The sequence below is a fragment of the Bos javanicus genome, chromosome 28, assembly GCF_032452875.1.
Source record: "Bos javanicus breed banteng chromosome 28, ARS-OSU_banteng_1.0, whole genome shotgun sequence".
In the NCBI taxonomy this organism is placed as follows: Eukaryota; Metazoa; Chordata; class Mammalia; order Artiodactyla; family Bovidae; genus Bos; species Bos javanicus.
The window spans coordinates 1,493,417-1,557,865 of NC_083895.1; the positions used below are offsets into that span (position 1 = coordinate 1,493,417).

Sequence of the window (64,449 nt, forward strand, 5' to 3'; positions counted from 1 at the left end):
TGGTCTTGATTCCTGTCTCCTGTAAAATGTCAAAACCTCTGTCCATTGTTCATCAGGCACTCTGTCTATCAGATCTAGGCCCTTAAATTTATATCACACTTCCACTGTATAATCGTAAGGGATTTGTTTAGGTCATACCTGAATGGTCTTTGTTTTCCCTAGTTTCTTCAATTTAAGTATGAATTTGACAATAAGGAGTTCACGTTCTGAGCTACACTCAGCTCCTGGTCTTATTTTTGCTGACTGTATAGAGCTTTTCCATAATTGGCTGCAAAGAATATAATCAATATGATTTTGGTGTTGACCATTTGGCGATGTTCATGTGTAGAGTCTTCTCTTGTTTTGTTGGAAGAGGGTGTTTCCTATGACCAGTGCATTCTGTTGGCAAAACTCTATGAGCCTTTTACCTACTTCATTCTGTACTCCAAGGCCAAATTTGCCTGTTACTCCAGGTGTTTCTTGACTTCCTAATTTTGCATTCCAGTCCCCTATAATGAAAAGGTCATATTTTGGGGGGTGTTTGTTAAAAAAAACAAAATGGGAAAGACTAGAGATCTCTTCAAGACAATTAGAGATACCAAAGGAAAATTTCAATCAAAGATGGGCTTGATAAAGGACAGAAATGGTATGGACCTAACAGAAGCAGAAGATATTAAGAAGAGGTGGCAAGAATATACAGAAGAACTGTACAAAAAAAGATCTTCATGACCCAGATATCACGATGGTGTAAACACTGACATAGAGCCAGACATCCTGGAATGTGAAGTCAAGTGGGTCTTAGAAAGCATCTGCACTGGGATGACCCAGAGGGATGGTATGGGGAGGGAGGAGGGAGGAGGGTTCAGGATGGGGAACACATGTATACCTGAGGCAGATTCATTTTGATATTTGGCAAAAATAATACAATTTTGTAAACTTTAAAAATAAAATAAAATTGTAGTTGGGGAGAAAAAAGAAAGAAAGAAAGCATCATTATGAGCAAAGCTAGTGGAGGTGATGGAATTCCAGTTGAGCTCTTTCAAATCCTGAAAGATGATGCTGTGAAAGTGCTGCACTCAATATGCCAGCAAATTTGGAAAACTCAGCAGTGGCCACAGGACTGGAAAAGGTCAGTTTTCATTTCAATCCCAAAGAAAGGCAATGCCAAAGAATGCTCAAACTACCACACAATTGTACTCATCTCACATGCTAGTAAAGTAATGCTCAAAATTCTCAAGCCAGGCTTAACCAATATGTGAACCGTGAACTTCCTGATGTTCAAGCTGGTTGTAGAAAAGGCAGAGGAACCAGAGCTCAAATTGCCAACATCTGCTGCATCATGGAAAAAGCAAGAGAGTTCCAGAAAAACATCTATTTCTGCTTTATTGACTCTGCCAAAGCCTTTGACTGTGTAAATCACAATAAACTGTGGAAAATTCTGAAAGAGATGGGAAAACCAGACTACCTGATCTGCCTTTTGAGAAATCTATATGCAGGTGAGGAAGCAACAGTTAGAACTGGACATGGAACAAAAGACTGGTTCCAAATTGGAAAAGGAGTATGTCAGGGCTGTATATTGTCACCTGCTTATTTAACTTCTATGCAGAGTACATCATGAGAAATGCTGGACTGGAAGAAACACAAGCTGGAATTAAGATTGCCGGGAGAAATATCAATAACCTCAGATATGCAGATGACACCACCCTTATGGCAGAAAGTGAAGAGGAACTCAAAAGCCTCTTGATGAAAGTGAAAGTGGAGAGTGAAAAAGTTGTCTTCAAGCTCAACATTCAGAAAACGAAGATCATGGCATCTGGTGCAATGACTTGATGGGAAATAGATGGGGAAACAGTGGAAACAGTGTCAGACTTTATTTTTGGGGGCTCCAAACTCACGGCAGATGGTGTCTGCAGCCATGAAATTAAAAGACACTTACTCCTTGGAAGGAAAGTTATGACCAACCTAGATAGCATATTCAAAAGCAGAGACATTACTTTGCCAACAAAGGTCCATCTAGTCAAGGCTATGATTTTTCCTGTGGTCATGTATGGATGTGAGAATTGGACTGTGAAAAAGGCTGAGCACTGAAGAATTGATGCTTTTAAACTGTGGTGTTGGAGAAGACTCTTTTTTTTTTTTTTAACTTTACATAATTGTATTAGTTTTGCCAAATATCAGAATGAATCTTGAGAGTCTCTTGGACTGCAAGGACATCCAACCAGTCCATTCTAAAGGAGATCAGCCCTGGATGTTCTTTGGAAGGAATGATGCTAAAGCCGAAACTCCAGTACTTTGGCTACCTCATGTGAAGAGTTGGCTCATTGGAAAACACTCTGATGCCAGGAGGGATTGGGGGCAGGAGGAGAAGGGAACAACGGAGGATGAGATGGCTTGATGGCATCACTGACTCGATGGACATGAGTCTGGGTGAACCCCGGGAGTTGGTGATGGACAGGGAGGCCTGATGTGCTGTGATTCATGGGGTCGCAAAAGTCGGACACGACTGAGTGACTGAACTGAACTGAAGTTCTAATAGGTCTTGTAGGTCTTCATAGAACCATTCAACTTCAGCTTCTTTAGCATTACTGGTAAGGACATAGACTTGGATGATGGGCTCAATAAAGGACAGAAATGGTAGGGTCCTAACAGAAGCAGAAAATATTAAGAAGATGTGGCAAGAATACACAGAAGAACTGTACAAAAAAGATCTTCATGACCCAGATAATCACAATGGTGTGATCACTCACCTAGAGCCAGACATCCTGGACTGTGAAGGCAAGAGGGCCTTAGGAATTATCATTCATCTCACATGCTAGTAAAGTAATACTTTAATTTTCCAAGCCAAGTTCCAGCAATATGTGAACCATGAAATTCCAGATGTTCAAGCTGGTTTTAGAAAAGGGAGAGGAATCAGAGATCAAATTGACAACCGCTGGATTATGGAAAAAGCAAGAGAGTTCAGAAAAACATCTATTTCTGCTTTATTGACTATACCAAAGCCTTTGACTGTGTGGACCACAATAAACTGTGGGAAATTCTGAAAGAGATGGGAATACCAGACCACCTGGCCTGCCTCTTGAGAAATCTGCATGCAGGTCAAGAAGCAACAGTTAGAACTGGACATGGACCAAAAGACTGGTTCAAATGGGAAAAGAAGTATGTCAAGGCTGTATATTGTCACCCTGCTTGTTTAACTTATATGCAGAGTACATCATGAAAAACACTGGGCTGGAAGAATCACAAGCTGGAATCAAGATTGCTGGGAGAAATATCAACAAACTCAGATGTGCAGATGACACCACCTCTATGGCAGAAAATGAAGAACTAAAGAGTGTCTTGAGTCTTTAAGGAGGCAATTAACTGAAAATGAGGCCTTTAGGGCAGATCTTAACTAATTGTTGACCATGTAAGAAGAGATTATGGAGAAGGGAATGGCAACCCAGTCCAGTACTCTTGCCTGAAGAATCCCATGGGCGAAGAGATTGTTGGGCTACAGTACATGTGTCACAAAGTATTGGACACAATTCATAGACTAAGCAAGCAAGAAGAGATTCAGTTCAGTTCAGTTCAGTTCAGTCACTCAGTCATGTCCAACTCTTTGCAACCCCATGAATTGCAGCACACATGGCCTCCCTGTCCATCACCATCTCCCGGAGTTCACTCAAACTCACATCTCTTAAGTCGGTGATGCCATCCAGCAATCTCATCCTCTGTCATCCCCTTTTCCTCCTGCCCCCAATCCCTCCCAGCATCAGAGTCTTTTCCAATGAGTCAACACTTCTCATGAGGTGGCCAAAGTACTGGAGTTTCAGCTTTAGCATCATTCCTTCCAAAGAATATCCAGGGCTGGTCTCCTTCAGAATGGACTGGTTGGATCTCCTTGCAGTCCAAGGGACTCTCAAGAGTCTTCTCCAACACCACAGTTCAAAACCATTAATTCTTTGGTACTCAGCTTTCTTCACAGTCCAACTCTTGCACCACTGGAAAAACCATAGCCTTTACTAGATGGACCTTTGTTGGCAAAGTAATGTCTCTGCTTTTCAATATCCTATCTAGGTTGGTCATAACTTTCCTTCCAAGGAGTAAGCGCCTTTTAATTTCATGGCTGCAGTCACCATCTGTAATGATTCTGGAGCCTAAAAAGGTAAAGTCTGACACTGTTTCCACTGTTCATCCATCTATTTCCATGAAGTGATGGGGCCAGATGCTAAGATCATCGTCTTCTGAATGTTGAGCTTTAAGCCAACTTTTCACTCTCCACTTTCACTTTCATCAAGAGGCTTTTCCATTCTTCTTCACTTTCTGGCATAAGGGTGGTGTCATTTGCATATTTGAGGTTATTGATATTTCTCACGGCAGTCTGATTCCAGCTTGTACTTCTTCCAGCCCAGCGTTTCTCATGATGTACTCTGCATATAAGTTAAATAAGCAGGGTGACTTTATACAAACTTGACTTACTCCTTTTCCTATTTGGAACCAGTCTTTTGTTCCATGTCCAGTTCTAACTGTTGCTTCCTGACTTGCCTATAGGTTTCTCAAGAAGCAGGTCAGGTGGTCTGGTATTCCCATCTCTTTCAGAATTTTCCACAGATTATTGTGATCCACACAGTCAAAGGCTTTGGCATAGTCATAAAAGCAGAAATAGATGTTTTTCAGGAGCTCTTTTGCTTTTTCCATGATCCCACAGATGTTGGCAACTTGATCTCTGGTTCCTCTGCCTTTTCTAAAACCAGCTTGAACATCTGGAAGTTGATGGTTCATGTATTGCTGAAGCCTGGCTTGGACAATTTTGAGCATTACTTTACTAGCGTGTTGCATGAGTGCAATTTTGTGGTAGTTTGAGCATTCTTTGGCATTGCCTTTCTTTGAGGTTGCAGTGAAAACTGACCTTTTCCAGTCCTGTGGCCACAGCTGAGTTTCCCAAATTTGCTGGCATATTGAGTGCAACACTTTAAGAGCATCATCTTTCAGGATTTGAAATAGCTCAACTGGAATTCCATCACTTCCACTAGCTTTGTTCATAGTGATGCTTTCTAACACCTGCTTGACTTCACATTCCAGCATGTCTGGCTCTAGCTGAGTCATCATACCATCGTGATTATCTTGATTGTGAAGATCTTTTTTGTACAGTTCTTCTGTGTATTCATGCCACTTCTTAATATCTTCTGCTTCTGTTAGAGCCATACCATTTCTGTCCCTTATTGAGCCCATCTTTGCATGAAATGCTCTCTTGGTATCTCTAATTTTCTTGAAGAGATCTCTAGTTTTCCCATTCTGTTGTTTTCCTCTATTTCTTTGCATTGATTGCTGTGGAAGGCTTTTTTATCTCTTCTTGCTGTTCTTTGGAACTCTGCATTCAGACGCTTATATCTTTCCTTTTCTCCTTTGCTTTTCACTTCTCTTCTTTTCAAAGCTATTTGTAAGGCCTCCTCACACAGCCATTTTGCTTTTTTGCATTTCTTTTCCATGGGGATGGTCTTGATCCCTGTCTCCTGTACAATGTCATGAACCTCAGTACATAGTTCATCAGGCATTCTATCTATCAGATCTAGTCCTTTAAATCTATTTTTCACTTCCACTATATAATCCTAGGGGATTTGATTTAGGCCATACCTGTAACGTCTAGTGGTTTTCCCTACTTTTTTCAATTTAAGTCCAAATTTGGCAATAAGGAATTAATAATCTTAGCCACAGTCAGCTCCCGCTCTTGTTTTTCCTGACTGTATAGAGCTTCTCCATTTCTGGCTGCAAATGATATAATCAATCTGATTTCAGTGTTGACCATCTGGTGATGTCCATGTGTAGAGTCTTCTCTTGTGTTGTTGGAAGAGGGTGTTTGCTATGACCAGTGCATTCTCTTGTCAAAACTCTATTAGCCTTTGCCCTGCCTCATTTCGTATTTCAAGGCCAAATTTGCCTGTTACTCCAGGTGTTTCTTGACTTCCTACTTTTGCAATCCCAAAGAAAGGCAATGCCAAAGAATGCTCAAACTACCACACAATTGCACCCATCTCACACGCTAGTAAAATAATGCTCAAAATTCTCCAAGCCAGGCTTCAGCAATATGTGAACCATGAATTCCTGATGTTCAAGCTGGTTTTAGAAAAGACAGAGGAACCAGAGATTAAATTGCCAACGTCCGTTGGATCATCGAAAAAGCAAAAGAGTTCCAGAAAAAACATCTATTTCTTTTTTCTTGACTATGCCAAAGCCTTTGACTGTGTGGATCACAATAAACTGTGGAAAATTCTGAAAGAGATGGGAATATTAGACCACCTTCCTGGCCTCTTGAGAAAGCTGTATGCAGTTCAGGAAGTGACAGTTAGAATTGGACATGGAACAACAGACTGGTTCCAAATAGGAAAAGGAGTAAGTCAAATCTGTATAAAGTCACCCTGCTTATTTAACTTATATGCAGAGTACATCATGAGAAACGCTAGGGTGGAAGAAGCACAAGCTGCAATCACGATTGCCATGAGAAATATCAATAACCTCAAATATGCAGATGACACCATCCTTATGGCAGAAATTGAAAAGGAACAGAAAAGCCTCTTGATGAAAGTGAAAGAGGAGAGTGAAAAAGTTAGCTTCAAGCTCAACATTCAGAAAACGAAGATCATGGCATCTGGTCCCATAACTTCATGGGAAGTAGATGGGGAAACAGTGGAAACAGTGTCAGGCTTTATTTTTTAGGGTTCCAAAATCACTGCATATGGTGATTGCAGCCATTAAATTAAAAGATGCTTACTCCTTGGAAGGAAAGTTATGCCAACCTAGATAGCATATTCAAAAGCAGAGACACTACTTTGCCAACAAAGGTCTGTCTAGTTAAGGCTGGTTTTTCCAGTGGTCATGTATGGATGTGAGAGTTGGACTGTGAAAAAAGTTGAGCACCGAAGAATTGATGCTTTTGAACTGTGGTGTTGGAGAAGACTCTTGAGAGTCCCTTGAACTGCAAGGAGATCCAACCAGTCCATTCTAAAGGAGATTGGTCCTGGTTGTTCTTTGGAAAGAATGATGCTAAAGCTGAAACTCTAGTACTTTGGTCACCTCATGTGAAGTATTGACTCTTTGGAAAAATTTCTGATGCTGGGAGGGATTGGGGGCAGGAGGATAAGGGCACAACAGAGGATGATTGTCTGGATGGCATCACCGACTCGATGGACGTGAATTTGAGTGCACTCTGGGTGTTGATTATGGACAGGGAGGTATGGCGTTTTGTAATTCATGGGGTCACAAAGAGTCACACACAACTGATTGACTGAATTGAACTGAACAGAATTATCACACATGTTCTTAATCATTTGAATTTTTCCAAGTAATGGAGACTTGAGTTCAAAAATAGCAATATTAGAGCATTAATATTTATTTCCCTTAATAATAAGCACTTAAACATTTACAAGAAAGAGGTATAGCACAGATAACTTAGTTATAGCACACAGAGTAGTTGTTTTTTCTAATTTACTCACTGTTTAGAATAACATGCAAAACTTTGTCTTACCATAAATCTTATTCATGGTATACGTTGATAAGTTAAGTGTCAAAATGCTGGACTTGTACAATTAGAAATTGTAATTTATTTAGCACTGAAGAATAAGAAATGTTGCTGATGGATGAGTGAAAGCAAATGCTAAACCTTCTATTTCTACAGAGAAAACACAAAAAAGAGAAGAGAACAAAAACAAATATACCAGAATAAAATCTAACTAAATTGAAATAATTTCTTCTCTTGTGCTTTGCTGACGTTTACCATCTCCAGCGGCTTCTATTTGGGTTGTTTTTAGTCAGGTATATAACTATTTTGATGGACAAAGGCACAGTGATTCTTTTTTTTTTTTTTCTTTTTTGATTTTTTTTTCTAATTTTATTTTATTTTTAAACTTTATATAATTGTATTAGTTTTGCCAAATATCAAAATGAATCCGCCACAGGTATATATGTGTTCCCCATTACGAACCCTCCTCCCTCCTCCCTCCCCATACCATCCCTCTGGGCCGTCCCAGTGCACCAGCCCCAAGCATCCAGCATCGTGCATCGAACCTGGACTGGCAACTCGTTTCATACATGACATTTTACATGTTTCATTGCCATTCTCCCAAATCTTCCCACCCTCTCCCTCTCCCACAGAGTCCATAAGACTGTTCTATACATCAGTGTCTCTTTTGCTGTCTTGTACACAAGTTCATTGTTACCATCTTTCTAAATTCCATATATATGCGTTAGTATACTGTATTTGTGTTTTTCCTTCTGGCTTACTTCACTCTGTAAAATAGGCTCCAGTTTCATCCACCTCATTAGAACTGATTCAAATGTATTCTTTTTAATGGCTGAGTAATACTCCATTTTGTATATGTACCACAGATTTCTTAGCCATTCATCTGCTGATGGACATCTAGGTTGCTTCCATGTCTTGGCTATTATAAACAGTGCTGCGATGAACATTGGGGCACACGTGTCTCTTTCCCTTCTGGTTTCCTCAGTGTGTATGCCCAGCAGTGGGGTTGCTGGATCATAAGGCAGTTCTATTTCCAGTTTTTTAAGGAATCTCCACACTGTTCTCCATAGTGGCTGTACTAGTTTGCATTCCCACCAACAGTGTAAGAGGGTTCCCTTCTCTCCACACCCTCTCCAGCATTTATTATTTGTAGACTTTTGGATCGCAGCCATTCTGACTGGTGTGAAATGGTACCTCATAGTGGTTTTGATTTGCATTTCTCTGATAATGAGTGATGTTGAGCATCTTTCCATGTGTTTGTTAGCCATCTGTATGTCTTCTTTGGAGAAATGTCTATTTAGTTCTTTGGCCCATTTTTTGATTGGGTCGTTTGTTTTTCTGGAGTTGAGCTGTAGGAGTTGCTTGTATATTTTTGAGATTAGTTGTTTGTCGGTTGCTTCATTTGCTATTATTTTCTCCCATTCTGAAGGTTGTCTTTTCACCTTGCTAATAGTTTCCTTTGATGTGCAGAAGCTTTTAAGGTTAATTAGGTCCCATTTGTTTATTTTTGCTTTTATTTCCAATATTCTGGGAGGTGGGTCATAGAGGATCCTGCTGTGATGTATGTCGGAGAGTGTTTTGCCTATGTTCTCCTCTAGGAGTTTTATAGTTTCTGGTCTTACATTTAGATCTTTAATCCATTTTGAGTTTATTTTTGTGTATGGTGTTAGAAAGTGGTCCAGTTTCATTCTTTCACAAGTGGTTGACCAGATTTCCCAGCACCACTTGTTAAAGAGATTGCAGAAAATTGCAGAGGAAGGTAAACTTCCAAACTCATTCTATGAGGCCACCATCACCCTAATACCAAAACCTGACAAAGATCCCACAAAAAAAGAAAACTACAGGCCAATATCACTGATGAACATAGATGCAAAAATCCTTAACAAAATTCTAGCAATCAGAATCCAACAACACATTAAAAAGATCATACACCATGATCAAGTGGGCTTTATCCCAGGGATGCAAGGATTCTTCAATATCCGCAAATCAATCAATGTAATACACCACATTAACAAATTGAAAAATAAAAACCATATGATTATCTCAATAGATGCAGAGAAAGCCTTTGACAAAATTCAACATCCATTTATGATAAAAACTCTCCAGAAAGCAGGAATAGAAGGAACATACCTCAACATAATAAAAGCTATATATGACAAACCCACTGCAAACATTATCCTCAATGGTGAAAAATTGAAAGCATTTCCTCTAAAGTCAGGAACAAGACAAGGGTGCCCACTTTCACCATTGCTATTCAACATAGTTTTGGAAGTTTTGGCCACAGCAATCAGAGCAGAAAAAGAAATAAAAGGAATCCAAATTGGAAAAGAAGAAGTAAAACTCTCACTATTTGCAGATGACATGATCCTCTACATAGAAAACCCTAAAGATTTCACCAGAAAATTACTAGAAATAATCAATGACTATAGCAAAGTTGCAGGATATAAAATCAACACACAGAAATCCCTTGCATTCCTATACACTAATAATGAGAAAACAGAAAGAGAAATTAAGGAAACAATTCCATTCACCATTGCAATGGAAAGAATAAAATACTTAGGAACATATCTACCTAAAGAAACTAAAGACCTATATATAGAAAACTATAAAACACTGGTGAAAGAAATCAAAGAGGACACTAATAGGTGGAGAAATATACCATGTTCATGGATTGGAAGAATCAATATAGTGAAAATGAGTATACTACCCAAAGCAATTTATAGATTCAACGCAATCCCTATCAAGCTACCAACAGTATTCTTCACAGAGCTAGAACAAATAATTTCACAATTTGTATGGAAATACAAAAAACCTCGAATAGCCAAAGCTATCTTGAGAAAGAAGAATGGAACTGGAGGAATCAACCTACCTGACTTCAGGCTCTACTACAAAGCCACAGTTATCAAGACAGTATGGTACTGGCACAAAGACAGAAATATTGATCAATGGAATAAAATAGAAAGCCCAGAGATAAATCCACGCACATATGGACACCTTATCTTTGACAAAGGAGGCAAGAATATACAATGGATTAAACACAGTGATTCTAATACCAAAGGGGGTCCTGACCCCTACATTCCCATGTATTCTTTCCCTGGCAATTCTTTCCTTTTGGAAATAGTTGTGGATCTGTTACCCTTTTCACAATGCTCATGAATCCTGAAAGTCAAAGAGAACATTTTTTTTTCTTTTTCTTAGTTTAATCATGTAAACCTTTGAGCCCTAGTTTCTTCATCTATAATATCAATGTAACATGACATTAACACAATTCAATAATATTCTATTGCCAGTAGTTTACTAACATAAGAGTAGCACAGTTAAAGTCATTTGTGTTTTCCAGTTTCCTACTTACTATTTAAAGCTACAGTTTACTAATCACCTTTCTTTTAAAACTCTTATGTTTTACAAGTATATCTAAATACAGGAGAACTTTGAGTCTGTATAGGTCTCACTAATTACTCACTAAACTATACTTGCTCACCTACCTACTAGCTAAAATATATATTCTCTGCTTTTGATATTTTTGACAACTGTGTATTAACCATAGTATAAATAATTTATAGTTTTCAGTTTTAATTTTCATGTGTTGCATCTTATATATATTATTAACATGATAATTTTTAAATGTAAGTGACCCCTGGCACATCATAAGAGATTTGCGAATAGATTTACTAGGCAGAGTTTCAGAAATCATATCATCAATGTAATTCCTTCAAGTTTGTCATTATTAATTAAATAACCAATAAGTCAAGAACATTGTTAAACATAAGCTGCATGCTTGCAAAGGATAAATAAAAGTTCCTTCTTTATAATTCCTGATGGTTATGTTGCTTATTTTAGTAGATAAAGGCAGCCAGAATGGTCTCAAATAAAGTGCACACACAAGTAGTAAGAACTATCATTGCAGAATATGGAAGGAAAGGCATGCTTTATTCTTGAGAAAGTTCCAATGGAAGAGTTGGGAAATTCATGATAAATGCATTACAGAATTTGATTGTGCCCTACCACTGAGAAAGTGGGATACAAATGTTTCTGCTTCAGAATTCTGTTTTTTAATATAAGAAGTAAAATGGATTGATTTTGCTCTGCACACAAACAGATTCAAAATGAAAGTGCATAATTCTAAAACATATCACTTTTATTTAAAGTTAAACCTTGAATTGCAACTTATGCTTTTATATTTAGAATTTAGCATAAATTTTCCATAAGACTTCAATTGTGTTGAGTCCAGGATACAAAATACTAGATATTAATACAGAATAGAATCTTATGTACTATTAATAATTCCCCTAAATCCCTTTAATTTATAAAATTACAAAACAAAAAAAGATAAATGCCTAATTGTACTATTTTCACAGAAAGTTAAAGTGACGTTGCTCAGTCGTGTCCGACTCTTTGCGACCCCATGAACTGTAACCTATCAGGCTTCTCCATCCCTGGGATTTTCCAGGCAAGAGTGCTGGGGTGGATTGCCATTTCCTTCTCCAGGGGATTTTCCCGACCCAGGAATCAAACCCAGGTCTCCTGCATTGCAGGCAGATGCTTTACCGTCTGAGCTATATCTAGTGAATGTGAATCTCACTTCAATGATTGAATTTGTTCTTTGGGGATTTTCTGACATTACCAATTTCCAAATGTTTCTTTTTGTGATGTTTCTATTTATCTATGTGATAACTCTGATGGGAAATGGCATCATTATTCTCATAAGAAGGACAGACCAGACTCTCCAGACTCCCATGAACATTTTCCTCAGTAATTTTTCCTTCTTGGAAATCTGTTATGTGTCTCCCACTCTTCCTAGAATGCTCATAAACCTTTGGACTCAAAAAAGACATATTTCTTTGCTTGTGCAACACAGATGAGTTTTGTCCTTATATTTGGAAACATAGAGTGCCTGCTTCTTACAGTGATGGCCTATGACCACTACATGGCCATTTGTAGCCCCCTGCACTATTCTCTGGTCATGAACCACATAGTCTGTGTCCAGCTGGTGGCTGCCTGCTGGGTCACTGGTGTTCCAATTGAGATAGGGCAAATAAGCCAGATTTTCTCTCTGTCCTTTTGTAGATCCAACCAAATCAATCACTATGTCTGTGACATCCCCCTAGTACTGAAGCTGGCCTGTGGGGACACGTTTCTGAATGAAATGCTGGTCTTCACAGTTGCTGTGCTATTTGTCATGGTCCCTTTTCTGCTGATACTTGGCTCCAACGGTAGAATGACCTCCACCATCCTGAAGTTGCCATCAGCAATGGAAAGAGCAAAGGGTTTCTCCACCTGTTGATTTCATGTCATGGTTGTGACTTTATTCTTTGGATCTGCAACCGTTACATATTTATGACCTAAATCTAGAAATTCTTCCAGAACAGACAAATTTCTCTCACTTTTCTATACCATTATCACCCCGAGGTTTAACCCCAATATATACTATGAGAAATAAGGATGTCTTGACAGCCTTAAGAAAATTGCTACCTTAATGTAAAGCATTAGCTGCTTGGTTTAAACTAATTTAGTTTCCTATTTAATTTTGCCATTGTATAATCAGAAATAGTTTGCTTTTTCCACATGATTAATAGGTTTATTATATTTATTCATTCATTACTGACCTTATTGTTTTATGCTGGATTTTCTAATATCAGGATCATATTATGGTGTCTTGCTGATAAGAAACTATGTATCGAGGCAGTCTTATATTCAGTTCACAATTTTACTGGTGATTTTCAATTTTATGAGAAAATATAGTATCATTTACCCACCTTTCCCCCTAAAGCCATTGATATTTTTGTACTTTCCTGTTCATATAACTATCATGCACTTTTTTTTTTCTTTTCATGATGTTTTTAGATAATATAGATGGCAAAAGTTTGGAGAAACGGTTGTTAAATATCTATGTGTTTTAAACTTTAGACATTTAATCTTTCAATGACTTCAGTTTGATCCTTCTGGAAAGATTAAAAATAAGACTCTGCATAATGACTCTTAAAATTTTGTAGTGTGGCAATAAATTTTTACCCTATGTTTCTCTCTGAATTCTTATTGTAGATACACTTTGTTTATGTAGTCAAAGAATGCTACTAGCATCTTGATAATTTGTTGCCTTAAGTTTTACTAATGCAAAAAATATGAATGCATCTTTGCTGTTCAGAGATACAAGGTGTACAGGATTCAATCATTTTGTGCCCATATAGTGTTATCCATTCTCTAAGATCTCTTTTTGTTGTTGTTTTGTTTTGTTTTAATTCTTTTGGTGAAGTAGATAATTGAAATTAAAATCAAAATACTTGGGATATTTAATACATTATTTTCCCAAGTTTTCCTGGTTGTAAAGGATGATACTTGATAAGAAAGTATCACTATATTAAACTAAAATAAATACTATTAAAAAGATATTGGATTTCTTCAGAAGGAAAGAGTTGAACTACAGACAGTACACTGGATCATTTTCAGTCAAACTGATTGGGAAATGATGCAATCTGAGGAAGGTTTTTTCTTTTATATATATATTTCCTTTTTAAATCTGTCTTTCTCTTATTATACTGTGTGTTTAAATAATTTATTTTTCATAAGACCATAATTCATCTATCAGCTAGTTCTTCTCTTTGAGTAGGTATCATGTCATCAAAAAAGACATCTAAGAAGCTCACAAAAAGTAAAGCAATCATTTCAGAGGAGATGATGTGCAGATGACAGCAACAGATGACAACTGTGGCTATTACATAGTCCCCATTGAGAGGACTAAAGGAAGTAAAATAGTTGGTTTTATAGCCATTTTAAAGTCCTCTGTTTCAAAGGACTATTGAAACAGAGGACTTTCAACTATTCTGTTGATGCACAACAAATTATATTCAAAATTTATGGTTTAGAAGAGTATTATTTGATTCTATCCTGTACATTGTCCAGTATTGAGGCAGGAATCAGCTTCATGGTCATTCTCTTCCATATAGCATTGACTGCCATCACTAAGGGGAATTCATATGGTGACTGATGTGGTTTTCAAATCTAAAAAAGCTTCACATAAGTATACTGTGTAGTTACAATGAAGTATTACAGAGAAGAAAAATCTAGTTTTCATGTAAATTTCATACTCTAGGAGAACAAACTGCTACTAGATAAATAATAAAGTAATTTAGCATAAAAGCATAAAATAAACCATACAGTAAAATTATCCACATTGAACTTACAATATTAAAATGGTGCTTAACTTAGTTTGGGACATAAGTTAAAGAATGCTTTCAGTAAAGGATGACACTTTTGTTTTTTTAAATCTCAACAATAGTGCTAATACACAAAGTTAAATTTAAAAATGTTGAAACATGTCTTTCTGTAATTTGAACCAGGGAAAGAGATTTTTCTCTCTTAGTTTCTATTCATTTTACTAGAGATACTAGCCTATACAGTGAGGGGGGTGGGGAGAGAGAGAGAGAGAATAAAATGTATATGTAAACATTGTAAAGTGTTAGTCACTCAGTCGTGTCTGACTCTTGCGATCCCATGGACTCTAACCCTCCAGGCACCTCTGTCCATGAAATTCTCCAGGCAAGAATACTGGAGAGGGTAGGCATTCCCTTCTTCAGGGGATCGTCCCAACCCAGGGATCAAGCCTGGTTCTCCCACATTATAGGCATATTCTTTACCATCTGAGGCACCAAGGTTGTATTAACCTAATTGTTGGAAGATGTTATATATGACTACGTGGAAAATATTTAATAATCTACAATTAAGTTATTAGACATAATGAATGAATTCAACATGTGCATTGGATACAGAGTCAACAAACACAAATCAATTTATTTCCATATCTGTGTACATGCTAAGTTGCTTCAGTCATATCCAACTGTCTGTGGCCCTATGGACTGTAGTCTGCCTGGCTCCTCTGTCCATGGAATTCTACAGGCAAGAATACTGGAGTGGGTTTCCATGCCCTTCTCCAGGGGATCCTCCTGATCTAGGGATCGAACCCTCATCTCTTATGTCTCCTGCATTGGCAGGCAGGTTCTTTACCACTAGCGCCACCTAGGAAGCCCTTATTTCCACACTGAAAAGCAAAAATAAGTAGACATTGAAAATACTATTTAAATAAGAAGAAAGATATGAACATTTTAAAAGTAATGGTAATGAAAATCCTCCAGGAAGTTTATTTAGTAAACTATAAAGAGAAATTTAAGATAAGGAACTAAATAGATTGCTATAATATTTTTATGTACTGGAAGACCCAATATTTCAAAGATGTCAACTTTCCCTGATATAATTCAAGTCAATGATACAGAAATTTCATAAAATAGAACAAAATCATTTGGTGTATGGGTGGGTGAGTTGGTGTACAGGGGCGTGTGTGTGTGACTTAGGCTGATTCTAAATGGTTGTGTATATAATGACAACCAATTATAACCAAGGCACTCCTGAAGAAAAATAAAGCAAGAGGATTTACTTTACTGGACAACATGACTTACTATGATAGTGCAGAATTCAGATAGTGATCGATAAAGACATCAGTGATATGTGATAGAGAGCCCAACAAATATCTTCTTCATGCATGCACACTTTAAAAAAAAAAAGTAAAACTAGAAGTAGCTGGGAGAAAACACATATCATAACAATGGGACAGCTTTGTTTGCTGCAGATTTCAATTTGGAAACTCTTTAGGACAGAAGAACAGATTACATCTTTAAAGAACTGGATAAAACAAGTGTCAAACTAGAATGATTTTTCTAATAAGATTATCCCACAAAACAGAAAGTGAACTTTAAAAATGAAAACATCGAATTACAAAAGGAAAAAAAAAATATCACAAGCATATTTGCATATGAGAATGTAAAAGGAAGTTCTTCAAATAAAAGAGAATAATACAGATTAAACTAATTTGGATCAATGCTAAGAATGAACAGATCACAAAATGGAAAACAAGATGACTAATATTAACATTTTTCATATTTTAAAATATCCATCAAATAGTAAATAGCAGTTGGAAAAAATATCATGGTGTTTATAAATTAAAGAATAAATGTGATATATACATATATATATATATATGAATAACACTGTCATAAAAAAGAAATAATGACATTTGCAGTAACATGGATGGACCTAGAGATTGTTAAACTGAGTGAAGTGACAGAGAAAGAAAAGTATCATATCATATCATTTACATATGGGATCTATAAAATTGGTACAGATAAATCTCATTACAAAATGGAAATAGACTTATGGATTGCAGCCATTCTGACTGGCATGAAATGGTACCTCATAGTGGTTTTGATTTGCATTTCTCTGATAATGAGTGATGTTGAGCATCTTTTCATGTGTTTGTTAGCCATCTGTATGTCTTCTTTGGAGAAATGTCTATTTAGTTCTTTGGCCCATTTTTTGATTGGGTCATTTATTTTTCTGGAGTTGAGCTGTAGGAGTTGCTTGTATATTTTTGAGATTAGTTGTTTGTCAGTTGCTTCATTTGCTATTATTTTCTCCCATTCCCATTCTGAAGGCTGCCTTTTCACCTTGCTAATAGTTTTCTTTGTTGTGCAGAAGCTTTTAAGTTTAATTAGGTCCCATTTGTTTATTTTTGCTTTTATTTCCAATATTCTGGGAGATGGGTCATAGAGGATCCTGCTGTGATGTATGTCGGAGAGTGTTTTGCCTATGTTCTCCTCTAGGAGTTTTATAGTTTCTGGTCTTACATTGAGCAATAAATGCTGGGAGGGTGTGGAGAGAAGGGAACTCTCTTGCACTGTTGGTGGGAATGCAAACTAGTACAGCCACTATGGAGAACAGTGTGGAGATTCCTTAAAAAACTGGAAATAGAACTGCCTTATGATCCAGAAATCCCACTGCTGGGCATACACACTGAGGAAACCAGAAGGGAAAGAGACACGTGTACCCCAATGTTCACCGCAGCACTGTTTATAATAGCCAGGACATGGAAGCAACCTAGATGCCCATCAGCAGATGAATGGATAAAGAAAGCTGTGGTACATATACACAATGGAGTATTACTCAGCCATTAAAAAGAATACATTTGAATCAGTTCTAATGAGATGGATGAAACTGGAACCTATTATACAGAGTGAAGTAAGCCAGAAAGAAAAACACCAATACAGTATACTAACACATATATATGGAATTTAGAAAGATGGAAACAATAACCCTGTGTACGAGACAGCAAAAGAGACACCGATGTATAGATCAGTCTTATGGACTCTGTGGGAGAGGGAGAGGGTGGGGAGATTTGGGAAAATAGCATTGAAACATGTATAATATCATGTATGAAACGAGTCGCCAGTCCAGGTTCGATGCACGGTACTGGATGCTTGGGGCTGGTGCACTGGGACGACCCAGAGGGAGGGGAGGGGAGGGAGGAGGGTGGAGGGTTCAGGATGGGGAACGTGGGTATACTTGTGGTGGATTCATTTTGATATTTGGCAAAACTAATACAATATTGTAAAGTTTAAAAATAAAATAAAAATTAAAAAATAAAAATAAAAAAAATGGAAATAGAATCGCACATGTTGAAAACGAGGTTACCAAGATCGAAAGGTGGAGGTGAAAGGGTAAACTAAGATATTGAGATTGAAATATACACACTAACCTGTATAAAATAGATAGCTAGCAAGAACCTACTGTATAGCACAGGAACTCTACTTAATAATCTATATAGGAATAAAATCTTAAAAAGAGTCAAAGTATGTATATGTAACACTGATTCACTTTGCCGTATGACGGTAGCTAGATAACATTGTAAATCAAATGCATTCCAATAAAAATTAATTTAAAAAGAGTAAGTGTAAGGCAATAATACAAAACCAAAGATAACATTGTACAAATAGGAGCATTTTCTTTTTGGGATCTTAACAATTTGCATATTAAAGTGTGTAAGTTTTTAATGATAGATTGTATTAGGCAGATATTTATTTTGCAAATTCTACAGTTATACCTAAAAACTAATAAGGAGCATTGGATAAAAATAATGGTTCAGTTCAGATCAGTTCAGTTGTTAAGTCATGTCCAACACTTTTCCACCCCATGGACTGTGGCATTCCAGGACTCTCTGTATGTCAACAACTCCCAGAGTTTACTCCAGCTCATGTCCACTGAGTAGGTGATGCCATCCAACCATCTCATCTCCTCCCACCTTCAATCTTTCCCAGCATCAGGATCTTTTCCAATGAGTCAACTCTTCACATTAGGTGGCCAAAAATTTGGAGTTTCAGCTTCAGCATCAGTCGTTCCAATGAATATTCAGGACTGATTTCCCTTAGGATGGACTGGTTGGATCTCCTTGCTTTCCAAGGGACTCTTAAGAGTCTTTTCCAACACCACAGTTCAAAGCATCAGTTCTTTGCTGCATCAATCACTTCAGTTCAGTTCAGTTGCTCAGTCGTGTCCGAGCAATTCTTTGCGACCCCATGAATCACAGCATGCCAGGCCTCCCTGTACATCACCAATACCCAGAGTTTACCCAAACCCATGTTCATTGAGGCGGTGATGCCATCTAGCCATCTCATCCTCTGTTGTCCCCTTCTCCTCCTGCCTGCAATCGTTCCTAGCATTAGGGTCTTTTCCAATGAGTCAACTCTTTGCATGAGGTGGTCAAAGTATTGGGGTTTCTGCTCCAACATCAGTCCTTCCAATGAACACCCAGGGCTGATCTCCTTTAGAATGGACTGGTTGGATCTCCATGCAGTCCAAGGGACTCTCAAGAGTCTTCTCCAGCACCGCAGTTCAAAAGCATCAATTCTTAGATGCTCAGCTTTCTTCACATTCCAACTCTCACATCCATACATGACCACTGGAAAAACCATAGCCTTGACTGGATGGACCTTTGTTGGGAAAGTAATGTCTCGGCTATCTAAGCTGGTCATAACTTTCACTCCAAAGAGTAAGCGTCTTTTAAGTTCATGGCTACAGTCACCATATGCATTGATTCGGGAGCCTCCAAAAATAAAGTCTGACACTGTTTCCACTGTTTCCCCATCTATTTGTCATGAAGTGATGGGACCGGATGCCATGATCTTTGTTTTCTGGATGTTGAGCTTTAAGCCAACTTTTCACTCTCCTCTATCACTTCCATCAAGAGGCTTTTTAGTTCCTCTTCACTTTCTGCCATAAGGGTGGTGTCATCTGCATATCTGAAGTTACTGATATTTCTCCCAGCAATCTTGATTCCAGCTTGTGCCTCTTCCAGCCCAGTGTTTCTCATGATGTACTCTGCATATAAGTTAAATAAGCAGGGTGACATTATATAGCCTTGATGTACTCCTTTTCCTATTTGGAACCAGTCTGTTGTTCCATGTCCAGTTCTAACTGTTGCTTCCTCACCTGCATACAGATTTTGCAAGAGGCAGGTCCTGTGGTCTGGTATTCCCATCTCTTTCAGAATTTTCCACAGATTATTGTGATCCACACAGTCAAAGGCTTTGGCATAGCCAATAAAGCAGAAATAGATGTTTTTCTGGAACTCTCTTGCTTTTTTCATGAGGCAGCAGCTGTTGGCAATTTGATCTCTGGTTCCTCTGCCTTTTCTAAAACCAGCTTGAACGTCTGGAAGTACACGGTACTTGTACTGCTGAAGCCTGGCTTGGAGAATTTTGAGCATTACTTTACTAGCATGTGAGATGTCCAGTAGGAAACTTCAAAGAAGTAGGAACAGTGGGACCCCTAGATGAAAACAACCAGGGTTTCTTCATCACTGACTGCAAACCTGTGCTATAATATGATAGTAAAATATTTCTTTATTTTGTTACGCTGATACATTTGAAGTATTTTCTCAGAGTGTAGATTTGTTTTCAGGTGATGATGATATTGAATTGAAGAGAGAAATATTCAATTCAATATCCTAAAGATAGAATTAGGGATTAGATCAGTTCACTCACATGGGTGATGGACATTCAATTTGTTTGATGTTGTAAGTAAAACTTAGTTGAAAGAAATAATGTGTGCAATTGTCATTTGTAAATAAACATGACACTAAATGACATGCATAGCACATCAATCCTAAAAATGATTACTGAGGTCCAATTTATGAGGAACATGGTATAATAAAGAGGAACAAATTTAACATACAGAAAAGAAACAATTTTAGAAACACTGAGAGTGTTTCAAATTGTCAAAGAATTTCTAAACAGAAAGAAAAAAAAAATGTGCTTATGAGCGGAAGTTGATATTGGCCTTGAAACCTCATTCTTGACATTTTTACCTACATACCTGCCTGGAAGTTTCTGAAATAGAAAAAGCATTTTGTAGGAGGTGTGGGGTTTTTTTCTGTCTTTAATAATTGGGTTTAAATTTTTAAATTATTAATGGGAAGATAATTGCTTTACAATGTTGTGTTGGTTCTGCCATTAAACAAATTAAATCAGTCATAGGTGTACATACATCTCCTCTGTCTTTAACCTCCCTCACACACCCCACCACATCACCCCCAGGTTGTCACAGAGCTTCAGGTTGAGCTCCTTGTTTTATATATTTAGAAACTTCCCACTAGCTATCTGCTTTACATGTGGTGGTGTATGTATCTCAATGTTAATCTTTCAACTCGTCCCACCCTCTCCTTCCTTCATAAGTCTGTTCTCTATGTCTGCATCTATATTCCTGCCTTGAAAATAGGTTTATCAGTATCATTTTTCTCAAGCACACACACACACACACACACACACACACACACACACACGTATGTGTTAATATAGGATATCTGTCTTTCTCTTTCTGACTTACTTCACTCTGCATAACAGGCTCTAGGCTATTTTTAGGGTGCCTTTCATTTTTAATCTGCTAGATACCTACACTGAAGACCAACTAGATATCCTAACATGAGTAAAACTACCCAGATTTTTGTTAGCATATACAACATACTTTAATTTCCACAAAAGTTAATCTAGGAAGAGTGTTCCACTTCTGAAAAGGGATCTAACCTTCCCTGCAATGGATTGGAAATAACAAACATACCACATTTGTGTATTAGTAAGTGACACATTTTTCTAAAGATGTGAAAGATGAGATCTGGATGAAATATGGGAATAAAATTAGTGAAGGCAAATTTACAGCAATTACTAATGTTCTGAAATGCAATAAATTGAAAGTTTTTTTTTTTTCCAGAAAGTATTACTGATACAAGAAAATTAAGTGTCATTTCTCTACTAAGTTTCTACCTCCAGAGAGGGGAACCTTTATGCCAAGAAGGAGCTCTTGAAGACAAGTCATCTACAGAAAAAGTAGTTTTAAAACATAAACCCAGATGATCAGCAAACAGAAGCAGTCTTCTAGAAATTAAACTGATACTCAAGAGAAAATGTCCCCCAGGGTGAGCATGACTACTTCGTATTTCAGAACAGCTGATCTGTGAAGAATCCTCCAAAATGACAGTGACTTCCTGACTCAAAAGAATTATAAAAGTTTACAGGGTCAAAACATCTATATTCTCATAAATAACTTCATATAAATCTATGAAGTTAAAATGTTAGATGGTTTTATTTAAAAATAGTTTTGAATTTGGGGATTAAGAAGCAAAGGATAATATATAAAAATATGAAATTCTGAGTCTTTATCTGAAAATTAGTTAATAACTTAACCAATGTATTTCTTAATTTTTAAATGATAAAATAAAATTAGATATAAGTGAAATAACAATAATAATATTAATAGTATTTATAATAAAGCTTTCACTTAAGGTAAATTTGAAAGGTAATTCTAGTGGAAATAGAGATATATGAGAGAAAGAAGAAGGACAAGCTGGAATCAAGATTGCTGGGAGAAATATCAATAACCTCAGATATGCAGATGACACCACCCTTATGGCGGAGAGTGAAGAGGAACTAAATAGCCTCTTTATGAAAGTGAAAGAGCAGAGTGAAAAAGTTGGCTTAAAGCTCAACATTCAGAAAACTAAGATCATAGCATCTGGTCCCATCACTTCATGGGAAATAGATGGAGAAACAGTGGAAACAGTGTCAGACTTTAGTTTTGGGGGCTCTAAAATCACTGCAGATGGTGACTGCAGCCATGAAATTAAAAGACCCTTACTCCTTGGAGGGAAAGTTATGACCAACCTAGATAGCATATTCAAAAGCAGAGACATTACTTTCCCAACAAAGGTCCGTTTAGTCAAGGCTATGGTTTTTCCTGTGGTCATGTATGGATGTGAGAGTTAGACTGTGAAGAAAGCTGAGCATCTAAGAATTGATGCTTTTGAATTGTGGTCTTGGAGAAGACTCTTGAGAGTCTCTTGGACTGCAAGGAGATCCAACCAGTCCATCCTAAAGGAGATCAGTCCTGGGTGTAAATTGGAAGGTCTGATGCTGAAGCTGAAACCCCAACACTTTGGCCACCTCATGTGAAGAGTTGACTCATTGGGAAAGACCCTGATGCTGGGAGGGATTAGGGTCAGGAGGAGAAGGGGATGACAGAAGATGAAATGTCTAGATGGCATCACTGACTTGATGGACTTGAGTTTGAGTAAACTCTGGGTGTTGGTGATGGACAGGGAGGCCTGGTGTTCTGTGATTCATGGGGTCACAAAGAATTGGACACAACTGAGTGACTGGACTGAACTGATTTGTTGACTCAACTTTATTTATCAAAGTACTAATGCAAAAACAATAGTTTGTGGGGCTGAAAGATGGGAACAGACATAATAGATTTAATGGAATATGAAAACACAGTTAGAGAACAAACATTAATGAAGTGTTATGAGAATTATCAAAGTGCTGACTGCCTGATATCTGATTACAGGAACTTGAAGTGAAGCAAGATAATGTATGTGTGTGTGTTTGTGTGTGTGTTAGTCCCACTCATATGCTTTTGCCATTTGCATTCCTAAAATAAGTAATCATAGGGTTTAAATACAGTTACATTTATTAGATAAAATTACAATGGAATTATATGGGATATATTTTATTTGATTTTAAGAGAAGGAGATTGCAATGGATCAGAGAATCACATGTGTTAAGAAGAAACTATATTAAAATATCATGAAAGTGAAAGTCACTCAGTCGTGTCCAGCTCTTTTTGACTCCATAGACTATACCATCCATAGACTTCTTCAGGCCAGAATACTGGAGTGGGTAGCCTATCCCTTCTCTAGTGGATCTTCCTGACCTTGTAATCAAACCAAGGTCTCCTGCATTTGAGGTAGATTCTTTTTCAACTGAGCTATCAGGGAACCCCAAATATAATGAAGAATGGGTCATATTTATGGACTGAGTGAAAGAAACACCTGAAATAACAGGCAGATTTGGCATTGGAGTACAGAATGAAGCAGGAAAAAGGCTAGTAGAGTTTTGCCAAGAGAACACACCGGTCATAGCAAACACCTTCTCCCAACAACACAGGACAAGACTACACATGGACATCACCAGATGGTCAACACTGAAATCAGATTGATTGTATCCTTTGCAGCCAAAGATGGAGAAGCTGTATACAGTCAGCAAAAACAAGAGCGGGAGCAGACTGTGGCTCAGATCATAAATTCCTTATTGCCAAATTCAGACTTAAATTAAAGAAAGTGGGGAAAACCACTAGACCATTCAGGTATGACTTAAATCAAATCCCTTATGACTATACAGTGGAAGTGAGAAATAGGTTTAAAGTACTAGATCTGATAGACAGAGTCCCTGATGAACTATAGATGGAGGTTCATGACATTGTACAGGAGACAGGGAGCAAGATCATTCGCAAGAAAAAGAAATGCAAAAAGCAAAATGGCTGTCTGAGGAAGCCTTACAAATAGCTGTGAAATGAAGAGAAGTGAATAGCAAAGGAGCAAAGGAAAGATATACCCATTTGAATGCAGAGTTCCAAAGAACAGCAAGGAGAGATAAGAAAGCCTTCTTCAGTGATCAATGCAAAGAAATAGAGGAAACCAATAAAATGGAAAAGACTAGAGATCTCGTCAGGAAAATTAGAGATACCAAGGGAACATTTCATGCAAAGATGGGCTCAATAAAGGACAGAAATTGTATGGACCTAACAGAAGCAGAAGATATTAGGAAGAGTTGACAAGAACACACAGAAAAACTGTACAAAAAAATATCTTCATGACCAAGATAATCATGAAGGTGTGATCACTCACACTCACCTAGAGCTGGACATCCTGGAATGTGAAGTCAGGTGGGCCTTAGGAAGCATTGCTACGAACAAAGCTATTGGAGGCAATGGAATTCTAGTTGAGCTATTTCAATTTCTAAAAGATGATACTGTTAACGTGCTGCACTCAATATGTCAGCAAATTTGGAAAACTCAGCAGTGGCCACAGGACTGGAAAAGGTCAGTTTTCATTCCAATCCCAAAGCCAAAGAATGCTCAAACTAACACACAATTGCACTCATCTCACATGCTAGTAAAGTAATGCTCAAAATTCTCCAAGCCAGTCTTCAGCAATATGCGAACCTTGAACTTACAGATGTTCAAGCTGGTTTTAGAAAAGGCAGAGGAACCAGAGATCATATTGCCAACACCCAGTGGATCATGGAAAAAGCAATAGAGTTCCAGAAAAACATCTATTTCTGCTTTATTGACTATACCAAAGCCTTTGGCTGTGTGGATCACAATAAACTGTGGAAAATTCTGAAAGAGATGGGCATAGCAGACCACCTGACCTGCCTCTTAAGCAACTTGTATACAGGTCAGGAAACAACAGTTAGAACTGGACATGAAGCAACAGACTGATCCCAAATAGGAAAAGAATACTTCAAGGCTGTATATTGTCACCCTGCTTATTTAACTTATATACAGAGTACATCATGAGAAACGCTGGACTGGAGGAACCAGAAGCTGGAATCAAGACTGCCAGGACAAATATCAATAAACTCAGATATGCAGATGACACCACCCTTACAGCAGAAAGTGAAGAAGAACTAAAGATTCTCTTGATGAAAGTGAAAGAAGAGAGTGAAAAAGTTGGCTTAAAGCTCAACATTCAGAAAACGAAGATCATGGCATCTGGTCCCATCACTTCATGGGAAATAGATGGGGAAACAGTGGAAACAGTGTCAGACTTCATTTTTTCTGGGCTCCAAAGTCACTGCAGATGGTGACTGCAGCCATGAAATTAAAAGATGCGTACTCCTTGGAAGGAAAGTTATGACCAACCTAGATAGCATATTCAAAAGCAGAGACATTGCTTTGCCAACAAAGGTCCGTCTAGTCAAGGCTATGGTTTTTCCAGTAGTCATATATGGATGTGAGAGTTAGACTATAAAGAAAGCTCAGCGCAGAAGAATTGATGCTTTTGAACTGCGGTGTTGGAGAAGACTCTTGAGAGTTCCTTGGACTGCAAGGAGATCCAACCAGTCCATCCTAAAGCAAATCAGTCCTGGGTGTTCATTGGAAGGACTGATGCTGAAACTCCTGTACTTTGTCCACATGATCAGAGAGCTGACTCATATGAAAAGACCCTGAAGCTGGGAAAGATTGAGGGCAGGAGGAGAAGGGGATGACAGAGGATTAGATGGTCGGATGGCATCACTGACACAATGGGCATGGGTTTGGGTGGACTCTGGGAGTTTGTGATGGACAGGGAGGCCTGGCATGCTGCAGTTCATGGGGTCACAAAGAGTCAGATACGAGTATGCAACTGAATTGAATTGAAATTGAATGCAGTGTACAATGGGTATTAATAAGGAATGTTATTGGACTCCATGATGTAACGTGCTTTCCATGTGTAGCATAACTGATGGATGAGATACACAGAAGAGAACAATACAATTACATGTATCTGTTCCCAGAGTAACAAGGAATGAGTTTAAGAAAGTCAGTTCTCATTGGAGTAAAAATGGGAGGGCTTAAAATATTTTGAATAAGAATTAGGCAAAAGTTTTAGTGAAAATCTTTGAATTGAAAGGAGATGGAATAAGTCAATAGGTACAGAAAAAGAAATGGATGAACCCAAAGAAAAACAATAGCAAGCTTGTGTCATATATAATTTCACTTTTAAAAGGGGTGAAACAACTTAATACTATTGCTGCACAATAAGCTCTAAATAAAAAATGCATACATCATATTGTTTCTGGTATCATTACTGCTGCTGCTCAGTCACTTCTGTCATGTCTGACTCTTGGTGATCCCATGGGCCATAGCCCACCAGGCTCCTTGTCCATGGAATTCTCTAGGCAAGAATGCTGGAGTGGGTTGCCATCCCGCCCTTCAGGGGATCTTCATTATCCATGGATCAAACCGACATCTCCTGTATCTCCTGCATTTCAGGCAATCTCTTTTACTGCCAAGATACCAGGGAAGCCCTCTGGTATCACTACATCCAAATATAAGGAAATGGAGATTTTATTTCTCTAATTGATTTTAACTGCACTTCAGTTCATCGCTGAGGTTTCAAATCTCATTTCTTAGAACCTGAGCAAGGCAAAGGCAGCAGTACTTGCAGGGATTATGTACATAGGTTCATGCATCTGATCAGTTAACAGAAGGGAAGTGTTGCTCAAAAGCATTAATGAATTAACCATCTTGAATTTACCATATCTACAGATGGAGTACAAATTAAGAAGAGAAAAATCAAGTATCACCACAATGATGGAATGTATCCTCTTGGGGTTTTCTTCGGAGGTTTAGAGTGTCTCCTCCTGGCTGTGATGGCCTGTGACCACTATGTGGCCATTTGTAACCCTCTTCACTATGGTCTGATCATGAGCCCCCAGGTCTGTGTCCAGCTGGTCACTGCCTCCTGGGTCAGTGGATTTCCTGTTGTAATTGGGCAAACATGGCAGGTTTCCTCTCTGCCCTTTTGTGGGTCTACCACAATTAATCATTTTTTTCTGTGACCTCCCCCCAGTATTCAAGCTTGCTTGTGGAAACACATTTCTGAACGATTTAGCAGTCTATGCAGTTGCAATGGTATTCATCATGCTTCCATTTCTGTTGATTGGTGTCTCCTATGGCAAGTTCATCTCCAACATTCTGAAACTGTGATCTGCCAGAGGGAGGGCTAAAGCCTTCTCCACTTGCTCGTCTCACCTCACAGTGGTGGCCTTATTCTATGGCACAGCCTCTACCACCTATTTACAGCCCAAACCATATCCATCTGAAGACACTGGGAAGCTGATCTCTCTTTTCTACACAGTTTGGATCCCAATGTTGAATTCCACTATATTTACTCTGAGGAACAAAGATATCACTGTAGCATTGAGAAAACGACTAAGTAAATTATCAACTTGACTTGAAGGCTTGAAATTACAGAAGCAATTTGTTTCTATGTTTCTCATATAAATACATCAGAAAATATCATCTAGTATTATTTCTATGTTCCTGTGAAATGATAGTTAATATCATCACTTCCATCTCACATTATGTAAATGGACCCTAGTTTCAAAGAGTTAAGGGTTTCTGGGTTATCAAAGCACACATTATCTCTATGGCAATGATCTATTCTGAAGACCTATCTTTCCTGTCACTGGGAAAGAGTGAGTTAAGAGATTTTCTGAGCAATAAAATGATAGTTAACTGCAATATAACCAATGATCAGGGTCATGCCCTGTAAGAAATTTGCTTGAAACTTCCCATTCCTTCAGGCATACTCACCATCCTTTTCTGTACTTAGGATTGGTTTTAGATGATGAGAAAACAACAAACACATCCAAGTTGGTGGGAGTAGGGGAGTCTGAGTGTTTTCTAGCAATTTTTCCTTCTTTCTCTCTTTTGCAAGTGTCCATATCCCTTTCAGAGTACAAACCCTGAAAGGATCCTTTGTGACCTCAATGCTGACTGTTCTCTAGTGACAACATTTCCTCCAGCTTGTAGCTTCATGTTTTGCTTTGGTAGTGTCTCCTTAGTATTAGGATTATTAGAAATTTAAACTGTAAAAGGTATTGGGTTGAGTGTTGATACCTCTAAATATATGTCAGGTGATAACCTGCAAACCTGAGCTTATTAGGAAAATAAAAGCCTTTGCAGATGCAATTCAGTTAAAGAGTTTGAAATAAGATTGTCTTAATTTAAGGGAAGAGCACTATATCCTATGATCAGTGTTCTTAGTTCTTATAAGGGGGGAAGAGAGATTAAATTAAAAATAGAGACACAGTGACACATAGAAGAATATCATGTGAAGATGGAGGAAGCAAATGGGAGTGACACATGACACACCCATGAAGCAAAGAAGGTCAGGGACCACCGAAAGCTGAAAGAAGTGAGGAGTGACTATCCCTTCAGAGTCTGTGGAGGAAAACACTGTCAACACTGTGATTTGCGACACTGGCTTTTAAAGATATGAGAAAGTCAACTTCTGTTACTTAAACCTCTCAATTTGTGATAATTTGTTACAATAGATCTAGGAAAGTAATACACTGTGTAAGCAGTCATTTTATTAAGGTGTTTTTATTCTAATCATCTGGAATAAATTCTGTATATTTTAGGAATAGTGATCATCCATTAAAAAGAATACATTTGAACCAGTTCTAATGAGGTGGATGAAACTGGAGCCTATTATACAGAGTGAAGTAAGCCAGAAGGAAAAACACCAATACAGTATACTAACGCATATATATGGAATTTAGAAAGATGGTAACAATAACCCGGTGTACGAGACAGCAAAAGAGACACTGATGTATAGAACAGTCTTATGGACTCTGTGGGAGAGGGAGAGGGTGGGAAGATTTGGGAGAATGACATTGAAACATGTAAGAAACGAGTTGCCAGTCCAGGTTCGATGCACGATACTGGATGCTTGGGGCTAGTGCACTGGGACGACCCAGAGGGATGGTATGGGGAGGGAGGAGGGTTCAGGATGGGGAACACATGTATACCTGTGGCGGATTCATTTTGATATTTGGCAAAACTAATACAATTATGTAAAGTTTAAAAATAAAATAAAATTTAAAAAAAAGTTAAAAAAACAATGTAGGATTTTTTTTAACTTTAAAAACTATATCAATGAAGCCTCATAAAAATATTTGCCCAAGAATAATGGTTATTTGTGTTTGTTCAAGAATGTTTGCTAAAAGCCTTTTTAATACTGCAAAAGACAACACTAGAAAAGCAAAGGTAAACTGTTCTCATTTGGAACATAGTAGACACGGGTGCCCATTTACCATGTGATGCTGCACAGTCTCTCAAGACAATGTTTTACAGCCATGCCAGTGAGGAAATCCCAAGGTTTTTAGGCATGTAAGTAAGTACATAAATACATGTATAAAACATAACTATTTTTGTAAAACAAAGGGAGATAGCATCTATATATTTATATAACATTTCATATGTGGATCTTTCTAGTTGGTGTGTATATATGTCAGCAATATCTGGATGTGTATTAGAAGAGAGAAAGGACTACTTTACAGTCACAGGAGTTCAGATAATGTCTGACTTATTTATTTATACTTTTTTTTGGAATACGGATTTATTACAAAGAGTATAATGTACACATCACAAAAATAATAAATTTTATTCAGAAAATAAAAACTACATATGGAAGAAAATTACACATTTCTTCTTTTCTTATTGCCTCCCAATATTTTACACAATATTTAGTAGCTAACAGAGAAATTTCAATATCAGCCAAATAATATTTGATATTTTAAAGAAATAACACATTTTTTATGAACTAAACAGAATCAGAATATATAATAGTTGATCATTTATTTTAAAAAATGACTAAAATAGCTTTAATAATAGTTACAAATAGAGATTAATTTAAGATTATGAAACAGACATATATGTACATAGGCACTATTGCATATGTATAATATATAAGTTCCAATACTTTGGCCACCTGATGCAAACAGCTAACTCATTAGAAAAGACCCTGATGCTGGGAAAGATTGAAGGCAGAAGGAGAAGAGGGCATCAGAAGATGAGATGGCTGTATGACATCACAGATTCAGTGTATATAAACTTAGGCAAACTCCAGAAGACGGTGAGAGACAGGGTGGCCTGGAGTGCTGCAGTTCATAAGGATGTAAAGAGTTGGACATGGTTGGAAGACTGAAAAACAACAACAAATATATATTTATATATAGCTATACAAAAATAGAAAAATGACTGATTTCACTCTTTTCACAGAGAGAACATGAAATACACACACAACCCAGAAGCATATCTCACTTCAGTGGTAACATTAGTTCTTTGGGAATTTTTCTGTATCCCCAATGTCTGAGTGTTTCTTTTTATAGTATTTTTTTTCTTATGTGATTATTCTGGTGAAAAGCAACATCAATACTCTGATAATCAGAATTGACCAGGCTCCCAAATTCCATGTATCTTTTCCTCAGTAACTTTTTCTTCTTGGAAATCTGTGATGTATTTGTCACTCTTTCTAGAATATCCATAAACCTTCAGTCAGAATATATATATATATATATATATATATATATATATATATATATATATGAAAGGAATGACAAAGATATATTTTATTTGTATTCCTGGGGACACAGAATACTTGGTCTTGACAGTTATGGCCCATGACTGTTTTTTTTTTGTTTGTTTTTTGTTTTTTAAACTTTACATAATTGTATTAGTTTTGCCAAATATCAAAATGAATCCGCCACAGGTATACATGTGTTCCCCATCCTGAACCCTCCTCCCTCCTCCCTCCCCGTACCATCCCTCTGGGTCGTCCCAGTGCACTAGCCCCAAGCATCCAGTATCGTGCATCGAACCTGGACTGGCAACTCATTTCTTGCATGATATTTTACATGTTTAATGCCATTCTCCCAAATCTTCCCACCCTCTCCCTCTCCCACAGAGTCCATAAGACTGTTCTATACATCAGTGTCTCTTTTGCTGTCTCGTACACCGGGTTATTGTTACCATCTTTCTAAATTCCATATATATGCGTTAGTATACTGTATTGGTGTTTTTCCTTCTGGCTTACTTCACTCTGTATAATAGGCTCCAGTTTCATCCACCTCATTAGAACTGATTCAAATGTATTCTTTTTAATGGCTGAGTAATACTCCATTGTGTATATGTACCACAGATTTCTTAGCCATTCATCTGCTGATGGACATCTAGGTTGCTTCCATGTCCTGGCTATTATAAACAGTGCTGTGATGAACATTGGGGTACACGTGTCTCTTTCCCTTTGGTTTCCTCAGTGTGTATGCCCAGCAGTGGGATTGCTGGATCATAAGGCAGTTCTATTTCCAGTTTTTTAAGGAATCTCCACACTGTTCTCCATAGTGGCTGTACTAGTTTGCATTCCCACCAACAGTGTAAGAGGGTTCCCTTCTCTCCACACCCTCTCCAGCATTTAGTATTTGTAGACTTTTGGATCGCAGCCATTCTGACTGGTGTGAAATGGTACCTCATGTGGCCAACTGTAACTTCCTCAACTTCCCCTACTTTTAAACCAGGAGCTCTGTATTCAGCTGATGATGTTTGGCTCTTGGATTAGTGGTGTTACAGCCAGGATAAGGCAAACATGCCAGATTTCCCCTCTGTCATTTTTGGATCTAACTACAAGCTGGGCTGTGGTGATGTTTTTCTGAAAGAGATGTCGGTCTCTACAGTTGTACTTAAGTGCGGCCGAGAGGAGCTACCCCACATCCGAGGTCAGGGGCAGCAGCCCAGAGGAGCTACCCTGCATCCAAGGCCAGGGGCAGTGGCCAAGAGGAGCAACACCATGCCCGAGGCCAGGCGCAGCAGCTGGGAGGATCAACCCCACATCCAAGGAGCGGTGGCTATGTGGGTGTAGGAGGGCCTAAAGGAGCTATCCCACATTGAAGGTCAGGAAGGGTGGCAGTGAGGAGATACCCCTCGTCCAAGGTAAGGAGCAATGGTGGCACTTTGCTGGAGCAGCCGTGAAGAGATACCCCAAACCCAAGGTAAGACAAACCCAAGTAAGATGGGAGGTGTTGCAAGAGCGGTAGGTGTTGCAAGAGGGCATCAGAGGGCAGACACACTGAAACCATACTCACAGGAAACTAGTCAATCTAATTACACTAGGACCACAGCCTTGTCTAATTCAATGAAAATAAGTCATGCCTATGGGGCAACCCAAGACGGGTGGGCCATGGTGGAGAGATCTGACAGAATGTGGTCCACTGGAGAAGGGAATGGCAAACCATTTCAGTATTCTTGCCTTGAGAATCCCATGAACAGTACAAAAAGGCAAAATGATAGGATACTGAAAGAGGAACTCCCCAGGTCGGTAGGTGCCCAATATGCTACTGGAGATCAGTGGAGAAATAACTCCAGAAAGAATGAAGGGATGGAGCCAAAGCAAAAACAATACCCAGCTGTGGATGTGACTGGTGGTAGAGGCAAGGTCTGATGCTGTAAAGAGCAATATTGCATAGAAACCTGGAATGTCAGGTCCTTGAATCAAGGCAAATTGGAAGTGGTCAAACAAGAGATGGCAAGAGTGAATGTCGACATTCTAGGAATCAGCTAACTGAAATGGACTGGAATGTGTGAATTTAACTCACATGACCATTATATCTACTACTGCAGACAAGAATCCCTCAGAAGAAATGGAGTGGCCATCATGGTCAACAAAAGAGTCCAAAATAAAGTACTTGGATGCAATCTCAAAAACGACAGAATGTTCTCTGTTCGTTTCCAAGGAAAACCATTCAATATCATGGTAATCCAAGTCTATGTCCCAACTAGCAACACTGAAGAAGTTGAAGTTAAACAGTTCTATGAAGACCTACAAGACATTTTAGAACTAGCAACCAAAAACGATGTCCTTTTCATTATAGGGGACTGGAATGCAAAAGTAGGAAGTCAAGAAACACCTGGAGTAACTGGAAAATTTGGCCTTGGAATACAGAATGAAGCAGGGCAAAGACTAATAGAGCTTTGCCAAGAAAATGCATTGCTCATAGCAAACACCCTCTTCCAACAACACAAGAGAAGACTCTGCACATGGACATCACCAGATGGTCAACACCAAAATCAGATTGATTATGTTCTTTGCAGCCAAAGATGGAGAAGCTCTATAGTCAACAAAAACAAGACCGGAAAATGACTGTGGCTCAGAGCATGAACTCCTTATTACCAAATTCAGACTTAAATTGAAGAAAGTAGGGAAAACCAATAGACCATTCAGGTATGACCTAAATCAAATCCATTATAATTATACAATGGAGTGAGAAATAGATTTAAGGGCCTAGATCTGATAGATAGAGTGGCTGATGAACTATGGAATGAGGTTCGTGACATTGTACAGGAGACAGGGATCAAGACCATCCCCATGGAAAAGAAATGCAAAGAAGCAAAATGGCTGTCTGGGGAGGACTTACAAACAGCTGTGGAAAGAGGAGAAGTGAAAAGCAAAGGAGAAAAGGAAAGATATAAGCATCTGAATGCAGGGTTCCAAAGAATAGCAAGAAGAGATAAGAAAGCCTTCCTCAGCGATCAATGCAAAGAAATAGAGGAAAACAACAGAATGGGAAAGACTAGAGATCTCTTCTAGAAAATTAGAGATACCAAGAGAACATTTCATGCAAAGATGGGCTCAATGAAGGACAGAAATGGTATTTACCTAACCGAAGCAGAAGATATTAAGAAGAGGTGGCAAGAATACACAGATCAGATCAGATCAGATCAGTCGCTCAGTCGTGTCCGACTCCTTGCAACCCCATGAATCGCAGCCCGCCAGGCCTCCCTGTCCATCATCAACTCCCAGAGTTCACTGAGACTCACGTCCATCGAGTCAGTGATGCCAACGAGCCATCTCATCCTCTGTCGTCCCCTTCTCCTCCTGCCCCTAATCCCTCCCAGCATCAGAGTCTTTTCCAATGAGTCAACACTTCGCATGAGGTGACCAAAGTACTGGAGTTTCAACTTTAGCATCATTCCTTCCAAAGAAATCCCAGAGCCGATCTCCTTCAGAATGGACTGGTTGGATCTCTTTGCAGTTCAAGGGACTCTCAAGAGTCTTCTCCAACACCACAGTTCAAAAGCATCAATTCTTCGGCACTCAGCCTTCTTCACAGTCCAATTCTCACATCCATACATGACCACAGGAAAAACCATAGCCTTGACTAGATGGACCTTTGTTGGCAAAGTAATGTCTCTGCTTTTGAATATGCTATCTAGGTTGGTCATGGCTTTCCTTCCAAGGAGTAAGCGTCTTTTAATTTTATGGTTGCAGACACCATCTGCAGTGATTTTGGAGCCCCAAAAAGAAAGTCTGACACTGTTTCCCCATCTATTTCCCATGAAGTGATGGGACCGGACACCATGATCTTCGTTTTCTGAATGTTGAGCTTTAAGCCAAATTTCTCACTCTCCTTTTTCACTTTCATCAAGATAATTTATAGTTCCTCTTCAATTTCCACCATAAGCGTGGTGTCATCTGCTTATCTGAGGTTATTGATATTTCTCCCAGCAATCTTGATTGCAGTTTGTGCTTCTTCAAGCCCCGCGTTTCTCATGATGTATTCTGCATATAAGTTAAATAAGCAGGGTGACAATATACAGCCTTGATGTACTCCTTTTCCTTTTCGGAATCAGTCTGTTTTTCCATGTCCAGTTCTAACTGTTGCTTTCTGACCTGCATATAGGTTTCTCAAGAGGCAGGTCAGGTGGTCTGGTAATCCCATATATTTTATAACTTTCCACAGTTTATTGTGATCTACACAGTCAAAGGCTTTGGCATAGTCAATAAAGCAGAAATAGATGTTTTTCTGGAGCTCTTTTGCTTTTTCCATGATCCAGCGGATGTTGGCAACTTGATGTCTGGTTCCTCTGCCTTTCTAAAACCAGCTTGAACATCTGGAAGTTCCAGTTCACGTATTGCTGAAGCCTGGCTTGGAGAATTTTGAGCATTACTTTACTAATGTGTGAGATGAGTGCAATTGTGCAGTAGTTTGAACATTCGTGGGCTTTGTCTTTCTTTGGCATTGGAATGAAAACTGACCTTTTCCAGTCCTTTGGCCACTCCTGAGTTTTCCAAATTTGCAGGTTTATTGAGTGCAGCAGTTTCACAGCATTATCTTCTAGGATTTGAGATAGCTCATCTGGAATTCCATTCACCTCCACTAGCTTTGTTCGTAGTGATGCTTTCTAAGGACCACTTGACTTCACATTCCAGGATGTTTGGCTCTAGGTGAGTGATCACACCATCATGATTATCTTGGTCATGAAGATCTGTTTTGTACAGTTCTTCTATGTATTCTTGCCACCTCTTCTTAATATCTTCTGCTTCCATGAGGTCCATTCCATTTCTGTCCTTCATTGAGCCCATCTTTGCATGAAATGTTCTCTTGGTATCTCTAATTTTCTAGAAGAGATCTCTAGTCTTTCCCATTCTGTTGTTTTCCTCTATTTCTTTGCATTGATCACTGAGGAAGGCTTTCTTATCTCTTCTTGCTATTCTTTGGAACTCTGCATTCAGATGCTTATATCTTTCCTTTTCTCCTTTGCTTTTCACTTCTCTTTTCACAGCTATTTTAAGGCCTCCCCAAACAGCCATTTTGCTTCTTTGCATTTCTTTTCCATGGGGATGGTTTTGATCCCTGTCTCCTGTACAATGTCACAAACCTCATTCCATAGTTCATCAGCCACTCTATCTATCTGATCATAGTCCTTTATATCTATTTCTCACTTCCACTGTATAATCATAAGGGATTTGATTTAGGTCATACCTGGATGGTCTAGTGGGTTTCCCTACTTTCTTCAATTTAAGTCTGAATTCGGCAACAAGGAGTTCATGATCTGAGCCACAGTCAGGTCCTGGTCTTGTTTTTGCTGACTGTATAGAGCTTTTCCATCTTTGGCTGCAAAGAATATAATCAATCTGATTTTGGTGTTGACCATCTGGTGATGTCCATGTGCAGAGTCTTCTCTTGTGTTGTTGGAAGAGGGTGTTTGCTATGACCAGTGCATTCTCTTGGCAAAACTCTATCAGTCTTTGCCCTGCCTCATTCCGTATTCCAAGGCCAAATTTGCCTGTTACCCCAGGTGTTTCTTGACTTCCTATTTTTGCATTCCTGTCCCCCATAATAAAAAGGACATCTTTTTTGGGTGTTCATTCTAAAATGTCTTGTTTGTCTTCATAGAACCATTCAACTTCAGCTTCTTCAGCATTACTGGTTGGGCCATAGACTTGGATTACTGTGATATTTAATGGTTTGCCTTGGAAATGAACAGAGATCATTTTGTCATTTTTGTGATTGCATCCAATTACTGCATTTCAGACTCCTTTGACCATGATGGCCACTCCATTTCTTCTAAGGGATTCCTGCCTACAGTAGTAGATATAATGGTCATTTAAGTTAAATTCACCCATTCCAGTCCATTTTAGTTCACTGATTCCTAGAATGTTGATGCTCACTCTTGCCATCTCCTGTTTGACTACTTCTAATTTGCCTTGATTCATGGACCTAATATTCCTTGTTCCTATGCAGTATTTCTCTTTACAGCATCGGACCTTGCTTCTATCACCAGTCACATCCACAACTGGTATTGTTTTTGCTTTGGCTCCATCCCTTCATTCTTTCTGGAGTTATTAACAAAATGCCCCTCTAAAGAAAATACTTGGGAAAACTAATTTAATTACCCATAAGAAGGTAGTAACAATTATAATTTACAAAAGCCCATTTCGATAAAAATTTATGACATATAGAAACATGTGTCCTTAGAAGATACATAAAAGTTTTAAACATCTTATCTTTAAGTTGCTATTGCATGTGGCCTTTATTGTGTGTGCTTAGTCTCTCAGTCGTGTCCAACTCTTTGCAACTCTTTGGACTGTAGCCTGCCAGGCTCCTCTGTATTTTTCAGGCAAGAATACTAGAGTAGGTTGCCATTTGGCTCCACAAGGAGATCTTCCTGACCTAGGGACCAAACCTGTGTCTCCTGCATTACAGATGGATTCTTTAGCTGCTGAGTCATGAACTACAATTCCTAAAACCTTCTATTTGCCCGTGGTCTTGATATATTACTCTCTTCAATGGGTATAGTGAATTTAAGTAATAAGAACTAAAATTGTAGTAAATGTATTCAAATTTCTCTTTAGACACCTTAGTCTCTCTTTGGAAGAGGATCATGCTAAATACGATTGTCAAGGAAGACTCACTCTTAAATAATGAAAAAAAAGTGCTTTTCAGACTAAAATGGGGAATAAGTCACTGCATAATTACCATTCTTAATAAGTTTTTATATATGTGTGTATATATATACACATATATATAACAATTCTATAAATACTACAGATCACCATGCATAATAATGTCATAATACTTATTATTATATAAAATGTATATTATATATAAATTTGCCTATTTTGACATTATGGTGAGTTTGTATCTAGCTATAAGACCCATTATAAGAGCATACCACTCAAATGGTAAGTCTGCTGAAACCACTTTCCTGTTCATGTCGGATGGCTTTCTCTTTTTTTCACTAGTGTGAAAAAGGAGTTGAATATTTGACAGATTGCCTTGACTGTCATAAATTATTGCTTCATTTTTATGCACTAAGCTTAGTGAATCCCACTTAATGATTTTTTTCTGAAACCTAGTATGTCTTCAACAGTAAAAATAGAAATAATACAATTAATAAATATGAAAGTATGAACAGGTGTTAGTCACTCAGACATGTCCAACTCTATGACCACAGGGACTATAGCCCAAGAGGCTCCTCTGTCCATAGAATTCTCCAGGCAGGAGTAATGGGGTGGGTAGAGTTCCCTTCTCCAGGAGATCTTCCCGACCCAGGGATTGGACCTGGGTCTCCTGCATTACAGGCAGATTCTTTACTGTCTGAACCACCAGGGAAGCTAAGCAACAACCAACAAATGTACAAAATTCTTAAATAGATATTTTATTAAAGCAAATAAACAGAAATCAAATAATCATATAAGAGATGCTCATCACCATTAGCCATTATTAAATGCAAATTAAAACCAAGATAAGATTATGCTAAACATAATTTATGTTTTTATGTATTTTAATGGCTAGAAATAAAATAAAATAAATCACAAAGTAATAACTAAACATTGTTATGTTATATAAATATATAACCATTGAAGAGTGATAGCTTTCCATGCATCAGCATGATTTTCTAAAATACGCTTTTTTCAAATTTCCTTTAATCTTTATACAGGTGTAAATGTATTCCTGCTTCCTGTAGTTAAGTCTAATATTCTCTTCCATTGTATTTTATGAGTTTGTGTGTGTGTGTATGAGTGTGTGTGTGTGTGTGTGTAAGGGGTAATAGAGAAAAATTGTTCTGATACATTGTAACCACTGCTGATAATCCTCACAATTAATCTGAGGACACCCTTGATTGGGAAGTCTATACAGTAACTACTTAGAATTTCAGGTTGTTCCAAGTGATGGCAGTTAATGATAGAAATAAGGAGTCTCATCCAGTCACATGGCAGGACATCTAGAAATATTTCCATCCTCTCTTCCTGCTTGGAGTGATCTTGCAACTAAAGTTGAGATGAGGGCCTATTCCCGGAAACTCTGCATGCTGTTTCCAGCTTGTACATCAAAAAAGGGAATTAGTGATTGATTTCCCTGATGACCAGCTCCCTTTCTGTCATCTGGGAAGGTAAGAGGCCGACCTGGCTACTGTTTGATTGTGTAGAAAAGATTCATGCTGAAGATGGCATAATTGCCCCCAACATCCCTGGATTTCCTACTTCTGAATTTTTTCCTACTTCAGAAAAATTAAGTTAACTTCAATTTGAAACATTGTATAATTGCATCCTTTTTAAGAAAATCTTTATTTCATATCACAAGTAATATATAATCATAAACTTCTGATTTTACATTGTATATATTTCTTAATGATCAAAAATACCATGAGAGGCAGAGAATTTTGAGGAGTGGTATGAGCAGATATGATTTTTATTATTGTAATAAGGTCTTTGAGTGGCAGGGAGAATTGTTTAGTTCAATTAGGAGGTAACCTGAGGAAGGAGTGGATCCCAAGGGCAAATATTCCCTATTTAATTAACTCTACATGTTAAAACAATAGAACATATATTAGATGCCAATTAACCTGTTTTAAATAAATCTGAATTATCTAACTATGAGGGGAAAACTCTCATTTTCTCTGTCTTTTCACTCTATAAAGGTAAGAATTATATTTGATATCAATTTAAACAGGTAAGCATGAACCATTTTTGTCCAATTGCAAATTATTTATATATATATATATCTGTATATAATTAGCATCAGAAAGACAACACTTATTTTGGAAAATTTAAGAAAGAAATTGTTGCATGTAATTGTTGTTTGACTTCAAGCCCTGATTCACACAGCTTTTTACTTTTCTGATTCTCCTCATTATATTATCAAATGAGAAATTACAAAGTATTTTGTAACACAATGGTCCAATATACCAGATTACTGACATCTTCGTCATCATCATTATCATCTTAACTGTGAGTATTTATAAATGGATTACTATGTGTTATACCTCTTTCAAACAGTTTGTATGTATTCAAGCTCTTAAATTTCTAATTGTATATTACTAAGGAGTAAGATAAGATAATGGACTTTATTACAATGAGTTTGCATCCTACTAACCCCAAGGGAATCATTTGCTTGTTAAAATTAAGTTCTATGGTTAATTAATCTGAAAGTATTAAAAATATATTGGCATGTTTTCTTTTTGTCTTTGGAGAATTCTCCTTAAAATAAAAAGGTTTCTGTACTTATTTCATCGGTTTTAGATTTTATTTCCTGTCTTCAATTTGATTTTATAAACTTGATGTCAATAGTAATAAATTAATTATGACATACCACCTACACTTAATATCATAACCCCCACAGCAAAGGAAATCATTATTTTAGTGGAAATATATTTAAAAAACTGAATAATTTGAGTAAAAGAAAGTTGCTACATATGGCTGAATTAGCTAAATTTTTTTCTTTCTGATTAGTATAATAGAAGGACCCATTAGTTTCTAGAAGTCACAGAAACCAGAACATGCGTGGCATAATTTGAGGGAAATTTTTGGTGAGATAGAGTTCATAAGTGTGGTCCCTAGTGACCCAGATGGCACAGAGTCTGCCTGCAGTGCAGGAGAACCGGGTTCAATCCCTGGGTCAGGAAGATCCCTGTGAATGCAAATGGCAACCCACTCCAGTATTCTTGCCTACAAAACCCCTTGGACAGAGGAGCCTGACAGGTTTTGGTCCATGGGATGGCAAAATATTCAGACACGACTGAACAACTAACACTTAGAGTTTTGAAGATACATCCAGTTTGATAGAATTTGAAAAATTATAATATTTCTTACTTTGTAAATAATGGCTTTACACTGATAATTTCGCTTAACAGTCATAAAATGTGGTTCCATTTGGCAAGTAAAAATTGAGGCAAAGCAAGATTTCACTACAGTCTTGCTGTCAAGTTCTGTTGTTCTTTCTTTTTCTGGCAATATTTTTAGTATGCATTTCAAATGCATTACTCTGCTTGAACAGTAGGAATAATTGAGATAGCAGAACAATAAAAATTGTGAGAATACCTTACATAAAGAGCAGATACGATAAAAAGAATAAAGCAGATGACAGTTTCTGAAGGCAATGGTTAGCTCATCAAATGTAGGTGGATGATACAAGTTAGTTGAAATAGAAAGCGTGATTCATTCCACAAGACAGTTTTAATCATTGTCCCAGTGCTATTATCTACATTGAATTAAACAGGTGAATAAAACATGGTTAAAGTGTAAGGATGAGGTAGTAAAAAAAAAAATATTCATGGTTGTCTAGACTTACACCGATGAAACCATTTCTTAGTAACATCTCCTATCAGCCACTTGTTTCTGATCATTTTTAACCACACAGTTATAGCATTTTTATCAGAGAAGGCAATGGCACCCCACTCCAGTACTCTTGCCTGGAAAATCCCATGGGTGGAGGAGCCTGGTAGGCTGTAGTCCATGGGGTCGCTAAGAGTCGAAAACAACTGAGCGACTTCCCTTTCACTTTTCACTTTCATGCATTGGAGAAGGAAATGGCAACCCACTTCGGTGTTCTTGCCTGGAGAATCCCAGGAATGGGGGAGCCTGATGGGCTTCCATCAATGGAGTCTCACAGAGTCGGACACGACTGAAGCGACTTAGCAGCAGCAGCAGCAGCATAACATTTTTATATTTCTTAAAATAGCATTTTCTTTGGGAGAATTGTATAATAATGAGGCAAGGTTCAAATACCTTCAGTTCCTTAGTATGTATATAGTCTGGAATAGTGTAGATGGTAAAAGAAATTTCTACTTAACTTTCCTTTTCTAAGTTACAGTATTCCTCAGGATTCTCAAGTCTTATATGGACTATTGCTTTTGCCTCATGTATCTCTACATTTTTGTAGCTGAAACTTGACCACTGTCCTCACATATTATCCTTTTAGAATATGGATATAAGTGTGTTTCCTTTGCAGGGATTTACTGGCTTTCAAATTAATTAACACATAGTATGAAAGTTACACACAACATACTGAAAACGATGAAGTATTTTGCTACTGTGAAAAAGTGAGTAGAAAGTATAATTTCGAGCATAGACTCTTGAGAGTCCCTGGGACAGCAAGGATGTCAAACTAGTCAATTCTAGAGGAATTAACTCTGAATATTCATTGGAAGGACTGATGTTGAAGCTGAAGCTCCAATACTTTGACCATCTGATGCAAAGATACAACTCATTGGAAAAGACCCTGATGCTGGAAAAGACTGAGAGCAAGATGAGAAGGGGGCAACAGAGGATGAGATGCGTGGATGGCATCACTGATTCAATGGATATGAGTTTGAGCAAACTCAGAGAGATAATGAAGAACAGGGAAGCCTGGTTTGCTGCAGTTTATGGGTTGCAAAGAGATGGACTTAGCCATTGAATAACAGCAACTCTCCTCCACACACACCACTGAAGGCATGGTTGAACTCTAGCAGGAGAGAGGGGGAGAGAAGGTCTGAATCTGGGTTAGGAACAGTTGCTTACACCTTGGGGACTATTCTAAAAAAAATAACAGTCAAATTGATCCACTTTTAATTTATTCAAGCAGTTAGTGTATCAAGTTTTGTGGAAGAGATATGCTAAGTCTTGTACAAAAAAATGTCTGCAATATCCAAATAAATTTATAATCTAATTATAGCAATAAGAAAAGTATAACATAAAGATGGGAAATCTCAGCTCAATACCTTCTCATGCCTGAACTAACAGACATACACATAACGGAAAAAAAAAAAGAACGAATGTATTAAATGGTTAGCAGAACAATAGCAATTATAGGGGAAGGGGGTAATTTAGAAAGGTTTCAGAGGTGAGTTGGGCTGATGTCTCTTAAAATAAGTGTGTGAGGGGTGAATATTCTTGTTAGAATTGCTTACTTGAACACAAGTTATAGATGAACATGCCTCTTACCTCTAGAGTTCCTGAAAAGGAAGATAGTTTAGTTCCTTTTCTTCTGACTGAAAATTCTGAATATAAATTATGACTGCTGTTTTTATAGACCCTACATTGAAATGCATCATTTTAAATATTATTACATAATATTTATCATTCCATAATACTGATTGGTCAACATATCAATTTTGTTTTCAGATAAAATGGCCTAAATATTCAAGTGTCCAAAGAACAAACAGCAGGTAAACCATCACTTTCAAAATTAACTACATGTCAATGTTTGGCAGAAATCAACAAAATTCTGTAAAGCTATTATAGTTCAATTAAAAAATAAACAACTTTTAAAAATTAACTGTAGTTACCCTTAAAAATATCTTAGATGGCTTACAAATAGTTTAATTGTGCAACCAAATTATTTTCACATTAATAATGATTAAAAACAGAATTGAGAGGTGAGGAGCAAAACAGATCAGCCAGAATAAGCAAATGACTGATAGAACTGAATACAAATTCATATTTTACATTTTGTATTGTTTGATTGGAGACACATACTTACATTATAAACACATGAGCGTTGATATAAAAAATGATAACTCATGATAGATAAAAGATACTGAAGAGATTTATTTTCTTAAAAATATATTTAATATTAATGAAAAATATATTTCACTACACTTTCACAGGTCTATAAGTAATAGGTTTTGTTTTTATAGGGAACTGGGAAAATAAGAGGACATAGCATCCTATTTATACATAAGGAAACACAAGTCAAAAGGTGAAATAATGGTATTTCTGATTTAATCATTCCCACAGATGAAATATGAAGAGATGGAAGCAGAAGACAACATATCTACAGTTATACAACTTGTACTCCTGGGGTTTTCTGACCTTCCAAACCTTCAAGGGCTTGTTCTCCATCATTTACATCATTATCTTGGATGATGGATAATGGATAAACATCATTTTGGATAACTGGAAGTAGTCTCATAATAATACTAAGCAGGCTTGACCCAACTCTGCAGAAACCCATTTATTTCTTCCTGGCAAATTTTTCCTCTTTGGAAATCTGTTATGTGTCTGTCACTCTCCCTAGGATTCTGGTGAACCTTTGGACTCAGGACAAAAGAATATCTACCCTGGACTGTGCCACCCAAATGTGCTTCTTCCTTTTCCTTGGAACCACTGAGTGTCTCCTCCTGGTGGTGATGGCCTATGACCACTGTGTGGCCATCTGTGACCCTCTGCACTATCCCCTGGTAAGGACCCCAAAGTCGTGCCTCCAGCTGGCATGTGCCAGATCTTCTCTCTGGATTTCTGTCATTCGAATGAGAGTAACCACTTCTGTGACATTCCCCCCATTCTGAAGCTGGCCTGAGGAGACACTTTTGCACATGAGCTGTCAGTCTATGCAGTAGTTCTGCTGGTTGCTGCAGTGCCTTTTATATTAATACTTGCCTCTTACAGTAAAATCGTCTGCACTATTTTGAGGTTGCCAACAGCCAGAAGAGCCAAAGCCTTCCCCACGTGTTCTTCTCACCTGTTGATTGTGCTTTTATTTATTGTATCTGCTACCATTACCTACTTAAGGCCCAAATCCAGTTATTCTGCAGGAACTGACAGACTCTTCTCTCTGTTATACACCATAGTGACTCTAATGTTCAATCCCATGATATACAACCTTCAGAACAAGGATGTGATTGCAGCACTGATAAAATTATTACTGAAAGAAGTAGTGTGATGAGTTTATTTTAAAATGCTTTAAATACTGGCCACAGGGTTATCAGAGAAATTTTTAAAGATCTCTACATTTCCCAGTTTAGAAGTTAACCACTTCTTTTTATACTATATTTTTCAGTTCAGTTCAGTTGCTCAGTTATGTCTGACTCTGAGACCCCATGGACTGCAGCATTCCAGGTCTCCCTGTCCATCACCAACTCCTGGATTTTGCTCAAACTCATGCCCATAGAGTCAATGATGCCATCCAATCATCTCATCCTCTGTTGTCCCGTTCTCCTCCCATATTCAACCTTTCCCAGCACCAGGGTCTTTTCAAATGAGTCCATTCTTCCCATCAGGTGGCCAAAGTATTGGAGTTTAAGCTTTGGCATCAGTCCTTCCAATGAATACTCAGGACTGATCTCCTTTAGGATGGACTGGTTGGATCTCCTTGCAGTCCAAGGGACTCTCAGGAGTCTTCTCCAGCACCACACAGATCAGCCTTAATTATTCCTGTATCCCCTCCCTCCCCACCCTCTCCAGTTCCTCCAGGCCATCACCTGAGGCTGGGCTCCCTGTGCTGCACAGCAACTTCCCACTAGCTATCCTTCTCACACCTGATTGTGTATGTATGTTGATGCTACTTTCTCCATTCATCTCACTCTCTCCCTCCCCCACTGTGTAAATCCATTCCCTACATCTGTCTCCACTCCCTTCCTGAAAATAGATTATTAATCAGTATCATTTTTCTGGATTCCATATATATGTATTACTTAGTAAAAAGGTTTTACAAAATCCTGGAACACTGCTGTCCCAGGAGTTAGATAATTGATTTTTAATCAAATTTACCAAATTTTACCAAATTTAGAGCAAGTCATTCACCTACTATTTTCTCCCTTCATTTTTAAAGAACACAATTAAAATGAGTATGAAGCTTACTTGAAAGCTAGCCATACCATCCCACCAGAAGTGTTGCTGTGTGAAATAAATAAATGTACTTTATTACACAGGCTTGGATATTATTTTAAAGAAGAAAATAAGCATTCATGTTTCACAGTGTTTGGTGGTGGTAGATAGTACCTTTTTCGTGGCTTTTCAGCTGGTGCTCTTTTGTGGTAGGAAATGTTTCTCAGAAATGCAAGTTTTGATATTTTAATGTGTGTGTTATGACTGAGCACTTTGATGTTTAAACAATGCTTTCTTCTGCTGTGTATGTATTCAACACAACTTCATCTGCTGTAAGAACTTCTGTGAATATAATCAGCTGTAATTACAGATACATCTCATTGGTACTTTGCAAGAATTTAATATCCTCATGGTGTCAATGTGAGAGCAGTTAAAGAGGTCTTATTTTAAAGAAAATAATTGCATGCTTCTGTAGGTGCAGATTTCATAATTCAATATCCTATAGCTAGATATTTGACAGCAGTTTTGCACAAATATCTACTATGTAAAAAAGGTATTTCATATTGTCATCCAGTTTGTTGCTATTCCTATATGATTTTAACATTAAAAAGCATTGTTGAACATGCAGGCTTTGCATATTTTATTTACAATTTGGCTTACAAAGAATATGACCCCATCATCATTATTTGAAATAATGGTGAAAACAAAGGGGAAAACTATTTCCACAGCTTATGATTCAGTTCAATTCATTCAGTCACTCAGTCTTATCTGACTCTTTATGATCTTATGGACTGCAGCACGCCAGACTTCTCTGTCCATCACCAACTCCCAGAGCTTACTCAAACTCATGTCCATCAAGTCAGTGATGCCATCCAGCCTTCTCGTTCTCTGTCGTCCCCTTCTCCTCTTGCCTTAAGTCTTTCCCAGCATGAGGGTCTTTTCAAATGAATCAGCTGGGGACACATACAGATTGAAAGTGAAGGGCTGGGGAAAAAAAGATATTCAAATGAATGAGCTATTAGCATGAGGTGGCCAAAGTATTGGAGTTTCAGCTTCAGCATCAGTCCTTCCAATGAATATTCAGGACTGATTTCCTTTAGAATTCACTGGTTTCATCTCCTTGCAGTCCAAGGAACTCTCAAGAGTCTTCTCCAACACCACAGTTCAAAAGCATCAATTCTTTGAGGCTCAGCTTTCTTTATAGTCCAACTCTCAAATCCATACATGACCACTGGGAAAACCATAGCTTTTACTAGACGGACTTTTGTCAGAAAAGTCATGTCTCTGTTTTTTAATATACTGTCTAGGTTGGTCATAGCTTTTCTTCCAAGGAGCAAGCATCTTTTAATTTCATGGCTGCAGTCACCATCTGAAGTGATTTTGGAGCCCCTCAAAATAAAGTCTGTCACTGTTTCCATTGTTTCCACATCTATCTGCCATGAAGTGATGGGATAGGATGCCATGATCTGTTTTCTGAATGTTAAGCTTTAAGCCAACTTTTTCACTCTCCTCTTTTATTTTCATCAAGAGGCCCTTCAGTTCTTCTTTGCTTTCTGCCATAAGAGTGGTGTCATCTGCGTATCTGTGGTTATTGATATTTCTCCTGGCAATCTTGATTCCAGCTTGTGTTTCATCCAGCCCAGCATTTCTCATGATGTACTCTGCATATAAGTTAAATAATCAGGGTAACAGTATAGCCTTGACATACTCCTTTCCCAATTTGGAACCAGTCTGTTGTTTCATGCCCAGTTCTAACTGTTGCTTTTTGTCCTGCATACAGATTTCTCAGGAGGCAGGTAAGGTGGTCTGGTATTCCCATCTCTTTAAGAATGTTCCACAATGTTTGTTGATCTACACAGTCAAAGGCTTTGGTGTAGTCAGTAAAGCACAAGTTGATTTTTTCTGGAACCCTCTTGCTTTTTCAATGATCCAATGGATGTTGCCAATTTGATCTCTGGTTCCTCTTCCTTTTCTAAATCCAGTTTGAACATCTGGAAGCTTATGGCTCATGTACTGCTGAAGCCTGGCTTGGAGACTTTTGAAGATTACTTTGCTAGCATGTGAGATGAGTGCAATTGTGCTGTAGTTTGAACAATCTTTGGCATTGTCTTTCTTTGGGACTGGAATGAAAACTGACCTTTTTCAGTCCTGTGGCCACTGCTGAGTTTTCCAAATTTGCTGGCATATTGAGTGCAGCACTTGCACAGCATCATCTTTTAGGATTTGAAATAGCTCAAATGGAATTCCATCACCTCCATTAGTTTTGTTCATGGTGATGCTTCCTAAGGCCCACTTGACTTCACATTCCAGGATGTCTGGCTCTAGGTGAGTGATCACACCATCAAGGTTAACTAGGTCATGAAGATCTTTTTTGTTTAGTTCATCAGTGTATTCTTGCCACCTTTTCTTGATATGTTCTGCTTCTGAATAATGATACCTATATTGGTAGTGACCTATAGTTATGTTTCAATCTATCTTTCCTTTGAATGTTCAGCCAACCATGATAATAAGTTTATATGACTAAAATTTTATCATTAGAGTTAAATTAGTTAAGTATTTCTAAATAGCCTTTAAGGAATAATGGGTTGTTCTCTAGTCTGGAAACAATCATCTATTGTATTTGAAATATAGCATAATTTTAACAGTATTGTGCATGTATCATTTAAACAACTGTGATGTAACAAACATGTTTTGTCTTAACATTAAATTTTACTGTCATCATCTGTGTGTCCCTGTCTGCAAACTGTATCAGTTAGGTGTATGAGAGTGTCTGACAAACAAGTGACTCAGGACTGAGAAAGACCTCCTGCCAGCATCTAACTGAGATTATTTATCAACCTACAGGCTGACCATAGCAGTCTAGTTGTCAAAGGTAATTGATTGTTAAATAAGGATAAAAGGTCCTCTTTAGACTGGTTCAGGGGAATGGCCATGTATAATACCATAGAGATGTTTTCATTAATTGATAGCATTTTAAAGTATATTTATAATATTTTAAATTTGGTGCAAATTAAAATGCACTTTTTTGTTGTAAACTTTTTGAGAAGTCTGACAAATTCACAGAGTTATGTTACCAAAAACATGATAAAAATACAGAACAGCTTGATAACTCCCCAACATTCTCATTTTTTTGTCTCTCTAGTTAATACCCTACCAATTTACTACCAGCTGACAAGTACTCTGTCCATATGCCTTTTTAAAACTGTCATATAAATGGAATCATAAAGCTTTTTAAGTCTGAATTTTCACTTTGCATAAAGCATTTAGCATATTGCTGCCTGCATCAATATCATTTCACTTCAGTCGCTCCGTTGTGTCCGACTCTTTGCAACCTGGTAAATCACAGCACGCCAGGACTCACTGTCCATCACCATCTCCCAGAGTTCACTCAAACTCACATCCATCGAGTCGGTGATGCCATCCAGCCATCTCATCCTCTGTCGTCCCCTTCTCCTCCTGCCCCCAATCCCTCCCAGCATCAGAGTCTTTTCCAATGAGTCAACTCTTTGCATGAGGTGGTCAAAGAATTGGAGTTTCAGCTTTAGCATCATTCCTTCCAAAGAACACCCAGGGCTGATCTCCTTCAGAATGGACTGGCTGGGTCTCCTTGCAGTCCAAGGGACTCTCAAGAATCTTCTCCAACACCACAGTTCAAAAGCATCAATTCTTCGGCGCTCAGCTTTCTTCACAGTCCAACTCTCGCATCCATACATAACCACTGTAAAAACCATAGCCTTGATGAAATGGACCTTTGTTGGCAAAATAATGTCTCTGCTTTTGAATATGCTATCTAAGTTGGTCATAATTTTCCTTCCAAGGAGTAAGCGTCTTTTAATTTCATGGCTGCAGTCACCATGTGCAGTCATTTTAGAGCCCAAAAAATAAAGTCTGACACTGTTTCCACTGTTTCCCCATCTATTTCCCATGGAGTGATGGGACCAGATGTCATGATCTTCATTTTCTGAACGTTGAGCTTTAAGCCAACTTTTTCACTCTCCACTTTCACTTTCATCAAGAGGCTTTTGAGTTCCTCTTCACTTTCTTCCATAAGGGTGGTGTCATCTGCGTATCTGAGGTTATTGATATTTCTCCCAGCAATCTTGATTCCACTTGTGCTTCTTCCAGCCCAGCGTTTCTCATGATGTACTCTGCATATAGGTTAAATAAGCAGGGTGACAATATACAGCCTTGACGTACTCCTTTTCCTATGTGGAGTCAATCTGTTGTTCCATGTACAGTTCTAACTGTTGTTTCCTGACCTGTATATAGGTTTCTGAAGAGGCAGGTCAGGTGCTCTGGTATTCCCATCTCTTTCAGAATTTTCCACAGTTTATTGTGATCCACACAGTCAAAGTCTTTGGTATAGTCAATAAAACAGAAATAGATGTTTTTCTGGAGCTCTCTTGCTTTTTCGATTATCCAGTGGATGTTGGCGATTTGATCTCTGGTTCCTCTGCCTTTTCTAAAACCAGTTTGAACATCTGGAAGTTCACAGTTCACGTATTGCTGAAGCCTGGCTTGGAGAATTTTGAGCATTCTTTCACTAGCATGTGAGATGAGTGCCATTTTGTGGTAGTTTGAGCATTCTTTGGCATTGCCTTTCTTTGGGATTGGAATGAAAACTGACCTTTCCCCCTCCTGTGGCCACTGCCGAGTTTGCCAAATTTTCTGGCATATTGAGTGCAGCACTTTCACAGCATCATCTTTCAGGGTTTGAAATAGCTCATCTGGAATTCCATCACCTCCACCTGCTTTGTTCGTAGTGATGCTTTCTAAGGCCCACTGGACTTCACATTCCAGGATGCCTGGCTCTTGGTGAGTGATCATACCATAGTTATTATCTTGGTTGTGAAGATCTGTTTTGTACAGTTCTTCTGTGTATTCTTGCCACCTCTTCTTAATATCTTCTGCTTCTATTTGGTCCATACCATTTCTGTCCTTTATTGAGCCCATCTTTGCATGAAATGTTCCCTTTGTATCTCTAATTTTCTTGAAGAGACCTCTAGTCTTTAACATTCTGTTGTTTTCCTCTATTTCTTTCATTGATCACTGAGGAAGGCTTTCTTATCTCTTCTTGCTATTCTTTGTAACTCTGCATTCAGATGTGTATATCTTTCCTTTTCTCCTTTGCTTTTCACTTCTCTTCTTTTCACAGCTATTTGTAAGGCCTGCCCAGACAGCCATTTCGCATCATATAGTTTGTTTATTTATATTTCTTAGTAGTGTCTCACACTATGTAATATACCAGTGTTTGTTTACTCATTCCCTGGGTGAAGAACACGTGGCTGTTTCCAGAATTTCACTGTTATAGCTGCCCTGAATGTTTGGTTATTGTTTTTTGTGTAAATACAAGTTTTCATTTCTCTATTATGTGGGACTTCTGGATAAATGTGTTTTGTAAGTGTGCAATTAACTTTATAATGAACCACCAACCTTCAGAGAAGCAGTCTCAGTTTTCCATTCCTACAAGAAATTCATAGAAGTTCACTTGTTCTGAATCACCACCAGCGTTAAGTATTATCTTGCATTGTTTTTTGTTGTTTCATTTTCATTAAATTTTTTTCAACTTTAATGTGTCTAGTGATATTTCATTTTTTAATTTTGAATTTCCTAATCAAACTCAGTAATTTCACACTGAGTTTTTCATGGTGTAATTTGTCATCTGTATATCTTCTTTGATGAATTATCTGTTCAAATTGTTTTCTAACATTTTACTTGTGCTGTTGATTTCTTTATTACAGAATTTTAGGGTTTTTATATATTTTTATGTAAACACAAAAAGTATATATGCAATGCATATGTATTCATATATATTTATATTCACTTGCAGGCTTCCATGGAAGTTCAGTAGTAAAGGATCCACCTGACAAGCAGCATATAAGGGTTCAATCCTTGAGCGGGGAAGATCCCCTCGAGAAGGAAATGGCCATCCACTTCAGTATTCTTGCCTTGGAAATCCCATGGACAGGGGACTCTGAGGGGCTATAGTCCAGGAGGTTGCAAAAGAGTTGGACATGACTTAGGGACTAAACAACAGCAATATTCATTGACAGATTACAAAATGAAAGAAAGCCATTATCCAAAAATTTTACTGGCAGGAATTAAGCTGATAGAGCTGCTCAGCTGCACGTGTACACTACATTTCATGAAAAGAGACTTGTAACAAGGAGTCTGACTCCATATTTGATGTTTGTCTGTGGACAGCTTTTAAAGCACACAGTTAAAACAGTTGAAATGGCCCAGTGTAAAATAAAAGGGGAGCCTCTAAGACTTAAACTCATTATACAAGAACCATTTAAAAGAGAAGGGGATTTTTTTTTTTTTTTTTTTTGTAATTGCTTTTGAACCGTGGTGTTGGAGAAGACTCTTGAGAGTCCCTTGGACTGCAAGGAGATCCAACCAGTCCATTCTAAAGGGGATCAGTCCTGGGTGTTCTTTCGAAGGACTGATGCTAAAGCTGAAACTCCAGTACTTTGGCCACCTCATGCAAAGAGTGGACTCATTGGAAAAAACCCTGATGCTGGGAGAGATTGGGGGCAGGAGGAGAAGGAGACAACAGAGGATGAGATGGCTGGATGGCATCATCAACTTGATGGACGTGACTCTGAGTGAACTCTGGGAGTTGGTGATGGGCAGGGAGGCCTGGCATGCTGCAATCCATGGGGTCGCAAAGAATCAGACATGACTGAGTGACTGAATTGAACTGAACTGAAGGCCAGAAAGCGCCTTCCTCTTCTCGTCTTCCCCATTCTTCTGTACCCTCACAGGCTGCTGCAGCCCATCCTTGGGGAGCAGACTCTCCGGGCTGACACTGGCAGCTTGCGGCCAGTGGGGCTGTGTAAAGAACGAGGCCTGGTGAGCCTGTGCAGACCTGTCCGTCCGAAGGCTCCCTGAATGCCCCCTCCTGGGAGCTGGCCTTGCACAGCCCCAGGTTCAGGCTGGGGTTCACCTGGGAGAGAATTGCCATTAGCTGGACCCTCCTGTAGTCAGAGGTGATGGGGGCCCCAACAGCCCTGGCCCCCCAGGAAGGCAGGAGGACCTTTGTTTTGCCTCTGGTCAGGCCATCTGGGCTCAGAGAGTACAGAGTGGTCCAGAGACAGCATATTCCCAGTCTCGGGGTACAAGCTGCAGGGAACAGGAATGAAGGATTCCATCCCCCCACCCACCCATCCTCCTGCCCGTCACCAAGGAGCTGCACAATGCCCTGGGACCCTTGGCTTGTGTCCTTGCTTTGTCTTCCACCTTCATCCATCCCTTTCCTACAGATCAACTTGATTCAGGAAGCAGGGTGGGGGTAAGGGGGACCATATAACATACAGCTGAAGACTAGCAGGGGGTACTCTTTCTGCCCCCTTCTGATGCCTATGTCAGAAGCTTTCTCTATCTCCTTTATACTTTAATAAAATTTTATTATACAAAAGCTCTGAGCAATCAAGCCTCGTCTCTGGCCCCAGATTGAATTCTTCTCCTCTGGAGGCCACAAATCCCAGCGTCCTTTCATTCAGCAACAACCTTTCACAAGAAAATTATTTTAAGAAAAAAAGTGGAACTCTGCTGATGTAGAAAACTCATTGCCATGCATAATTATTTTAAATTAGTCATTTTTGCACATATGAGCTAGTGTGGTGTAGTCACCATGTCGTCCGACTCTTGCAACCCCATGGACTATAGCCTGCCAGGCTCCTCTATCCATGGTATTCTCCAGGCAAGAATTCTGGAGTGAGTTGCCATTTCCTTCTCCAGGGGATCTTCCTGACTGAGGAATCTAACCCAGGTCTCCTGCACTGCAGACAAATTCTTTACCAACTGAACGGCAAGGGAAGCCTATGTATATCAAAAGAAAAATCCCCAAAGCAGGTATATTTCTATTCTTTGTATATCATTCTCCACTTTAATAGACAGAAGTACTGAGTGATCAATATTTTAAAAGCACTACCTACCCAAATCTTTTTATCAAGGGGTTTACAAAATAGAAAATAAGCATTGCTCTTATTCTTGTGGCCTTAAATGTAGTAAAGAGATTCTTACATGATTAAAATAAGCATAAATCAGAGAAGGGTGGAGTACTTACAGAATATGAGGAAGTTGCAAATTAATTAAATATTCTTGGACATGTGATTGGAGGATGTGAATAAAGGGTTCTCTGGTGATGAAGTCTGCTTGAAAGGTAGCACTGACAGAATGAAATGGCATCGTTATTCTTAATAGCTAAAGAGTAGAAATAACCAGATGCTCATCCAGCTGAAAACTGGATCAATAAACTGTGCTATATCTATAAAAAGAAATATTATTATGCTAACTAATAAAACAGATTTCTGACACAAGCACAACATGGCTGATATTATATTTACCTAAATATTTTACTGAAGCAAATATAGTATTTTACTAAAGAAAAGAAGCCTGACATGAAAATAAATAATATATTGCATGCTTCTGTTTGTATTCAAGACCAAGAATAGGAAACCACACAGACTCATAGATGAGATGAGATGTAGATGAGAGGTTTCAGGGGTGGGGGAGGTTTCAGAGATGAGCAAGCACTAATAGATATAGTTTTATTATGAGACTGATGAACATTTTCTGAATGCAGATGCTGGTGATAACTGAACAACCTTGAAAATATAATAAAAACAATACAAATAAAAAAAGTGTATACATTAGAAGTGTGAATTTTATGGTATATGTATTACATTTCAATATTATTAAGTTTTGTGTATAAATACAGTTGAAATACAGTTTAATTCCTAAATGAGGTATGAAGGATAAAATTTCAAAAACACAATGAACAATCCAAAGGCATTGGAAATGATTGAGAGAGATCTTTTTGAGTATCATTAGGTTTCCTTTTGAATTAGAGAAGGAGGAGATTCAGGGTAACTGTAAAACAATCCTACAAACAATTCACAGTATCCTTCTTACCATAGAGCAATTTGGTGACAATACTGAAGCACAAAAACTCAGCTTTTGCCAAGCTGTTTCTGAGTTCATAACAGAATATACAGAAGCAGGAAAACAATTAATAAAAGTGTATGAGCATTAACTTCAGGGATTTAAGTCCCAGTGTACCTGGTAAAATAAAAGGCTATCTGCCTATTGTTCAGCTACCCAAGACCTCATCTCAGGTAGGTTTCCATATCCTAACTTAAAGAATGTAGGAGAAATACTTAACTTTTAAAGAAAAAAATTATAAGTAAAATATTTTATGCTAGCTTACCTATTAAAACCTGCATTTAATGACTAGAAAGACACAGAGAGTGGGACACGACTGAGCGACTGAACTGAAATGAGTCATATATTAATGACTAGAAATAATATTGGGCAAGTGTATACAGAAATTTAAGGTATGTTTTGTTTTATTGAAAAGCTTTTGTAGGTACCACAATAAAAATAAAAACGGACAAATTCATCTCCATGTGAACCATGAGCATGTATACTTAGGTAGGTCTAAGGAAAAAGTTCATTACTTACATTCTACTTTCATATTTATTAAAATATATACACATGATCACACATAAATATACACATACAATAACAAGGTATATGTTTTTTAGAAGTATTTATTGTTCCTCTAGGAGAAGGCAATGGCACCCCACTCCAGCACTCTTGCCTGGAAAATCCCATGGACAGAGGAGCCTGGTAGGCTGCAGTCCACGGGGTCACTAAGAGTCGGACACGACTGAGCAACTTCACTTTCACTTTTCACTTTCATGCAGTGGAGGAGGAAATGGCAACCCACTCCAGTGTTCTTGCCTGGAGAATCCCAGGAATGGCGGGACCTGGTGGGCTGCCTTCTATGGGGTCACACAGAGTTGGACACGACTGAAGTGACTTAGCAGCAGCAGCATTGCTCCTCTACTCATTTCCATTTTATAATTTAGAAAAGTCATTAAAAAGATAAATAGATGCAAATGTATGTGACAAATTCTGTTATTTTCTCCTATTTTTCTCTCTTTTTTTCTGTTCATCAAGATATTCATCCTTTAACAACAACTGCTGGGGCCACCACGGGAGATCCCACCTATGACAAGGGTCATGCAAAGAAGACCTGACAGGCAAAGGAGGATCAGGACTTGAGGGATTCCCTGGATCTACTCGAGCATCCACTCTGAAACCAAAATCTTTCTGTTTACTGTTTATTATATCATGCCTTTCACCAACTCTTCTGACATTAACAGGGGCTATCCCCGACTACCTTTCTTTGAATAAAATCAACCTAAGGCTCTAGTTAATAAGTCTCCTGGGCATAATAGGAGTGTTTCAATTCAAACCCTTCAGATGGCTTTCTAACTTGCCTGACAGGTTTATCCAGACTCTTACAACTACGCATGTGATTGTTTACAGCCTCCCAACCACGAGAGGCACGGAAAGCTTAATACATTCTAAAAATATAGAGCCTTTCGAGGAGTTAAAAAATATTAGAATAGAACTGGTGAAGGATTTCATTGATGAGCCAATGCTTGCTGCCAAGTTTCCATATCCCCTACCCATTGTGTCCTTAGGAGTATATTAGTTTATATAGTTGGTATATATATATATATAAGTAGTAGCCTTGGTGTTAACAACTTTAGACCCTTGAGTTAATAAATTATTTCCTTTTTATACCCCACTGCACCTTTGCTCTATAGGAATGCAACTTTATCTAGTGCTTTGGGAGAGTGGCGCCAAACTTTAGAGAAATCACTTTTAGAGAAAATAAGTTTTCTGGTTGACTAACATTTATCAGAAGAAAAATGTTAACAGGCCACATGGCCAGAAGATGATGTAAATCACCTAAAGCCTTTGTATACGATAGGTTTGCAGAAAGAAAGCCTGGTCTCGATAAGGGTCAAGGACTGCTGACCCTGCATGACTCTGCACTCTCTATTATTCTCTATGTAGAACTGAGGGTATAAAAGCTCCTTTTAAAAATAAAGTTATGGGCCTTGCTCACCGAAGCTTGATCTCCCCGTGTCCTTCTTTCTTTCTTTCTTTTTCTTTCTCTCTCTCTCTTTCTTTCAGGCTGACTCCATGGAGCACAGAGGCCCTCTGAGTTCACTTTTTTGCCTGGGCTTCTAAGACCAGATCAGGAAGGCACCCTGCGTCTTCACCGGGGAGAGGGCACCCTGTGTCTTCACCCCACTGAGAGGGCGCCTGTGGCCTCCGTGAACAGAGCAAGTTCCATGTCAGGAGCTTTATTGGCTTTCTGTGTAAACCAAGGAAGATCAAGCCTCTTTCTCTCCTCTTTACTTTTAACTCTCTCTCTGACACAGATGCCGTTCATCCTGAGGGAATCCCTGGATCCTGCCGGGGCTGGACCCTGGTAAACAACCATTCTACAAACAGGTAATGAGCATTGTGGGAAAGCAGTAAAAAATCTCTAGAAAACTAGATCAACAATACTTATTTCACATTTCAGAAAATACTAAATACAACATAGACTAAAAGCAGTAGCAATTTTTAAAAAATATTTCTAGTCCTTGATACACTCACTATTTCTGGAACTAGAGCAAAGACTCTTAAACCAATCATGCTTTCTTGAAGAACATAAAAATTGCAATCATTTTTTAAATCATATTTTGTATCCAGGTAAATATTTTCCAGCAGGGAAACGCTTAGTCCTTAGATCTTGCAGCCTGGTCTAACACTGGTGTTTCTTCCATATTATTTTGAAGAGGTAATGTGAGTTAAATTTATCAAAAGCTCCTCCCTGAGACAAGAAAAGCAATGCTCAGAGATGAGCTTGTATAAAATAACCTACTCATGAATGACATCTACATTTAAGGGGAAACAGTGGAAACAGTGGCTGACTTTATTTTGGGGGGCTCCAAAATCGCTGAAGATGGTGACTGCAGCCATGAAATTAAAAGATGCTTACTCCTTGGAAGGAAAGTTATGACCAACCTAGACATCATATTAAAAAGCAGAGACATTGCTTTGCCAACAAAGGTCTGTTTAGTCAAGGTCATGATTTTTCCAGTAGTCATGTACAGATGTGACAGTTGGACTATAAAGAAAGCTGAGCACCAAAGAATTGATGCTTTTGAACTGTGGTGTTGAAGAAGACTCTCGAGAGTCCCTTAGACTGCAAGGAGATCCAACCAGTCCATCCCAAAGGATATCAGTCCTGGGTGTTCATTGGAAGGACTGATGTTGAAGCTGAAACTCCAATACTTTAGCCACCTTATGCTAAGAGCTGACTCATTTGAAAAGACCCTGATGCTGGGAAAGATTGAAGGCAGGAGGAGAAGGGGAAGACAGAGGATGAGATGGTTGGATGGAATCACTGATTCAATGGACATGAGTGTTTGTAAACTCTGGGAGTTGGTGATGGACAGGGAGGCCTGGCGTGCTGCATTCCATGAGTTTGCAAAGAGTCGGACATGACTGAGTGACTGAACTGAACAGAACAGAACAGATAGCAATCTACCTTTAAACAGTGGATATCCATGATCTAGATTATGTTGTAATTATTAAAACACAAATACAAACAAAAATCACCTTCCTCCTTATGATGTTTTGCAGTTGTGTAGAAGTGTTCTACATCCATGTATCATTTTCTTGATCATTTTCTAAAAGTTTACATCAGAACAAAGAAGGATGGATAGAGGGAATTGCTCCTCTCTGACTGAACTCATTTTCTTGGGAATTACTGATAACACTAAGAATAAGATAGCTCTTTTTACCATGGTTCTACTTGCTTATCTTACTAACCTTCTGGAAAACCTTGGAATGATTAGGATGGATTCCCAGCTGCACACATCCATGTATTTTGCCTCAGCCACCTCTCCTTCTGTGACCTCTGCTATTCCACAGCAATTGTGCCCAAGATGCTGGTGGACCAATTTGCCAAGAACAAATCCGTCTCCTTCAGTGGCTGTGCTCTGAAGTTCTTTGTCTTCTACATCTCTACAAATTCTGAATCTCTTCTGCTGGCAGTGATGGCCTATGACTGGTACAAGGCCGTCAGCAGCCCCTCAGCCCCTTGCTTTATGTGGTCAGCATGTCCAGAGGTCAACATGTGCTCCCTGCTCGTGGCTGGGGTTTACCTGGTGGGAATGGCAGGTGCTCGATACACATGACATTAGTATTCCGCTTATGTTTCTGTGGGTCAAATGAGATTAGCCATTTCTTCTGTGATTTACCTCCAATTTTCCTCCTTTCCTGCTCTGATATACAGGTCAGTGAGTTGGTGTTACTCATTATTTTTACCTTCATTGAACTGAGTACCATTTCAGGAGTCCTTGTCTCTTATTGTTATACTACCCTTTCAGTCTTGAAGATCCACTCTTTTGAGGGGAGGTTCAAAGCTTTTTCCACCAGCACCTCCCACCTAACTGCAGTGGCAATTTTCCAGGAAACTATGCTCTTTATATATTTCAGGCCGAGTTCATCCTAATTCTCTAGATCAAGACAAGATGACCTCATTGTTTGACACTCTTGTGACTCCAATGTTAAACCCTATGATTTAGTCTAAGGAACAAAGATGTGAAACAGGCTCTGGAAAAGTGAAACTTAAAAGCTGGGGTTAAATGTTTATATTTTACACACATAAACACATTTTGGGTTTTGTATTTCTAGAGTTATATTTCATCATACAAGAGAACCAAAATTTTCCCAATGCTTACAATGTTATAAATGAGCATTTGTTGTATAGCCCAAATTTTAGAAATGCTACAGTCTCCAAATACAGCATGTTCATATGTATCAACAATTTATATATGGCACCTCCACTTTGTTGAAAACTTTCTGGAATTTTCTAACTTGATCAAATATCATTGGTTTATTCTTTCATTTAACCTACATTTCAATTTGCCTGAAGATTTGTTATGTGCTTCCTGAAAGATTTTTGAGCATTCTTTATATTTAATGGGACATACTGTAGTTTCTATACTAATGAATATAAGCTAGTGTTACCAACAAGCATTAACTAACTAAGCAGGTAAGTAACTCAATAGAAGCCTAACAATCATGAAATAAAATATTGAGTGTTATGAATCCAAAGCAAAATCTAAAACTAGTATGTCTTTGGATAGATATATTCAGTCACAAATCTAAAAATTATTCGTAGTAAATGAAACAATATTAGTCAGGGAATCTGATAATTAAATGAGCTATGAGGTGGACAAGCTCACATATTTTATAAGTAAAGAAGCCTCGTTCGCTACAACATGGGAGAACCATGAAGTCATTACTCTAAGTGAAGTCAGACAGTGAAAGATAACTACTGTATTATCTCACATGCATGTTGAATACAAAAAGGATTAATTTATAGAAATACAGAGTAGATTGATTGTTTCCAAGGTCTGGTAGGTGAAAGAAGTTTGAAATATTTGTCAAAGTGTACAACTTTTCTGTTGTATGAGGAAAAACTTCTGGGACTCTAATATATACTTGACTTCAGTTAACAATTCTGTATTTTAAACTTTAAATTTTCTAGAAAAGTAGATCTTAATTGTCTTCATTATACAAACACTCCAAATGGTAACTATGTGAATTAATGAATGTGTTGACTAATCTTATGTGGTGATCATGTCACAATGTGTTCTCATTCACTTCAGTCATGCCCAACTCTTTGAGACTCCATGGACTGTGGTCTGTCAGGCTTCTCTGTCCATGGGGACTCTCCAGGCAAAATACTGGAGTGGGTTGCAATGCCCTCCTCCAGGGGGTCTTTTGGACCCAGGAATTAAAACCATGTTTCTTATGTCTCCTGTATTGGCAGGCAAGATCTTTGCCACTTGCGCCACCTGGGAAGCCCAGTCATAATGCACACATGTGTCTAATTTTCACCTTGTACACCTTATACATGCTAATTGTCATTTTGTATGAATAAAGATTTAAAAAAATGAAAAAGAAAATTTAGGGAAAGTGGAAAGGACCTTGATAAAGTACATCAATGGGCTATCATTATCAATATTTTTATCACTATCTCCATGACAATTTCTTTCTCTTCTTTCCTCTTCTTGACCCTTGTTTAATGTCCTCTTTATCTCTTTGTCATTCACAAAGAACCGTCTACTTAAAGCATTATTTTATTTCACCTTGTTTGTGAGAAGGTTTGGCTCCATTATCCAAAGAAAATTCCATGTTGTCCAGATCACAATGGAGGAATAAATAAATGCATAATAAACTGAAAACACTAGATAACATTTTTGAGTATTAATTTTATCTCAGTGGCAAAATCAACAGAGGGATAACATCTACTATATATATATATATAGTAGATGTTACACACACACACACATTATAACATAAATTATTTGCATAAACTCAACAGATTTTTTGGAAGATATATAAAGTGGCATGTATACTAATATAATGGATTGATAAAGACATTCATATTAATTACACTAAGAGTAAAGAGCTATAAGTTCTTGATATTTGACTATTTTATTTGCTTTTTTCCCTTATTTATTGAAGGCTAGAGCATTAATTTTGTTCATTATGAAAGTGTGGATTTGACCATATATTTGAAAAATCTCTTAAGACAGAAAAGAATTCTTAATTATTCATTAAAATTGTAAAAGATAAAAGCCACTGAAGTTCTTAGATTTTCTCACTATCATTGTAAAATACCCTTATGAGAAAATATCTTAAAATGGCAGTAAAGCCTAAAAAATGCCTCTGTTACGCAGAGTGGTATTTGTGAGACATTATGACATGTTATGAAAAGGTCTCATGGTGAATAAAAATACACAGAGAATTCTTATTTTAGATAAAAGTTTTAAAAGTCTAACTCTAGCATATTTCATTAATTCATCTAAATTCTTTTGGAATTATTGCTTATAGGCAACACTATGGCAGAAAACCCATGAAATATAATAAAGTCCAATCAAAATAATATGTCATCATGTTGCCATGAATAACACATTTCCATCTTTATAACAGAAATTTATTACTGCATCTAAAGAATTATTTTATCTAAGTATTAACCCATTTTATATGATCTACTTGTGTCATATAAAAAAGAAAAAAAATTCATCCCATTAAATGGAAGACCAAAAATAGAATTGACTGATTCTACTTCTACCAGAAATTGTACGCTTAAGTAACAAATTATGGAATTATATTTTAAGTAATTTATAACTCAAAAGTTTGAGCAAGAACGTATAATACTAGTCTCTCAACATTCTGCAAAATAAGGAAACTGCACTAAATATTTGGGTGTATTCAAGTCTGTCTGCCAAAGAATCCTCAAACTACTGCACAATTGCCCTCATCTCACACTCTAGTGAAGAAATGCTCAAAATTCTGCAATCCAGGCTTCATCAGTACATGAACTGTGAACTTCCAGATGTTCAAGCTGGTTTTAGAAAAGGCAGAGGAACCAGAGCTCAAATTGCCAACATCCACTGCATCATGGAAAAAGCAAGAGAGTTCCAGAAAAACATCTATTTCTGCTTTATTGACTGTGCCAAAGCCTTTGACTGTGTGGATCACAGTCAACTGTGGAAAATTCTGAAAGAGATGGGAAAACCAGACCACCTGATCTGCCTTTTGAGAAATCTATATGCAGGTCAGGAAGCAACAGTTAGAACTGGACATGGAACAAAAGACTGGTTCCAAATTGGAAAAGGAGAATGTCAAGGCTGTATATTGTCACCTGCTTATTTAACTTACATGCAGAGTACATCATGAGAAATGCTGGACTGGAAAAAACACAAGCTGGAATTAAGATTGCTGGGAGAAATATCAATAACCTCAGATATGCAGATGACACCACCCTTATGGCAGAAAGTGAAGAGGAACTCAAAAGCCTCTTGATGAAAGTGAAAGTGGAGAATGAAAAAGTTGGCTTAAAGCTCAGAAAACTAAGATCATGGCATCTGGTCCCATCACTTCATGACAAATAGATGGGGAAAGAGTGGAAACAGTGGCTGACTTTATTTTTGGGGGCTCCAAACTCACTGCAGATGGTGCCTGCAGCCATGAAATTAAAAGATGCATACTCCTTGGAAGGAAAGTTATGACCAACCTAGATAGCATATTCAAAAGCAGAGATATTACTTTGCCAACAAAAGTCCATCTAGTCAAGGTTATGGTTTTTCCAATGGTCATGTATAGTTGTGAGAGTTAGACTGTAAAGAAAGTTGAATGCCAAAGAATTGATGCTTTTGAACTCTGGTGTTGGAGAAGACTCTTGAGAGTCTCTTGGACTGCAAGGAGATCAAACCAGTCCATCCTAAAGGAGATCAGTCCTGGGTGTTCATTGGAAGGACTGATGCTGAGGCTGAAACTCCAATTCTTTGGCCACCTCATGTGAAGAGTTGACTCATTGGAAAAGACCCTGATGCTGGGAGGGATTGGGGGCAGGAGGAGAAGGGGCCAACAGAGCATGAGATGGCTGGGTAGCATCTCCAACTCGATGGGTATGAGTTTCGGTGAACTCCAGGAGTTGGTGATGGACAGGGAGGTCTGGCGTGCTGTGATTCATGGGGTCGCAAAGAGTCGGACATGACTGAGCAACTGAACTGAACTGAGTCTGTCTACATCAGCTCCCACCTCCATATTTCCCTTCTTTGTGCCTCTATCTCACATTTTTTTATCATACACATAACAATGTCAGGTAGCAAATATTGTGTAAATGCAACATTATCAATGACAGTGCACTAGGATAATACTGCAGGCAAGTTCCCATATCCTGACCCCTTCATCCTTGCCACTTGAATACTTAAGTAGAAATATAGTGTAACAATAGTAGATAATGGATTTCCCTGTAGCTCAGATGGTAAAGAATCTGCCTGCAATTCAGGAGACCCAAGTTTGGCCCCTGGGTCAGGAAGATACCCTGGAGAAGGAAATGGAAACCCATTCCTGTACTCTTGCCTGGAGAATCCCATGGGCAGAGGAGCCTTATGGGTTATAGTCCATGGGATTGCCAAGAGTTGGATACGACTGAGTGACTCTCTCTCTTTCTCTAATCATAGGTATCAATGTATGTCTAAGGCAGAGATCATATGGGTCGTAGGTTGTATAGCTACATTTATAAAAAATAATGTTCAGTAATCCAATAAGTACAAAATTCTATGATAAACACAGAAGCAGCAACTTTCAACCTTCCTGGAGATCTCTGGCTTTAGACATGTGCTATGAACCAGGTAGCAATTCCACTCTGAACTTAGCACATCACTATTCCTTTCTGACCCTCAGATTCCCTTATGTAAGACAAAGACTTCAACTAGAATACCTCCAAGTTCCTTTCCAGATGATACAATCTGTCTCTATAAAATATGACCCTCCTGCTGTGTAAATCCATCCCAGTATTGGAAAATATTTGAAAACCATCTTAAAAAATAGAGTTACTTCATGTTCAAATTAGTAATTGGACTGTATGTGTAGGCTGTTTTAACCTTAAATAGTGGTGGCATGAAACCATCTGGATAGTATGAGATTAAGAAGACCAAACACTTTCAAACATGACTTCTGTGTGGCCTGTTATTCCATTTTGGGAATCTAATACACTGCTCACAGGAGTGGTTATTTACATTTATTAGCCCTCCAGGAAGCAAAACAGATATTAAAAGTTGTCATTTCTGTTCTGTTGCTAAGTCGTGCTGACTCTTTGTCACCCCAGGGACTGCAGCAGGAACTTTTCTTCCTCCCTGTCCCCATGGAGGGACACCAGGGCTCCCTATCCCTCACTCTCCAAGAATTTGCCCAAGTTCATGTCCATTGAACCAGTGATGCTATCCAACCATCTCATCCTCTGCCACCCTCTTCTCCTTTTGGCTTCAATCTTTCCCAGCACCAGGGTCTTTTTCAATAAATCGATATTCTCATCAGGTGGCCAAACTATTGGAGCTTCAGCTTCAGTACCAGCCCTTCCAATGAATATTCAGGGTTGATTTCCTTTAGGATGTACTGGTTGTATCTCCTTGTCATTCAAGGGACTCTCAGGAGTCTTCTCCAGCACCACAATTTGAAAGCATCAATAACCTCACATATGTAGAGGATGTGACTCTAATGGCAGGAAGTGAAGAGGAACTAAAGAGTTTCTTAATGGGTGAAAGAAGAGAGTGAAAAGCTGGCTTAAAACTCAATATTAAAAAAACTAAGACCATGGTATCTGGTCCCATTACCAAATGGCAAATGTTTGTCACTGCTCTCAAGCTTCCCCTGTATCATAAAAGCAATCATGAAA

The 64,449-nt window shown here is 38.2% G+C and overlaps 4 pseudogenes; all 4 read left to right on the plus strand.

Moving 5' to 3' along the window:
- The first annotated feature begins 7,189 nt into the window (after window positions 1-7,189).
- Window positions 7,190-12,951, plus strand: LOC133240246 (olfactory receptor 10AG1-like; annotated as a pseudogene).
- Window positions 12,952-26,982: 14,031 nt separating this feature from the next.
- On the plus strand, window positions 26,983-27,628 carry LOC133240247 (olfactory receptor 10AG1-like; annotated as a pseudogene).
- A 15,892-nt stretch (window positions 27,629-43,520) lies between these two features.
- LOC133240249 (olfactory receptor 10AG1-like) lies at window positions 43,521-44,445 on the plus strand (annotated as a pseudogene).
- Window positions 44,446-57,905: 13,460 nt separating this feature from the next.
- LOC133240671 (olfactory receptor 5W2-like) lies at window positions 57,906-58,817 on the plus strand (annotated as a pseudogene).
- The last annotated feature ends 5,632 nt before the right edge of the window (window positions 58,818-64,449 follow it).